The sequence below is a fragment of the Pungitius pungitius genome, chromosome 18 (assembly GCF_949316345.1).
Source record: "Pungitius pungitius chromosome 18, fPunPun2.1, whole genome shotgun sequence".
Lineage (NCBI taxonomy): Eukaryota > Metazoa > Chordata > Actinopteri > Perciformes > Gasterosteidae > Pungitius > Pungitius pungitius.
In genome coordinates this window covers 15,738,731-15,804,203 of record NC_084917.1, presented here as the reverse complement: position 1 = coordinate 15,804,203, position 65,473 = coordinate 15,738,731, and the positions used below count along the sequence as shown (strand labels likewise).

Genomic DNA, 65,473 nt, shown 5'->3' with positions numbered 1-65,473 from the left:
AGCTGTTGACCTTTGTTCACCAGGATGGAGATGATTGAGGACCATGGCAGGTTGTTTGTGATCCCGACTCCAGATTTCTTAAAGTTGATGTAAACAGGGGTGTGTGTCTTCTCCTTTTTGTACAGTCAGCTCCTGGTTAATAATATTGACAAACAGATGGTGGTCAAAACAATGAGAACCGAGTTGCAATAAATCATAATAACCATATAAAGGTATAAGCCAGTGTGTAGAGTTAGACAAATGAGAGTTATTGTTAAAGATCATTAACGCAGATCCTCTTTCCTTGGCTTCTTTGAAAGAAACACATGTGGAATGAGAAGTGAAGAGGTAAACTTCTGGATCCCCCCCCCCCCCCCCCACACCCCATCAGTCTTCCCACATATATCAGCAACAGGAACATACCATCAAAGTGCTGTGATCAAACCAGCTCCTCCATCCAAAAGATATCGCCTCACACAGCAGAGAGAAAGAGATGAGGTGTGTGTTGTAATGGAAGGAACATTTCAGCGAAGTTACAGACAAAAAGAGAAACTGAGAGGGACAGACATCATTGTAATGACTGCATGCAACCTGATACTCCTGCATACTGCATATTCCACCGAGGGCTTTTTCCATTACTCCAGAACATTGCAGCCATTTAGCGGATCCAGCCCACATTTTCCCCTCTTTCTTTTTTTTCACCTCCTTACCTCTTTTTTGCTGTTTTTTTCACAGACACATTGCAAATGTAACCTTTTGCAAGCCCCAACTCCCCCCACCCTCCATCTCCAGGAAGCTGGCTAGCCACTTTGCTGCCAAGAAATATGAAATACTGGCAGGCTGCCCGTTTCATCTGCAAGCCCACAGTGGAAAAGGAGGGGGCTGGAAGCAGCAGGGGATGGAGGGAGGGAGTGGAGGTGATACAGAGGAGAAGGAAACGCTGAAGCTTTGCTTGCCACGAGGAAGAAAAAAAATCAAAAGCAGAGCAGAGAGAAAGAGAACTGCAAACAGATAAGGATGCATTTTACTTGCATGAGAAGGAGCCCCATTACTGACTGAAGATAAATCATATGGAACGTTTTCTTATCTGCAGCAAACCCCACACAGCCACTGATGAGCAGAGGCAGCACACACCACACACATGTAACCCAATTCTGGGTTACTCCTCCTGCATAATAATAATAACAAAAACAATGTAGTTCATTCATGTTTCAAGGTAGGGGAAATAAAAGCTTAAATATCATCATATCTTAACAGAAAATACCATTTCTGTTGCCAACGTCAATGAAGTTGTAGGGAATATAAAATATCACCCTCCTCTAGTTGTCGATACTTTATCGACTCACTGCTCTGCAGAGAGCCATTCGGGATAACTCACACCACATCCGCCTGTTCATGATAATCACTGATGAAAGCTGTCCGGAAATTTGGCCCAAATGTAAAAGGTAGGAAACATTGTACCCACCATCTGGAGAAAGGAGTGGGTCCCGGTTAAAAGTCCACATTAGTTTATGACGGTTTTGAGATTGTGAGTCAGCTCTGTTTTGGCACAAAGGACCACGGTAGGCTGTAAATGAGCCAGTGAGGTGGGTGACAGTGAGGGCCTTGGAACAGACCAGGTCAGGGATGTTACTACGTCTAGGGGTGGGGAAGTTAAGATGCAGAAACTTACAGCCCTTGGAGTTGGTGTGGATGTTGAAATAGCCGATGACCAGGGCGGATGGTAGAGCAGAGCTGGGTTAGAAACTCATGTAGGTCACCACAAAGGAAGGTAGGTTTGGGTTTGGGGGGGCGGTACATACAGCAAATAACCATACAGCTTGAGAGTCAGGTGTTTCACTGCAATGCTGGTATAGATGAATTTGAGCGGGCGTGGGCTGTGGAAGCCACGAGACGGCGGGGGGGCAAGGATGTTGTATTTATTCTCCATCTAGAAGTTGAGGGGATGAGGGGAGACGGGTGGCTCTGGTAACCCAGGACCAGGGCGTATGACTGGCCTTGAATCCTAGCCGTGATTTCTCAGGTCCTGTGGACGGAGGAGGGGCATCAGCAGCAAATTCCACCAGTTCCATTGGTTGGGGCCCGGATGGTAGTAAGGGTGTCAATAGGCTTCTCTTCCGTTCTGCTTTATGCAGCCGACAGTAGGCTTCAGCTACAAACCAGCCAGTTGGAGTGTGGGCTGACATCCTTTAAACCTGTGAGCAGCTCACACACGCTGCAGTGAGCAGGTAGGTAAGGACAAAGCCTAGAGGAGACCAACGGACCAATGGTTTCTCTGCCCGTGTCTGAGACAATGGAATTTACTCTATGGGGTAAACTGTTGTTCTACTTGTAATGTGAAGTATAGTCGCTAATCTAAGGAGAGCACATGGTTTCCAATCTTGTCACCTACTCCGGACAGCAAGATCAATTTGGAGTGGATCTTCTGGCACTGCCTTTTAGCTTCAACCACTAGGAGCTGTGTGCTTATGTAAATGCAGACACTGTCAGTGTCTAGTCTCACTGATACAGATTCATTTGTAGGTTGAGGTTGTCACAAGAAAGTGAAACGTATCTCAGGTATCATCCACATATACAGTGCTGTGAGAAAGTATTTGTCCCTTCATACTTTCATATTTGTCATACTTAAATGATTAAATGATCATTTTAATAAGAGACAAGATAACCTAATCAAATAAAAACTGCATAATTTAACTATAACTACTGACTATGGAAAGAAGAGGGCTGATGTATCTTTCTGCAAGCTCTTCCTGTGGTTGGGATGTCTCCAAATTATGCTCTTCCTGTCTGTTGCTTGGCAACAATGATGGACAAATAAATGAGGTGATGAGTGAAGGTAAGCCGGAGGGATATATGCGTATAAAATGGAGAAAGGCAATGTGTGTATTTGTATTAATGTTGATAATTGTTCTGAAAGTTCTGAACTTTGGATCAAGGAATGCTCCTTTTACGCTGAAATGAGAAGTCAAAAAGAAAGAATTGGCTCGAGTTTCAAATCTCTATAGAATTTGAGAACAAACAGAAGCAATAGAATTACAAAGTGGAGTACGGTATGAATAGAATAATATTTTAGCTAAATAGAAAAGTCCCCTCGTCCAGTCTTATATGACCATCAATATTGGTTCACAGGAGGCTTCTGTCTGCTTCCAGCTCAGCTTTTCTGATCCAGCGGTGGAGAGGGGAGGGGGGAGGGGGTCCCTTGTGCTGTAGTTGTATGTGATTGGCTGTACATTCAAATCTAGCTCCTCCCATGTTGTCCTCGTAAATGGGTTTCTGCTCCAAGGCATTCCATGACTCTCAGTTCATCTGATGGCCGAATCTAAAATCCCTCACGGACCAACCTCTATCCCCTAATATTACATTACATGATCACACCAGACCAAGCATCTGCATGTAAACATAACATAACATGCATGATATTGATATAATACACTTTAATAATAACACATCTTAAATCATCACGGTTCATCACATTTGAACCATTATGTTTAACTCCTTTTATATAATACAAAATGAAAACATTTGGCCCGCGGGGCTGTCCTACATCCTTTTGCTCATTAACAACAGGTGAAAAAACTACCAAAAAACCCTCTTTTGGGAGAAATCTGTCAAGTTTGGACTAAGAACCTTCCGCTAGGCTTTAACGTTACATTGTGGCAGGATGTTATGCGCACAGTAATAAATGACTTGAATTGTGTTTAATTTCATTTGATTCAACATACTAATGTAAGAACTAATATCTAATAACACACTAATAACCTCTAGGCGTGCAGAATCAACAAATTACTAGTTTATTAAAATTCAAACATCACTTTCTTCCGTTCATGTCGTCCATTGAAGGCTCCTCGTCTCTTAAATGGGAGGAAGCAAGAGGTTGCAGAAATGACAAAACAAATCCCAAGAGGAGGAGGAGAGAGGAGGCTACAGGAAAGAGAAGGAATCACCAGCAGAGACTAGAGAAGGAGAGAGCAGGAGGTTGGAGAGAAGATGGAAGGATCAATATCTAATTTCAGTGCTAAGTTCACCGTGGACAGTTTCCCAATGAGCCTTGTATGTCTTCCCCCCTCTGTGTGTGAGGCTTACTCACAATGTACTGCCTTGGACTGGTTTCCACCAGCTAATGGGGTGCCTGCCGGGACAAAGAATGAGTAGCATCTTCTGTATTTCTACGCACTGCTAATCACAGTAAATCATTGCTCTGGGAAACCTACTGTAAGCCGGTACCAAGAGCTCACAATGTCAATTGGTTTAGGAATGAATATTGTGAAAGCAAATCCTATCAACATGAATAAGGACATTAAAAGTAAAAGGGACGGTTGGAGCTACTTGGTATCAGCGAGATCACAGGTTGGGTTTCCCAGGTGAGACCGTCATGCTGGGGGTCCTGGTCAAAACCTTTTTTTTTTTACCACTTTTCATAAAATAGTGGTATCTAAGTCAAAATGTAAATGAGCGTACAGCATATTTGTGGTCAGGTAGTGTTACATTCTAGGGTTACTTTTGTGGTGTGTCAAACAGGCTTTTCCTATTTGAACTTACATTTGTGAGGCACGAACATTTCATCTTCAGCAGCAACCGGGGATAAGGTCAGTTTCATTTTATCCATTGTCATGTTTTATTGACACCTGTAAAAATAATACTAAAAGAACATGTAGAGTTAGGGATATGTATTACTATTAAATCATTTTAGAAACATTTTTTGTATTCAAATGAATATTTTTCACTGAAGCTGTTTTTGTTTGGGTCAGGCAGGAGCTAATGATAATGATAACGTCAATTTATTTCCGCTGTCGGCCTCTTTGCAGCCCGAACCCTGGCAGTGAGAGCGGGATGGGGTTTTCAGGGGGAGTTTACCTGAAATATTTATGAGAGAATGCAGCAGAGCAACGATGCAGCAACCACATCCGTAGGCTCACTTTCTCTCCCTCTGCCCCTGTCTCTGTCCTTTCCTCTTATCTCCATGAGTCTTCTTTCTATAATCTCTCTGTGTGTGTGTTTTTGTCGCGATTATTTACCCTTAGAAAAAGCAGATCCACTCTATTTATGTTTACGCCCGTCCACTTGGTCTCCCACTCATAGGAGCATATTCCATCAGCAGCAGTATTTATAACGTGTGTAGTACTAGCGGCTGTTGACTGTCTGGGCCTGTGATGATGAAGGTACAGGACTTTTTACCCATGACCTTACAGACAGAGAACTTGGTTTCACTTAGGGGTCTCAAATGAAATGTGCCACAGTAACACATTCATTCTTAAAACACATGGCCTGTTCATACTGATCATAGCGATTTTGTAAGATGTTCAGATAAATCTTATAATGACGGCACAAAATACAATATTCACCTCATCAGTTAACCCATGAGAAATGTTTTATGTAGATCTAGATCTAGTATATGTCTTCGTTTGTGAGGGATATTTCAAAACCTGCTTTGGATGTGCAGGGTGTAATTCTGGCTGAGAAATACTTCAATTTCAATTGAATGCTGCTACAATCCCTGTTTCCATATTAACACTGTTTCAGAAGCCACAGTGTGGAGAGGGCTGCTCATAGGGATGAACCCTGAAGTTCCCCCACAGAGCTGTGTAGTGTCTTTTTAGCTCGTGGTTTTGGTCGACTTTCTCCTCTCTGGTCGTGTCTTTGTCGGGCTCAGCAGGCTGCTGCTTTCACTGAAAAGCTTTGATAAATCCTCCGTACACTTTGTGCTCAGCAGCAAACAGCATAGAGACTCAGTCTGCTGAACACAGAGGAGCATTGAGCTGCTGAACAGACAGATATTTACCCAGGAGTACATTGTAGAACATTACATTCATGAAGGTTAGGAACATATTAAAGGATATCATCCCCTCACATCAGGCCTTTTAAACCAGGTGGAAGCCTTTGTGTGGCCTTCATGTCTCCTCCATGCAATGAGCCAGTGAGTGAGAGAGGAGAGAGGTGGATATGGAAGATCTCGAATGATTCTTTACACCTACATATCTATATCTATATCTAGTCTACACATGCATTTTGGCGGAGGGGGGGGGGTGTCGATTGAAACTATTATCAGGCGAGAAACAGGGGACATCCTTGACAAACCGTCAAGACAAATCAGACAAATCAAAAATATTTCGAATCGCTGAAGGAGGGAACACAATGGAAACTTGGTCTTGGTGGTCTTGGGGCCACTAATGAATGAATGTATCACAACGTTCTTATATTTGCAGCACTTGGAAGTGGGTGAATGTGGTGATATTCAGTTTTCTGCATTCGCTTCACACAAAATATAGGAGTGAAAAGTAGCATGTTAATGTGGAAAATGAGATGCAGCCCAAGACTTCAGGCTGTTTTCACTCAAATAGAAATTCCAAATTTACTGAAATCTTAGCATCTCAACATTTATATTCCAACTGGAGGTTTTGCCTTCTTGGTAAAGCCTGATGACAGCTCACTGACGCATCAAGGCCTCTTACCAAGAGATTATCACACACATGGTTATTAGCTACACTGAAATACCTGGTAATAATCTGGGAAACAGTCTTGTTTCTATGGTTACCCAAGCGCATGTGTGTTCACACAGGAAAAGTTCCATACCCAGTGTTCACATAAGCTCTTGATGTGTGCCGTTGATGTTGGACAACACAGAGCAGGCAGGATGTGGAGGAGCTTGTCTCAGCTGTGAGGAAACCGAAATCAACAGCGGAGCGAATTGAGCTACTATTACGCCACTGTCATTATTGCATATTATCAGTAGTCTTATAGGACAGAGACACAGTAATATTTACCCTTGTGTAGGCACATTATGATTCCCTCTACTTCCTTTATTCTCATCTTTATCATTTCCACATATCAATATTTATTAAGTCACAGTTTAGCCACATACCAAAAGGCTGTGCAGCATCTCTCCTCTGTCATAGGGTTTGCCATGAACCCAGAGTGTTATTTAATGTGATAAACTCTGTTATCCACGCACCTCTGCTCTGACAGATGTTTCAATCATGACATGTGAGAAATGTCTTTGTTATTTATTGACAAAATAGCATCTGTCAGGAAAAACGCGAGTGCTAACTTTAGGTTGATCGTACCTGCTTCTCCTGCACACTCAGCTGTGTTTGAGGAATTTAAGCCAGTTTCTCTGACTTAGGTTTCATGTTTTGTACCACCTCACTACCAACTGTCCCTCAGACATTGTTCCCGCCTGAATAGTGAAGGAGGTTTTTAAGCACCATTGGGTTGGGTATTTTTACTATGAAAGCTATTGACAGTGTTGCACTAAATTCCTGTTTAGTTGTATCGCCGAAGTTGTGGCTTTCAGAAAACTTTCTTAATTTGAATGAAGATAAAACGTGTGTATTATTCTCAGTACTTCATGCAAGATGGTCCAGCTTTGAACCTGGGAGCTCTGGCATCCTACACTAGGTCATCGGTCAAAAACTTACTTTTGATTGCAGCATGAAATTTGACAAGCAGATAAGTAATGCAATAAAAAGGCGATGGATGGATTACTGTAATGCTCTTTACGTTGGTCTGAATCAGACCTCCATCTCACGTCTTCAACTTGTGCAAAATGCTGCTGCACGCTTTTTAACAAATACAGCTCAACGTGCACATATTAGTCCAGTCCTTTAAACTCTACATTGGCTCCCTGTGCCTTTTAGAATAGATTTTAAGTTTTTATTGTTTGTTTTAGGCCCTTAATGGCCGGGCCCCGGAGTACTTGTCCAAGATTTTAACCCTGCGTGAGCACAGCCGGTCTCTGCAGTCTTCTACCCAACTGGTTTTAGAAGTGCCACGGGCAAGGTATATACTGTACGGTGGGGTGATCAGGCTTTTGCAGTTGCTGCTCCAAGACTCTAGAACAAGTTACCTCCTGGTATGGTCCATATGGGAATGAACACATCTTCATCACCATATCCTGGAGCTGAGCTCAATGGAGCAGGATCAGTAGTGTGACCGATAAAAAAGAATATCTTCTGGAGTGGAGGTTTGGAAACTCCGATGACAGCTCCACTTTGATCCACTGTGTTCCAACCTACGGACCGCTGGGTCTGCGCACTAGGTAACCTGGCATGCAGGTACTTAAGTTCAGACAACAAAACAACAGAGTTAAAGAAAAGAAAAAGAAAAAGCCTAAAGTCAACACTTGACGGGATCTAGCTGAGTGCTCTGTGTACTGGTTCCACTGCATGAAAGCAAAAAGGACAACCTCAGAAAGAGGGATAATATTGGTTTACTGAACTAAATGATGAAGACTGAACAGAACACAGTTGAAAGAAGCGTCTCAGTGAACAAGGACAAGGACAGACATTCTTTGTGTGAAAAGGTGGAGAGTTGGGACTTGTTTCCACTTCCCAGTGTCGCAGCAGAAGAGGCACTGTGGCAGTAAGACATTCTACACACAGTTGCTTTAAAAAATCTCAATGTCAGACCGAGTAATTGTAACCGAGGTTTCTTCTGGAGCTTCCAGTCATATCAAATGGCTTTCATTGGCAGATGGAATGTACTCAGTGGTGGACAGAGTACATGGACGGAGTTGGACACAATGAACTGTAATCAGCAATATATCTCACAACGTAATAGGGGTATATGTTTATTGCGTAAACTACATGTTATTCCCCTATTGTGTAACAATCCTCTCACTTATCTTGAGGCGACCCACCACTTGTTAAAGACTAATCCAATGTCAAATCATGAATAAGAGCAGATCAGTGTTTGGAGAATGCACAGGGACACATAGGGGACATGTCAGACATAAAGTATAGTTTCATAGCCACTGATGGTTAGAGGCACAGCATAACTTCATCTGACAGAAAACTGCTGTGACAGAGAGTTCTCAAAAGAGGACATGTCACTGGGGGATGCTTTGTGGCTCTGTGCTGCACTGCCCCCCAGCGCTCTATGTGCTGCACTGAAGCTCTTTGTAAGGGCCGTGTGCACAAGGAAAGCATGTCAGTAGGATTTTTCCCAAACAAAATCAATAAACAGATTCATTTATACAGGATCCGCATGAAAGAGTTGAGTAGGTACAACCTAGGCTCAGTGTTTCTCAAATCTGTTTCTTAAACCCTGGGTGTGTTTTTATCATATCTTGATTCAGCCAAGCGAAGAGACACGTCCACTCCTAAACTAGCAATCAGCCCCTTAAATGATTGACTCCCGTCTCCTCATCCAGATGCAAATCCCACAATGATTTTTGTATAACTTCATTGACAAATTAGCAGAACAAAGCCACTTGAAAGTTGCACAGCGTCTTAAATAAAGTGATATATGTTTTTATCTCAATTAAGCAATTTCCTTCTTTGGCTTAATGTGAGGCTTTGGAATTGAAGATAACAGGATTATGTATTTGCTGATATAGCCTGAAACTGGTCATTTGCCCAATGTTTGTAACCTACCATCTGGCTAACCAATGGAACAATAAGTGTGTGTGCGTACTCCGACTCATTTCTCTAAACCGTCACTGCAAAATGGGCTGTTTATTTATTTTAACATGCACAGTCCACAGATATGTCCCTCTCTATTGTTTTAGCGTTGCCATGACACTCTTGACTCACAACATGTTCCTATGTTCATGATCATATGAACAACACGTCACTGCTTCACCAATGTTTGCCAACATAAATGATTCATAGCAGTTTATCATCCCTATTGATTTCATGCAAACATGTGTTTTTAACACTACTACATTTTCCAAAAGGGCTCGAGTCTTCAGTGGCAGAAGACGTAATTGACATGACTTAATTGGCATGATAGCACCGTAGAGAAGACATGCGTGAGGGCAGCCAGCAGGGGCGCTGTGGTCACCAAATAAGGAGATGACGTAATCCGTGCTCTCATCGCCGGGTGCCGGTGTTACACCGAAATCTGTGACCCATCAGGAACTGTGACCGCAGAGGGCGCTGTTTCACATCGTCTGCTCGTGCGTGCTTAACAATGGAGGGCGAAGAAAAGCGCCTACGCAAACGGCGTAAACATAAGACCGCCTACGCAAACGGCGTAAGAGTTTGACTTATTTATTCAGGAGTTATAGTGGGGTCACACATTCTGACGGCTGCTACTTGTCAGATATGGTGACATCTGAGGTACTGGCTCTGTGAAGACTCCAAATAAGAAAATATGTGTGAAGAGATGAAATAACAGCCCTAAACAATATTTTGAGGTTTGACTCATTAATTTGTTCTTTCTTTTCTTAACACTACAATAAGATGCTTTCATCCGTGGACGTAATGTATTAACGTTTACGCCGTTTGCGTAGGCGGTCTTCTTCGCCCTCCATTGTCTAGCACGCACGAACAGACGATGTGAAACAGCGCCGTCTGCGGTCACAGTTTCTGATGGGACCCAGATTTCGGTGTAACACCGGGTCTCAAATAGAAAAGAGAAACGGACCGGGCGCGTGAGAGGAAGAGGAAGAGGAGGGAGAGGGACCTGCTGCGCACATAAAGCGAGAAGTAAGAGCTGTTATCAAAAAACGCTTTTAGCAAGTTTAGTGCGTTACCTTGGAAACGAAGCTTTCCCCGGCTGGTTAGCTGCGTGGCTAAAACTAAGTTAGCACGTGTTGGGCCTCGTTAGAGTAACTGAACGTTTCAATGCGATGTGATATATAAGTTATATATTTTCATCACAAAACACTTCTATAACGTGTGTGCTGTTACTAATAACGAATATCTTGAGAGAAATGTAACTTAGTTACCTCTCCAAGTGGCCATGAGTGCCAGCTAACGCGTTTTCTATAGATACTTTAAGTTGAGCTTTAACACACCTATAAATAGAGATAACGTCGTGTGACAGGCTGTCTAGTGTAAACGTCCATGACGTTATTAATATGCGCTCTGTCCTGGTCACGTGAGGGGTGCTGACAGCTGTTTTGTGTGTGTGTGTGTGTGTGTGTGTGTGTGTGTGTGTGTGTGTGTGTGTGTGTGTGTGTGTGTGTGTGTGTGTGTGTGTGTGTGTGTGTGTGTGTGTGTGTGTGTGTGTGTGTGTGTGTGTGTGTGTGTGTGTGTGTGTGTGTGTGTGTGTGTGTGTGTGTGTGTATTTTGCCTTCAGAAGTGCCTTGATTCACGTGACATACTTTCAACAGGAGGTTGGAAACATTCCTCACAGATGTTGGTCCATATTGACATCAAAGCATCACCTAGTTCCTGCAGATTTGTCGGCTGCACATCTATGATGTGAATCTCCTGTTCCATCCCAAAGGTGCTCTGTGTGGTCCTTTGGTCCTTGGTACCATCTTTTCATCATATTGTACTGTGTTATCTGTGTACTAGGACAGGATGGGGGACATAGCAGATGGTGAGGGAAGCTTCTACTCCAATGCGGAGGACTACTGGAGAGAGGTTCCGCCCACAGTGGATGGCATGCTGGGAGGCTACGGGAGCATCTCCAGCATTGATATCAATGGATCTAAGGCTTTCCTGCAGAGGTTCCTTGGGGTAAGAAACCTTTTGAGGCTTCAGATAGACTCCAGCACTACATTTTAGTGATGTCAGATGTACTTCAAGTTGTTCAGCGTTAGCAGAGAAACATGAAAAATACCAGTGTCTTCTTCAAATGTCAAGACAACAATATGCCCGACATCAGTGGTAGAAAGTTACCTTACATTGTGATCTACCACACTAGGGATTGAGGGGGGTGGTTGTGCTCTGTTAGTGCTTGCGTGGGCACGTGGCTGATTGCAAGCATACATAAATACAGGGCTGTGCAAGCCTCCACACTGATCAGGACTTTTTAAGTGAGACATGGACGGTGACTATATGATGATCCACAATGACATGCATGCGCTCTCAAGAATGTGACCGTGTGACTTGTAACCCACTCATTCACAAAAGCTGAGCTCTACCCTGTTTCAGAGCTTGTGTCGCTGCTTCTATTCACTAGCGACCTCTTGTGTTTTTTTTTTTTTTTCATTTTAATGTGTAAGGACGGGGAAGGGAAGACTGGCACGGACTGCGCTCTGGATTGTGGAGCAGGCATCGGTAGGATCACCAAACGTCTACTGTTGCCTCTGTTCAAGACTGTGGACCTGGTGGATGTGACACAAGAGTTTCTCGACAAAGCCAAGACGTACCTGGGAGAAGAGGGAAAGCGAGTGGGGAAGTACATCTGCAGCGGCCTGCAGGACCTCGTACCGGAGCGTGGACGCTATGATGTCATCTGGATCCAGTGGGTCATCGGTGAGTTTGCCACAATGACTCTCATCAGAATCAAAGGAGAGGGGGGGGGGGGGGGGGCAGGCAGTCTCCTGGGATAAGTCACAACACATTTTCTGTTGCATCTGGAATGGCAGAGGTATGTCCCACCCTGCTCTGCCTCTGATTGGCTTACCCTGCTATTCCTATCCCAACAATTGGTCGATCCATAGGCAGCACCCCCCCAAAGCTGTTAACCAAGGGGAAACACTTTTCATTGTTTATGCCAAGTATGTTTAACTTAAATCAACATACTTAGCTTGTAAGTGCACCATTTCCTTTGAGCTTAGACTGTCCCAAAGTGTGTGCTATTTCCATTTTCATCACTCACTTATGACCAAGTTAGGTTTCAGCCATATTGAAACCTTAAGGTCCTTTATCTTCTGCACTGTGAAGTGTTCCCCAGTGAAAGAAGAATCCTGTGATTAGTTGGGATGCTAAGAATAGGTACAAGGTGAGTAAAGGCTTAGTGTGACCTTGTTGAGTACATTTATTAAGGTAGCATGTATCATTCTGGTATTCATATTGTACTGTGATATGAGTGACTCATGCACAGGTCTTGCAAAATCACTCCATTAAGGCTCTATGGACAACAAATCTAAAAGGTTTCCTCTTGATTTTTTTCCTTCAGGCCACCTGACAGATGACCATCTGGTGGACTTCCTGCAGCGATGCCAGAAAGCCCTGCGGCCCAACGGCCTCATTATCATCAAGGACAATGTGTCTTACGAGGGCGTGGTCCCTGATGAGGTGGACAGCAGTGTCTGCCGCGACCTGCAAATAGTTCATGGTCTGGTGGGCAGAGCAGGCCTCCGCATTATCCATGGAGAGCAACAAACTAACTTCCCAAAGGAGATTTACCAAGTCCACACTCTGGCTCTCCGATAGGACCGCCCCTCCTCCCTAGGGTAGTGAGAGTAAATGCAGTATTTCTAACACATTTTCTAGTTCACTATCCCATGTATTGTCCGTGAAACGATCTGCTGTCACTGTTTGTGCAGTTTGACGCTAACTCCATTCATCAGCTTTTTACTCTCCACCAATGGCTGAGTCATCTCTTCTGGGCTATACGGTTTGAGCTCCAGACACAAACACACCGATTTCAGTTCAAGATGGCTGAAGTCAAGCATGCATTTCTTAGGTCAGGGTGACATCCGGCTGGATGGCAGGTCCACTTTCACATCGCACAGCCAGCCAATAGAAACTGGGAACAGAGAAGTCCTTGTCTTCTTGCTGCGCGATCAGCAGACATCAACCTACTGCATGACTCTTCCAGAGCGTTCAAAGATAGTCATCATGGCATTGTCCGCGACCTACTACTATTGCTACAGCATCACTTCCTGCTTCTTTCACAAGCGGAGTACTCTATTCTCACACACGTTTCCAGTGTTATGAACATTTTTTAATGGACATTTTACAGTTTATTAAACACCCATATGCATTTTCATGTGTCGGCAGATTTTGGATGTCTTGATCAACTTTTTGGGCCCTGAAACATGTTGATTAAATAATAAAAAGCTGACTGAACACGGCAATTCAAAAGAGAAGGAAAGAAGCTAAAAGCCTTTGTCTTCATGAATTAAGATGTATTTCCTTTGATAAACGTTATAACGTGGCTAAAGGGAAAATATAACTAAATGTTACTGTGAAGAGTAAGAAAGAGCAGACGATGAGAGGGAGGCACTAGATGATGGAGATCGACTTAGCGAGAAAAAAAACCGAGACAGGAAGCGGGTGGTTGGGGAGGCGGGACAGATATGCTGGAGAACGGTTTTAAGGTGTACTCATACCTGCAAACCTGTCACTTTTTGGTGTAACTTTGGCGTCTGCTAAATGATTTGGCATCCTAAAAAATTCTTGCAAACCATGCAGGGTTCTGCAATACCCTGCTGAGGTTTCAAACGGACCCAGATGGATAACTGACCATTAACCCGTGCATCTTCGCTACACTTTAAGACACTTGTTCAGCTGCAGGAAACACACGCAGTAAATCCTCTCACCGAATGTATGTGTTCCGGAAATGCATCGTGGGTCGGGTAAGTTAGACACACACAGAGCTGTGAGTCCAGAAGCTATTTCGCATGGCGTGCTCCGAAAATAGTTTAATATAGAATGGCACAATTGGTATAATTGGTGTAAGATCTCCTTGCGGTATGAAAATCCCACACAGCTGAAGTTGCTCTTTGACAGGCGGCATCACAAAGCCCGGCGGCCGGAGCTAGTGGTCTTACGTGTGTTGGGAGTGAGTCATGGTTATAACAACAATGAATAACGCAGCACAAACTCTTTACAGGGTAAAACCCCTCAAGACAACAGCTTGTGACACAAACATCCCCGCCGAACTGCATGCTGGGTACAGCTCACAACAAGAAGTAACTAACGTTAACTCTGTTGCTACACGAAAACACAGAAAAGAGATGCACCAACACAACTTGTGCCCAAGAGAGGAGCTGCGTCTGTTTGGAGGGTTGTTGGTTTCGATAAATCCGACGTAAGTTACATTAGATCAGAATACGATTTATTGCAAAGTCTGTCGAGCCTCTGGTGGCAACACTAGCAGCCACAACACGCTAACATGCCAACGAGCTAACACACTAACATGCCAACATGCCAGAGCTAACGAGCTAAGTCGCCAGTTTCGGGCGAGTAGGCCAGCGAGCAGCTGTTTGTGTAGCCGCGGCCGTTTTCGTGGGTCAAATTAATTAATGTGTTTTAAAAAAGCAATACCGTGATATACCGCGATACCGTCAGAATGTTTAACACCGTGATATGGATTTTTGGCCAAACCGTGCAGCCCGAGAATGGAGGCACTCTAATTTGTGCATTTCTCCTGCTTTCATATGCTCAGAGACTGTGGCCATTAGCGACTACCAGAGCGAAAAAACTGAGTACATCTTAACCATGTCTGGCTAAACTTTGTCCCACATCCATCCATCCATCCATCCATCTTCAGCCGCTTATCCGGGGTCGGATCGCGGGGGCAACAGCTCCAGCAGGGGGCATTTTAACTTCCCTTTCCCGGGCCAGGAGAGATATAATCTCTCCACCTAGTCCTGGGTCTTTGGGCATTTTGGGGGCAGAAATTATATTCCAATAACGAATATACAACTAGTAGAATTAATTATTACTATTTCCTTTATTTGTGGCCAAGTGTTGAGGCCTGCTTAAATATACTGATGTTGTATGATGGAAGAGCCACTTCAATGTGAAGTGGATTATTGTGATCAGGACCAGGTCTCACGCTGGATCTGGCCTGTCCTCTCCATGGTTTCCAGCATCTGCAAGGCTTCCTCTGAGGACACGCCCCCTTGCTGCTGGAACACCTCTTTCAGAGCGTCACACACACCGGTTGGCATTTCTTTAGCATTCCTGCATAGAAAAAGAGACACGGTCAACGTGGTATATTTGTTTGGACCATTGAGTAGAACAAGAGTAGAAGGAACATTGGTCGGACATTTCTGTGTACGATACAATATCTGTAGCTCGTTAACTCTTGTCAAATAGCAGCAGAGCACAGAAGTATCAAAGGATTGTCATAACAACTACTGCTGAGCTCTATGATCATGTCAGTTAAGCTTCAGTAAATTATTATGAGGACTGATATTAGACACACTGAAATTAGACCACAACAGACTATTTTGTGTGATAAAAAAACACTGGGGCAAGCTATTTTTAGGAAAAAGATTTTTAAGAAGAACAAATTATTGAAAAATGAAAACTTGATTTGAGACTTGGTTGACACAATTGGCACTCCTCTGAAAGGTGTCCTCTGTGGACATTAGACTCACCCAGCAATGTAAAAGCAGGCGTGTCTATTATCCATTAAGTCCCACAGGACGGCAGCATTCTCCCTGACACGGTCCTGTACATACACCTTCTCCTCCTGAAATACAAACACACTCTGTCATGGAAATACACACAAGTCTACAGAGAAGAAAACGTCTGTTTCCTTGAACCAGTATTCCACTTCCTCTGGGTTTTACCACATAAAGAGTGCAGAAGCTCACCTTCCATGTCCTTACATCTTTGCAGAGGCCATGAAGCTAAAGTCAATGGGCTGTACATGTCCCCCCGTTTGAGTCACTGATAGGATCATTACAATAGGGGGAAAACATATTCACTTTTAGAGAATCACTGAAGCGCATTTTTCTACTGCCAATACCAATTGCAATAATCTATATCGCTAGTTTCTTTGATTACTACAGCTGGTCTAAAATAATAAAGAATTCTTCATTATCGATCCAACGTGATCTATTGTACAATCCATACACATGCGACCCTCATCATTCCAGGGAGAAACTTCAGTGAGAACGGGATGATCAGAGACATCATGTGTACAGTGTTAAGAACGAAGCTACGGTGTGTTCAATGCATTGAACCGAAGGCGTGATGATGAAACAGCAACTTGTCCTGGTTTCATATTTTACTGAAGACGATAAACATTAAAACAGTATTTCGTACTATGATAAACTGTGTGTAAGAGCCCGTTTGTTTTTGGGGCGTCGGGCCGCTGTCCATTAGGCCAAAGGTTGATGTAATCAGGATCACTGGCAACTAGCAACGATGAGTGATAACGTTTCATAACCAGGGGCAACGAATGTTAGGATTTCTATTATGGCTTAGGAGAAACATAGATTAAGATAGAATGCGGCGGTCTTGTTTGTTGGAAAGTAATGCAGTGCCCTTCATTGGAAGAAAGACTTTTTGTGGTTTACTACACGCGTCAAAGAATGAAGCCACCAGGGTGGCCTTTTTCAGCTGGCCAGCGGGTCACTACGGGCTGTTACACCGCTAGTATCCGCTGTAGCCCGTCCGCTCCTCACCATGTTCACCAAAATACCCCACAGCACCCATGGAGGCAGCAGACAGTTATGAGCACAAATAAAAATCAATAAATTAACTCAACTAACATTGCATCATAACATGTCATGTTCTGACCCTTTAAATAGGGGGGGAGCTATTGTTGTGCATAGACATTTAACAGGAGTTTGTAATGCCATCATGTAGCATTTGATAAGGTCTGACTAGCATAAACTATTGGTTTACAGAGGCAATAAAGGCGTCAAATAGCTGTATTAGCATCCTCTGCCCCCCCCCCCCCCCCCTGTCCTTCCATTCACAAAAGTAAGCTACTAAACAGCTGATATCCCGCAAGTGTACAACATAACAGGCTAGCCCTGGCTCCCAGTGACACATGATATTCACATGCTTGAGCAGACGCTGGGTGCTGTTAGCTGACCTGATCTCTTGAGAACGCAGTGAAGAGGGTCAAATGTCCAGTATTCATCATGTCTTCCCAGTCTGACCTGAAGTAGAAGTCTTTGGAAGCAGAGCGACACCCAAAGAACAGGACGTTGGCTAAACAGCAAGAAGACGAGAAGCTGTCAAATCATGTGCACTGATGGAATGTATTTCTAAAGTCAGAAAGGTAAAGCTCTCACCATGTTTTCCCTCAGCCATCCTTTCTTGTAAAGCCGACCTGAAGGGTGCCACTCCTGTTCCAGGTCCAACCATTACCACAGGGGTGTCCTTCTGTTGGGGGAACCTCAGAGTGCCCTTCTTCACCCACAGAGGCACAAACACCTCCCCTGCAACACATTCAATAGGACACACAAAAGGTGTTCCGTAAGGGGCTGAGTCCATTCCCAGTTTCCCCCCCCCTTAAGCCGTGTGTCCCCTCAGGGACTGAACTGATGTCTTGAGTGAGAGTCTGAGTAAATAAGAACAAAATAACACGTCATGTCTGAACTGTCTTGCTTGTTTACCTTTTTAATGTCTCCATACTTCCACTACTGTGTTTAACGTCAAAGTGGTACAGTGGTATTGGCGTGGTACTTTTTTTACTTTTGGTGGTGTGGGCGTAATAGGAAATGAGCCTTCATAAAACCTGTCAGCAGAGGGAAGCAGGAAGTGCTTTAAAATGTCCTGGCAGACTTGAGACTTGATAACACACAGTGGACCAACAGCAGATGACATGGCTCCCCAAATCATCACTGACAGTGGTCGGTGGAAGGATCCTTTTTCTGAGCGGCACAAGCCGATCTCAGTTGGTTATTTAGCGTCATGCAAAGTCCACGTAACGTTAAATGAGTATCTTCATGACCATGGGTAAACTTTATTGAGGATCTGGCACAACACAGCGACCTGCCAGTCTTAAATAAAGGGATGTACGTCTTAATGCGAGGCTTCAGAAATGAACACAAAGGGATCCTGTATTTGCTCATAGACGAGTCATTTGGCCAATGTTTTGATAACCGACCGAAGGCCGCAGACAGAGAGCACCAGCAGACCGACTACGCCCCCCCACATCTAGAATCTAGAATCGATTGCTCTTCCTTGAGGTCCCGGATGTTGCGGTTGAATTTTTTGCGGTTGAATTTAACATTAGATTTTTTTTACGTTGAAAAACATTCAGATACATATTTTCAATGTATAGATATTCAGTGCTAGAAATTCAATCACCTTTTTCCTTCAAAATCCGATGACACAGATTTACTTCCATACGCCCCCCCCCCCCCCCCCCCTTTTTTTTTTAAATGAAATGAAATGAATACGTTTGTGTAGTCTGTGCACGCTGAGGTTAAAGAATTACCATAAATATGTCTTGTATGTGCCACTTAAGAAGTGATCTGTTCATGCGAGTGGTTTTCACATAGTAGTAGTGCTGTATAATATAACAGACCACAGGAAGAAGATGTGTGTGTGTCCAAAAGGAACACACAATCAGAGTGAAGCCCTCGGTATAAACACTTGTTGGATGTGGTGAGAGACCTTGTGCAGGGTCCAGGGAGGCTAACCAGGTGGAGCAGAGGCCCCTTCTCGGTTTATACATCTTTGTTTTGTAACGAACCACAGCTACCAGGATCTGCAGCCTGTGTGGGTGAACCTGTTGGAAGAGAAGGATTTATAGTACGTCTAAATTCTACTCAATAAATTTCATTTACAGCTTTGCCCAAGGCCTTCAGGTATCTTTTCACAGGAAGGAAGTAGTGGTCTTGAAGGACGAGCTACCTGGAGAGAAGAGGCGATGGAGAAGGAGCGAGGCTGGATCTCAGGGAAGAGATCTAGGAGATAGTCTACTTTGATTTCTGCTGTAGTGTGCGGGAAATCTGCCAGGACCTGCAGCAGCAAGAGCACATGTTCACAGCTTTAAAACCGTTATGTGATTAGAACATAGACTCTTCTGTGATTTCCTCCCAGCCACTAATCCCAATCCGTCACCTCCAGCGCGGTGCGTCGGGGCCGGTTGCAGTAGCTGTGCAGCTCATCCTGGCCTGCAGCCGAGCTGAACTCCAGCAGCTTCTGCTTCTCCGTCTCGTTGGTGGCGAAGGTCGACAGCAGCTCGAAGAAGGAGCGGCGAGGCACGGCGGCGATGTCCAGGTGGCGCTCCACCAGGTGGCGGACTGTACACGGCTGAGGGAGCGTGGCAGGAACTGAGGCAGACAGGTTCACGGTCATTTCCCCAGAGCAGGGTCATTGTATCTTGTCCGAAGTGTAAAACTGCACTAATCTAGAATTTTAGAATTAAACGACAGTGTGTAATCCAAAACGGGTCAGAACTGAAGAGAGCCATGAATTATTAATTCACTCTGCAGTGTGTTTTTAGTTCAATGCTTTGGTAGAACATTCCTTTAGAAGGCAGATGCTGAACAAATGTCAATTGGTGAAGAGAAAAAAAAAGACAAAAGTCTTGTACTATTGGTAAAAACAAGTTAAATTAGTAACTTGTAAATAAAAGTCTACAGTGGAGTTGAAGGATTTCAGTTCTACCAAGGCATTCTCAAGATGCCCTCTGGCTCAGCTCCCAGGGTAGTATCTGAAATTAAACTTCTGGGACTGGAATATGCTCTCGAGACTAAAGGGATTTGGAGGCCCCGCTTGTTTTGGGATGTTTGGCTTGCTTGATTTTGTTGCAACAAATTGAAAGATATGGAGAACGCATGCAGTGTAAAAACACACACACCTACCTACCTACAGAGCGGTCTGTGGCCTTGAGAGTGAATGTGGCCTCTGGATCTAATCTCAGTAGTTGACAGAGCTGCTGCACGTCCTCTGGTGTGTTACATGGAGGCATCACCACCACATCTCCAGCAGCAAACCTACACAGAAAACCACAAGCAACTGCTGAAGAAAACCTTTAGATTAGGAAGATGTCTTTTGACAAATTCGATACTCAAATCCCAGATATTACACAAGCACACACCACTTCTCAAAGGGAATCTACAGACAATTTCATCATTTGATGTTTTTATAGAGCAAATCATACAGCCTGTTTTTATCATTTCAGTGAACAAACATCGAATAACGGGACATTAAGATACATTCTTATTGGTACACATGTTTTTCTGGATATTCACCTATGCAGTTGCCATAAATGTCAAGTACAAAGTGCTCCAGGACTGACATCCGAAGACTGCTGTTATGTCATTTACATAAAAGTGACAGTGGCACTAACTTATTCAAACTGACGTCAGATTATGAGAACTGGACGGATATCTGAAAGGAACTCAAAGTTACTTACTCAATGTTGGATCCTGTGATATCAAACTCCATGTGCCTCACATCCTGGAAGTGTGACATGTCCGTTACTCTCCTATTGGACACTAGTCTGGCAGGAAAGGGATGGGACTGGGAGGGGAGGGTCTGCTCTGTGGGAATCCTCAGCCTGTCATCGGTCTTCTCTTTCACATCGTCCAGGAAGTGGAAAATGTACGTTGGGGGGAGCCTTCCTCAAGAGTTATGCAAAATTTTAAAAATTGACGCAACACTAAACCAAAAAGGAGTTAAAAAAATAACCAAGTGCAAAATAATACTCACAGTTCATCTTCCCTCATTGGAATCACATCAGCCAAAGATGGGTACAGAGCAGACACTTTCTCCCAAAATGATGTGAGCCACGGGTCAATCACTGCATCGGATCTGTCCAAAGGTGAGCAAATGAAGCGTCCACTTTTCCCCCTGTTCCAGACTCACTCTACTGCTGATCCATCGATAACAATATATATTGGTATTCTATCCGGGACATTTAAACTGCTTGGAGTTTACCCATTTGGTTAGCTAGACAGTTACAGAACATACTAAGTTAGTGGAGAAATATGGCTCCACCTGCATCACCTGACTCCAGGTCAGCCATTAGCAAAAGCTTTAGAGGGGATTTGACATGACAGGTAGGAAGAGGATCTGTTCAAAGAAAAAAGTAGGACATGCTACATAAATGCTCACATGAGGGCGCTATTGGCTCTGGATCTGCATTCAAAACTGCTGCCAATATAGTAATAGTCAGAATAAATACAACTAGTGCTCACAATGAATATAAATCATTTTAAAACTAATGAAATAAAGTAAAGATGTACATCTGTTAATTAAAAATGTATACAAATGTAGACAAAATGTAATAAAACTAACTGAAATAAAGCATTATTGTGCCGCCATGTTTCTTACCCCAGGTCATGTTGGTCATCTGCTAACCCAACAGGAAGCAGCATGCTGGCACCCAGCTGCAACAGGCGCTTATGAAGCTTCTTGGCTACAAAATTAAACCTAACGGGGAATGTGGTGGACCATGAGTCATCTTGAATGTGTACCATGAGAACTGTGAAACTGAAATACTGACTTGGGGTATGAGGAATCCCCCAGGCCCAGTACCGCACAGTCCAAGCGACTCAGAGAGGACGCCGGCAAAGACTTCCTGAAGACAAACCTCCAGAAGATCTGTGAAAAAAGAGAGATGGACGGTATACACACGGATGACCTGCTTCATCTCAATGTATTGATCTGTAGTTTGACAAATATAATATGTCTAATATAAAAGAAGACAGAGAAGAAACATTCGTTTTCATCTGTATCTATTTCTCATCACAGTTTATGGGAACAAATGAAACGGAATGATTCTACTCCGTATTCTCTTTTTATTACCTTCATGTTGTCTGGAGGATCTCCTTGGCCCGCAGTGGAGCACACAAACACCACCAGAGACTCTGAGATCAAGCTTGCCTGTTAGATGAGAGGAACCCCCATTCTTTTGTATGTGATCATGTGTGCTTCAACAAATATCACAGACCGATCCGGAGATCTGGTTAAGTGACTAGATCAGGTCCGAGCAGCAATAACATCCCTCTCATTGCTGACACACTCACCACGTTATAGTTATCCAGAGGCAACACCCGAACCAGCAGCCGCCTTCTCCGCGCCTGTCGTTCAATCCTCTGGGCCGTGTCCTGGGCCGAACCCGTCTGACTCCCATACAGGACCAGCACACCGGGCTTCGACATGATGGCTGAGAAACACAAAGCAGGTCCAACCAATACTGGAGAGGAGCTTAACTTAAATTACACACTGGAGGGGGGTCAGGGCACCAGGCACCAGGGCTCAGGAATGTTAAGGAAAGTAACTTCTACGCTCCTGACCTCGCCGTCATGACTCTGTGGCTAACGTTCGTTAGCAGGAAATATGTTCATTTTTTGTGTTCATTTTTTGCCTCTACAAATCCCATACATCACCACAAAGAAACGGTCCTCGGTACTTACCGCTGCTGGCTCCAACAATATTCGTAAACACTAATTAAAAATGGACATACACTTCCTCCAGTAAGGCACGTAATGACATGTCCTCATTCTAAACACCACCGCCACACTTTACGGCAACGCCGTTTCAAGATGTGATTGGCTCGCGCGGTCATGATGCGTTTAAAGCCGTACAGAGAAGATCAGCCACCACTGCTTTCTAGCAGAAATTGTATTTTTTAGGTCAAATCATGATTCAGTCTTCATTCGTACGTTTGTTGACTAAATCTAAGGCAGAAAGGAAAACGTCTGCATGTGCTCAATGAATGATGCAATTACAATAAAAAAGCCCACATTAAAGTTAAGCATTCTCATCAGCAGCCTGCTGATTGGTACTTTCAGAGAGTAGCTTTGATAGTTCTATTGGACCGAACAGAATCAATGTGATGTTTGACCAGCTTCCCAACAAATGTGGCTTGTATACATCATTCATTTGGACGGGATGTTGTCTCTCCCCAAAATAAGTTTCATTCCATTCATTAGAATTTGTATAAACACATATCCTTTTCCCTGATGAACGTACACATATTGTTTCTCTCAAAAGGTTTAAAGTGGAGAGGGGGTCACGGCTCATTCAAATTGGTTCCTTCGCCCAGACTCTTTTCACTCTGTGGGGATCACTTCCATTTATTTGCCTGCAGTATAAATGGGTTATTGTCTATTCATTTCTGTTCATTTTTATATTTCTCTATGATTGTGCACTTGTACACGGCCATCATGGAGTCCATCCTCAGCTCCTCCATCACCGTGTGGTACACTGAGTGACTCTGACAACCCTTTTTCCTACCGGTCGCTCCCCTGCACAGCCCCTCATTCGCCATATTTACATACACTTAATTCCTTTCACACACTCACAGTACACTTGTGTAGATTATGGTCATTGCTTGTACACTATTTTATATTCCACTATATTCTTCTATATTTTACTGTATATTAAATTGTAAATTAAACATGTTATATTTCCCACACTGTTAATTGTCTTATTGTCCAATGTTACCTATCACCAGTCATGTCAAATTCTAACATTTCAAATGCATCGGTTTTAACGGTAACATCGTTATTATCCTTTTCTATATTCTCATGTATTATCAGTGCTGCTGTCACTAAAGATACACTTCCTAAAGCAAACCCTTTAGTTATTAAATTATCCAAGTGCTCAGTTGTAGTTCAGCTGGTGGTATTTGTCTTTGTTACCTCTTGGTTTCTAAAACGGTTTGATAGTTAGTTTGTTAGTCAGATATATTGTGTATACGTTATAAATTAGCATAGCTCAGTTCTATTTAGACAACCATTTTTGCAGGGAAAGGACTTTGACCATGTTGGTCTCACATTTGGTTCAATAAATCTCTACTTTTTGAAAACACACCTGTCACTCTTCATGCGTACCAGCTCAGACCGTGACACTCAACAGCGACACGCTTTCTGTAACTGTATTTCATACATGTCTGGAGGAGGAGTGCATCGCTTTCAGCAACACAAAGCCTTTACATCAACACAGTGAGTACAGCAAATATACATCATTTTCACCAGTCAGTGAAATCTAACTACATTTAACAGTCATATACAGTAAGTAAAGATAATTCCTGATACATGCTGGGATGTCAGAGTTAAGAGCACTTGATAGTATAATAGCATTAGTGATGGCTACAAACAGGTGAGCTAATGATAGTTCATACATATGCATCAGCGATTCAAATAAGAAATGGATCAGTAGATAGATCAGAGACAGGTGGGACAGGTTGGGTGCAGATCATGTGCCCAGGGAGCCTTGACCCCTAAGAGTCTGTGAAGGCCAAGCTGGACAGCAGGGTTTGGTTGTTAGATCAACTGTAACTTTGTTTGGCTAATATAGAAGAATGTGCTGAGCTACAGCCCGACTAGGACAAATGGTTGGACCTATTTCATTATCCGATCTTGTGTCCAAATTGATTTGAAAAGGGGAGTCCACCGGGTGAGCACCTTTCAGCCTCATTTACCTTTATAATGCTCTGGGAATAATGCAAAAGACATTAAGAAAAGAACGGCCAAAATGTATGTATGAGAGGCTGAGACACCCTCATTTTTGCAAGCTCCAAAATCACCGTAGATCCCTCTAACAAATCAATAGTGCTTTTAATGAGTCGTTTTATAAACTCTGTGCTCCCTCTTTGTGATCCATGGCTTCTCTTCAAAATCTGTAGTCTCTGAATGTGAGCTCACGCATATTTGTTTACTGTGACTTTAGAAAGCTGCTTCTGCAGCCACAGAAAACATTACACAACTGAATATGAGTAGGACTAATAACTGGCATAATGTTATTTTGACTGCAAATAGTGTTACATGGTGCTAATGTACACATTTCTACAACATAATACAGAGGAGGAGGAACTGGGGTGTTTACAGCAGCTCATATTTGACCTTGGCCAAAGTCAGTTCCACATCAAACTGTCTTTGATTCCAGTGAGCAGGGTGGAGGCCTGGATGAGTAGGATAAGGACGTTGCGTCAGTGACTGTAACAATCAATACCTTATGCTTTGTTAACATGAGTATTGGACAGATACCACTGTGGCTGACTATACAGACACATGATATTGTATAAAAAAGAGATTCCCAGGAAAAGGCACACATCAATTTAAAACACATTATAAAGGCAAAGAGCACAAAGATCCAAAGAGTGAGTGGCCTAGTCCGCTTTGCTCTTAATATGCAATGCAAACATTGGAAAATAGTGAGTTTAAAACAAGAGAATGAAAACAGGCTTGGACAACACTGACAAACAAAAATACAACACCAGTGAAAGATATTCTGTTCAGATTTGTATAGGCATATGCACCACAAAGTACTGATTGGTTAATACAGGAAAGTGACTCAGCGCTTTTGAAACCTGCCAAAGCCTACTCACAGCCACCGTGTGATCATGCATAAATAAAGGGCGATGCAGCACAGTGCACTGGTCCCTAGCTGTGGTAGAGGCGTATTTGCTGGCATATGTTGCTACGACACAGAGGGCAGTTCTGCAGAGCCTCGCTGCAGATCTGACAACAGCATACATGACCACAGGGCAGGAAGATGACCTGAGACTGGAGACAGGGAGAGAAGAGACACCATCAGGCTTCCATGTGCACCCATTACTACAACCACTTGTTTTTCCAGTCCCTAAAGGACACTACTCTGCATTATAAGAGGTTGGAGGATGGTAACCTGTTTAACCTTGACTCTAAGGACTGTAGCATCTCTACACTGTACAGAGGGTTCATACACACGCTCCATACAAGAAGAAAGTAGAGAGTGGTTAGTGTGGTAGTTGCAGCTTGTCTTACCCCGGTCTCCATGCAGACAACACACTCTGAGCTCCCTGGTCCCTCCACTGGGCTGGGGGCTGAGGGGGTGATGGGGGTCCCTGGGGTGAGGGGTGGGCTGGGGATCTGGAAGGTGGAGGTGCTGGGAAGCAACTGAGGGGAGCAAGGGGACAGAGCAGTGGAACTGACCTCCGCCTCCTCATCCTGCTGGATGGCCTTACAGGCTCCTGGTGGAGGAGACAGTGAGTGATCCACACATCCTACATCCAATGCTTTGCTATTGAAATATAAATTATATTTATACATTATATATATATATATATGACAATACATTCTTTTTTGCTGAATATTTGTTGTTGGAACTGCTGTAGTAGATCTCTTAGGGTTGCATTAAGACGCAACGGCTGTCATATTTAACTTTTTTTATTTAGCTGATTTTTTTTATTTTTTATGTTAAAGCGACTTACACAACGTGAATTCACAGTCTAGGTGTAGGATATGTGTGTGATGTACCTTCAGGGTAGCGTTCAAGCGCCCAGTTCAGAATAGTATTTTGGATTCCAATTTCATTAATGCCAATCTGAGAACAGAGAAATTATATTATTATTCTTCAAATAAATGAAAACGCTAAACCTGCATTCATTTGTTGTTTTATCAGCTGTTAAGGTGATCATCAGATGGTTTTTATTTGTGGTTGTACAACAGCGTTCACAACAAAATGTGGTCCCATTTATCTACGCAGGGAAAACAATAACTATATTCTCTGAGGATGTCCTGTCTTGAAGGCTCCCTTTAGAAATAAAGCTGTTGACCTTTGTTTACCAGGATGGAGATGATTGAGGACCATGGCAGGTTGTTTGTGATGCTGACTTCACTAAGGCCTGTTATTTATCTAGCATTATCTCTCTTACCAGCAGACATGCCTGGGGAAAAAGGAGTCACCCAGGAGGGATTGTAATCAGAGCCCCGAGCCACCTCAGCTGGCACATTTAACCTGAAGGAGCAGCAGGTTCTGTGGATCGCTCAGGCTCAGCCCGGCCTCCCTATTCAGGAAGTGCATTTTGGCCGCTGTGATCTCATTTGTTCAGCCACGACCCAAAACTCATCACCATAAGGGAGTGTTGTGATTTCATTGAAGTCTTGACTGTTCTTACGAGTAACTGCACGGTTTGCATATTTCCTTTTCTTTTGTGTACAACGTGTTATCCTCATCCCTGAGACAACGACTCACTCCCAACCACAGGGTTTTCCGGAAGAGAGCCATGAACGTGAAGCACTTCACACGCATATGTTCTGTGCTATTTCTGATCGCAGTGGAGGGACTACGAGTTGATGGGAGTCTGCACTGCGTCTGTAGACTGGTGACACTGTCAACTACTGATGATAAACTAAGTGGTATATAGACTGTGCCTCTATGGCGCCTTTCTAGTTTCCAGATCATTGAAAGTCACAATACACATCATCATTCACCCAGTCACCTCCATTTATGCACCAGCAACATTCAGGGTTTAATGTCTTCCCCAAAAACAAAATGACTAGACTAGACTAAGAGAGCTGGGGATGAACCCACTGATCCCATGCTTGTAGGACAACTAACCCAGAAATGCTAAACCTGATGCGTTAGAGATGGGTTTGCACACATACCTTCTGGAGGTCAGAGGAGGTCATGTGACGAAGAGCCTCAGTTGTCACTCGATGATGAGCCAGGATTGGCAGGTAGTGCTGAGCTGACAATTTGCATATCAGGTTGACCAACTCTTTCTCAACACCTGCTTCCTGCAATGAGATTAACATTCAACACCGGCCCAGTTTGGTCCTCACATGTTTCTGTGTGTCCAGCTCGAGGGAGCATATCGTACCTGCATGCGCAGCGATAGAGGCTTTGCGTCCAACAGTCTCTGGTAGTGGATCATCCAGTAGTTCTGCTGGTTGGACTCAGATTTCCGCTCCATCTCCGCCTGGAAAACACAAAGTGATTGGTGGTTTCTTCCAATTGACACCACGATGAGAAAGAAATCATGTGATTATTTAAAAGTACAGTCAATGTGAGCAGTTGAGACAGATATCATGAGCAGCTCCAGTGTAAAAGAGAAGATGAAGGCCCCACTAAGGTCAGCCGATTCCTCACCAGAACCTGGTGCAGCTCCTGCTCTCTCTGGTCTCTCTGCTTCAGCAGCTGTCGCAACAAATCACTGAGAGATGTTCGCTGCTCCACCAGAACCTCCTACACACACACACACACACACACACACACACACACACACACACACACACACACACACACAACTAGAAATAAAACATCTTGGCTCTGATATGACCAACACAACTAACATTATCACTCAATCAAATTTGTGTATTTAATACTTTTTATTTAACTTCCATGTGCAGAGTGATGGATTGTTGACCCCGAGCAATGACATGAAATAAGCCAACATAAATGATGTAGCAATCAGCGGGAGGAATAAAAAAGCAATGACAGAAGGGAGTGACACCCACCTGCAGGTTCTCAGCATCCAGATTGCGTCTTTTAATCTCCAATCTAGTCAGCTGCATTAATTCACCCTCTATGAGTTTGATCTGGGGATGGAGGAGCAAACATGAAGCTGGAGCAGGAGAAGGCACATGCTGCTGAACGCAAAGTCAAGATAAAAACCTTGGTGAAGGGATTTTCTGTCTGTAGTGTTAACATAACACATTTTTATGGTGTTCTGCCTGTTGAGCAGAATGTTTTGAAAGAGGCAGATGCTATTAGCACCCTGCTATTAGCACCCTAGGGTGAGAAACCGACAGAACCGTTTGCCTCTGAGTCGGGCACAAATTAGATCCTGTATGTGTACATGTATCCTCCTGTACGCTGTGTGTAGTGTCTTAAAACAATGAATTCTGAATTCCATTTCAGCTCTGCTTTTGGTCACCAACTCGTGATGGAAAATATAATCAAGGGAAAGCGACAGATCAAATTAGCTGAAGATATGATCCGATACAGTGCATCACATGGTGACATATGTTTGAATTCTACATGGTACATTTTAAATCAAATTAATTAAATAAATAAATAAATAAATACTAAAAAGGCCAAACAAGGCAAGATGTGGGCCAGTAAACCGTTCAGTCCCTCAGTCCCGTAGCAAGAAAGATCTCCTTTGGCACATTACAAGTCATCATTTACTCAACAGGTAATACAAGAATAGTGACCTGCTCTCCAATTAACCTCAGCGCATGGAACAGTTCACGTCCTATCAGAAACACGAGCTCATACCAGCTGACCTCGCAGCGTTTAGAAACAAGAGCAGAAAGCAACGGAAAACAGGAGCAGACCAATGACCAAAAACATAGTTCCTTTTTTTAGGAAAAATAAGAGATGAGTATGGTCCTGTGATGCTGTATGATATTTAAATGACCTCCATTAATAAATTGCTTTAGGAACATCCCTTATTTCCCTGTCATTGTAATTATGGAAAATCTTTTAGAGTTATATGACCTGTGATTTTGAAAAAGTCTTGTAAACGATGTGACCGTATCAAAATTTGGACTCAGACTGTCCGAAAACTGTATCAGTACCATAAATAAGAAACTGAGACTATAGAAAGGTTCAAACCCTCCACCCAACCCATCTCTGCCCACCCAGACACACCTGGTTGCGGATGTAGCCGTGCACAGCGTCTTTTTGCAGCTGCAGGGCCTGAAACGCTGCTTTCTGGATCTCCTCCTGCAGAGAACAATCAGTGGGAATGACAGGGAAGGATGGCTCATGTGCTCCGGCAGGCTCTCAACTGAAGAAGACAAACCCATACCTCCTGTAGGATGTGTGCAACGGCTTTAGATTTGTCCAACACTTGGAGGGACAGCATCTTGTCAAACTTCCTATCCATGTTCTCCATGCTGTTATAAGACACGGGACACCACACATGAGTTAACTACATGTTTCTCGCAGCATCCAACTGCTCTGGGGTCTGTGTGTGTACATGTTTAACCTTCTATGGGCCTCAGAGGCCATGCTCCGTCTGCGGAAGTCATTGGCCTGCTGGAGGAGGTTCATAGCACAGCCGTCCGACAGCATCTTCTGCATGGCCACTAGAAGCAGAGAATGGACAAACACACTTCAGTCTCGTCTTCATTTTGACCCTAAAGACATTTAACTAATTCACAGCTGTTTCTTTAGGTCAGCGCCTCATTAACTGGTCCATTCAACTGATGTAGATATATACATGGCAATACTGGGTAACTATTTACATTCTTTTTTCATGCATTGTTAGTGTAAACAGTAGCACTAAAGTCATAACTATATTCAGAACACTGTATGGGTGAAGAACATCAACTGCTTACTGGCCACCTCCCTCTTCCTCAGTGAATTGGCTTCTTCCTGTGTGATGGCAGTCAGCTGCTCCATACGGATCCTGAAGAAAATACAAACACGATGCTGACTGTTTAGAATAAATATACAGAATGAACACCATTAAACTTTTTATAGCCATCAATCAAAGCATTATGATCTCATCCCCTCCCTGAGCAGAGAATGAGGTCCCTCTTCCTCTGTGTGTGTTTTCAGAGCTCTCCCCCTCTGTTCACATTACTGGCTCTGCCCCTATTAGTGCACATCACGTACAGTGCCTTGCAAGTGTTCACCCCCTGGACTTTTCTACATTTTGTCATGGTATGACCACATTCTAATGTATTTTATTGGGATTAAATGTAATGATCCAACACAAATTAGTCCATCATCTAAAGTCAAGTCGGGGTGAGGCAGCTGAAGAAATTCACCCTGACAAAGACGATGATGGTGCTACACGGCCATCATGGAGTCCATCCTCTGCTCCTCCATCACCGTGTGGTACGCTGCAGCCACAGCCAAGGACAAGGGCAGGCTGCAGCGTGTCATCGGCTCTGCAGAGAGGGTGATTGGCTGCAATCTGCCGTCTCTCCAGGACTCTGAAGCGAGCCGTGGATACTTACACAAGCGCGCTGCACTCTGTCTGACACAGCTAAACCATAACAGCCGATTAGTAGAGTCACATGACACAGCTATGCTTTCTGTCAACAGACATCTCTTCCTTTCTTTCTCCCTCCCTCTATTCTAGTTTTTTCTCTCTTTTTCACCCACCCCAATCCCATCATTTCAAAACAACCCCCCCATGGAGGAAATTCTTACTGTAATGTTTGATGAGGCCTATCAATTAATAACTTCTGAGTTTGAATACAACTAGTAGTACTTCTACAACTGATACCACTTTTACCATTACTTACTCTACATCATAGTATTTCAGCTGCTACTAATGCTAAAAATACTCTTACTACTTCTAATACTACTAGTAGTAGTACTAATATACTATCACTACCAGTAATAGTGACACTGCAATTGATTTTACTACTCTTACTACTCTAAAATGTACTATTAGTTTTGTTTTACTGCTTTTAATAATTTTACTACTTGTAGTACTACTACCAATGAAACTACTTTTACTCTCAATACTATTATTTCTATTGTTATTAATACTACAACAACTACTACTACTGATGTTACTACAAATACTACTGTGACTGTATTAGTATTACAGCTAATTATACGAGCAGAGACGCCTCAACGGGGAAAGCAACCCAGGCAGTTGCCTCGGGCCCCGAGGTGAAGGGCTTCCTGAGGGACGGCGGACATCAATGATAAAATAATGGAACTGCTCTAGACGCTCAAGTATCATGATTCTGGGGGCCCCATGGTCCTTCTTGCCTAGGGGAGGTCTAGAGACGAGAATACTAGTACTACTAATAACACTATTACTTTTGGTTTTTCTACTGCTATAAAACTAAAATGTACTTCTTCTACTGATACTACCACTAGTACCACAATTACAACAAATACTACTACTTATATTACTACAAAAATACATTTTTTAATTCTCAGCTTTTATTATTTCTGTATTTTTTCAGATTGATATGAGTTTCTCCCATTTCTGTGTTTTTTTCCAATTCTTTAAATTTAATTTCAGCTTTTCTCATTTCTGTATTTTCAGCTATTTTAAATTAATTTCAGCTTTTCCTATTTCTATAATTTCAGCTTTTTTCATTTCTGTACTTTAAGCAATTTTCTGAAATTATTTTTTATCTTTATGCATTCCATCCCATTTTCAGCAGGAATTGCATTTTATCTCATTTCACAGAATATTGACTTCTGCACTTAACAACGCTCTGGAAATGTTTGGATCAACTCCACAGCCACCACTGGAATCTAATTCTACAAAAAGTAAAACATTCACTATGTCTAAAACCAGTAATAGAGAACTGTATCCATCTGTATCCAATGTGCTTTGTGTGAAGTACACTTTGTGTTGGAGAACCTCATATGTTGCTGCTGTAATAGATGGATTTGTGGTCTGTTCACTCACCGATCTTCCTCCATGGCTTGAAGAAACTCTGCACTTTTTTTCTTTCTGGAGAGATGACAGTACATACTGTGCAGTTAGCAGAGGCTCATCTGTGTACATCTATCCCGGGACACAGATCAATCAAACAGTAAAGCACACAGCCCCTTCCTTCAAGGCCTACCTGTTCTTGTCCATCAGCATGTTGCTGATGCGACTACTAATGCCGCCCTCAGCTTGTCGGACTCTCTCCAGCACCAGCAGCCTCTCTGCCTCCTGAGCTCTCTGTTGTTGGCTGACCCCCAGCTCCAGACGCTCCTGCTCCTACACATCAGATGGATTATGAAAATCAACGCAAACAACATAGAAGCAGCTTACAAAACAGACACAAACTAAATAAATTCAAAAGTCATTGGCAGAAAGATTGTAACTAGGCAACCGCATCACTCAACGCATTAATCACTCAGCGCATTCCTTTTGGGATGCAGTGAAAGGACACAGTGACAGCAGAGTCAATAACAAATGTTTTATCTAATGAATAAATACAAATACATTTACTGATGTATTAAATTAAATAAATATTAAATTATAAATCATACAAGCTGTAAAGCTGTATAGCTGTAAATCCTATTAAGAGTACTTTCAATCTCCGTATACAATGGATAGAAAATATAATTATCACAGGTTGCCCACTTGTGGATTTTCAAATATGATTCTATACTTTTTTTTTTTTTTACAAATTAATTTCACCTTTTTTATTTCTGTATTTTAAGCTATTTTTGTAATTAATTTCATTTTTTCTCATTTCTGTATCCATAGAAATTCTGTGAAATTCATTTCAGCATTTAGCTTTCAGCCTTTCAGCCAGGAAATACATTTTCTGGTTTATTTTCTGCCATGTATGGTTATAGTGTTTGTTGGACACAGCATTATAGTGGCATTAGATGTTCAGAAATAACTAGGAAACAAAATGAAAGCAGGTCAGATATAACATAAGCTCACTGGTCGTATCTTGAAAGACATCAAAGTTGACGGTTGAGTTTTAGAACAAAAGTGAGCTTTGAGGATTATTACGCAACACAATACAGCGACAGTGGAGACATGCAAAGACAACGCTCCATCAATGAATTGATGAAATGCATTTTCTAAACTAACACTGGTCACTAAGACATCATGATACAACCTTAGTACCTGTCGGACTGAGTGGAGGATGTTCTCCTTGCGGGACGTGTTCATGAGTATGAGCTGGGTGTGCTCTTTCTTCTTCTCCTCAAGGTGCCACTCAAAGGCCAGCTTTGCCTGCTGCTTCTCCTCCTGATGGACAGAGTGATAAGGCAGAGGGTATGGTCTAAGGTGCATGGTGAAAGTGTGTCCAACTCTGCTTTTGCAAGTTAAACTACATAGTCTGGGTGCAAGGTGAGGCACCAAAGGGAAAAAGGGTTGTATTGTAAGTATTGAGAACATTTATAGAAGCAAAGATTCGGAAGATCATAATGTAACTATTTAGTGTGATTAAATAGAGAAATAGAGTTGTATCAACATTTGCATTTATCAATACACAACTAACAAATCAAATGAATTTAGTACGGTTTTAAAAACTCCTTTGACAATATTTATTGTCGCAAGGTAGCAAAGAAGTTAACATATATGCTTGACTGCAAATCTAAATAATGTTCTCTCAATTATCTAAATTCGACGCTACCTCTCTGGTCTGTTCGCAGTATTATCCTGCCTAGAATGCAAAGACTTGATTGGTCGAGTAGTATCACGTGGGATGGATTAACTCAAATTCAATTGCTTAGTGCTTTAAGCCATTACTGTAAAGAGTAAGGCTGCACAGTTGAAAATTGCAGTGTCAGGTTTAAATCACAAGCATCTTTTTTTAGCTTTTGGTCCGCCAGTTAGTGACCTTTGATGTATGGTATGGCTAACAACGTCATTGTGCTCTAAATCTTAAAGACCAAACATTCAGTCCCCCTTATCGGCTGAATCTAACGGAATGTGCGTCACCTGGGCTCCTTACCTTTCTCTTCTCATAGTCACTGAATTTATTCTGCAACAGAAAGAGAGGAAAGATTGAATGAGGAAATAAATTTAAAAGTTCCAGGTGAACAGCATTTCAGCCAATAGAGTGACTTTGTACTCTCGCACAGGAATGTGTGTGTTTCATGATTGCCAACCTTGAGACCTCAGAATTGGGGAGATATTCAAAAGGACCGGGGGGGGGGGGGTGCTAGCGGTCGATGGGGGGAGTGACGGATGGTGCAGCAATATTGTTGTCCGGGTGGAAATCGGGAGAAATTCGGGAGAAAGGTCGGTCCGGGAGATTTTCGGGAGGGGCTTTGAAATTCGGGAGTCTTTGGACTTGGACTTTAACATCGATGACTCGTGACTTCACTTGGACTCGAGCCTTTTGACTCGAGAAGAATTGCTACTTCCCATGAAAACTGTGGGAAAACATTTTCACACGGCGGCGCCGCTCTGTTTATCTGCATCTGTCAAAAAAATGTGCGCCACCTGTATGCAGAGTGCGTGCGCTGCCTGCATGACATCCAATCACTGCAGTCCATTTTACCGTATCAACGAGACAGCTCGTTCATGGTTACAAAAATCTGGATTTTTGAACCCGGATTCAGACTCCGATGGAAATCCTCGCCAACATTATGTGAACGTCCGTTTTAAAGTACTATAACACAGTCACAGTCGATCCACCATTACCCTTCACTTCCCTTCGTAGTCTAGGTCTGTGAGGCAGCGCACCATCACCCAGGGTTCCCGGTCCCCACTATAATAAGAGGACTTGAAATGACTCGAAACTAAAATGGTAAGACTTTGGACTCGACTTGAGACTTGTTGGCTTTGACTTTTGACTCGACTTGGGGCTTGCCTCATCTTTGACTCGACTTGACTCGGGACTCGACGGCAACGACTTGAGACTTACTTGTGACTTGCATAACAATGACTTTCTCCCACCTCTGGTCACTACTGTACCTGCCAAGCCTCCTCCAGCCCATCCAAACAGTCAGAGTTCTGTTTTCCACACTCGTTCTCCAGCACCGGCAGGAGGTACTGGGATGGAGGGCAGTACTCTTCTCCCAGCTCTAAAAACCACATCCACCAATAGTCTGTTATACAGGCTGATTTATCCATCATGGGAATTCTTTGCATTTTTGTCCCCTTACTGTCACTAAATGGTTACTTGTCCCTCAATAATTTTACGTTTTAGTGAAGTCTTCCAGTTCGATATGGCTTTAGTTTTTTGACCACATTAACTTCCCGGTCAATAAAACAGTGCTGCTGCTAGTCCATGAGTCCTTGTTACTTAGGTAAGTAAGTAACCTAAGTTAGTTACTTTACCCCAAAATGTTCCTCTGGGCTGTTTCTATGGTGTATGAATGGTTTGAAAGTCCGGATGGGCAGGGGCCCCTTGCATGTCGCTCCTTTCATCAGTGTGTGAATGGGTGTAAATGGGAAAATGGTTTCACGTTGTGTAAAAGCACGTTTAGTGGTCGGGATACTAGAAAAGAGATATACAAGTACAGTCAATTTTACCATTATTATAAATATCTTTGGATTGGTGCTGGCCAGCCTCAGTGATAAGATTCTTGTTGTACTTGTTGGATAAACTCAGAAACAGTCTAATTGTTGTTTTCTGTCCTGCCAATCGTGTGGACATACTTGTTGTCACTAAGCCATCAAATGTCTACACGTCTATGAATCTGCAGGGTAGTCATGAGGGTGTGTGTGAATGTCATGAAGTCCAACCTCACCAGTGCATAGGAAGCGCTGGATGCTCTCGGTGCCCTTTGTACACACGGACGCATGTGGATAGGACATCATAGCAGCATCAAGGGCAAAGCTCTGTCCCAATACACACAGACGGTTTGTTTAAACACTTATTTAAGTTTGGATCCCTCCTGCATCCCTGATAGTTGGAGTCCTGAGACAAACCTCTAGGGTACGAATGTGGACCAGAGTCTTGGGAAGCTGGACGATGTTGTTGTCGCTCACGTCCAGAGAGCGAAGGCTGCTCAAAGAACCAATGGAGGATGGCAGCTCACTCAAACAGTTACCTATACAGATAAACAGTGACGTAGGAAAACATGAACAACGCCGTTTGACCTGCAGACCTTCTCAAGTTCGTTGAAGCAGGAAGCCTCCTACCCTTCAAATTGAGCGTCTGCAGAAGCCGCAAATCCCCGATGGATTCCGGCAGGGCCTTTAGGTGGTTCTTCTCCGCATTCAGAATCTGACGGGACACAAAATGGACACACGTGGATGATGGGCAGCATTCATTGAAAAGTATTTCCCTTTTGAGTTAAGATGGCTTTACCTGCAGTGATGCCAGCTTCCCAATGTCTTCTGGGAGTGAAGTGAGCTTGTTCTCATGCAAATCCAAAACCTTTAGCAGTGGACAGATTCAGTAATTCTTTTTTATGATGAAGCAGAGGTCAGAGTTTAGACTTCTAGCAGAAATTCCTGGCTTTAAAAACATCCGTTCTTCTGGGAAAGAGTCAGATGGGATGCCATGTGTCTCTATATTCTGTGCTCATGCAGTGACAGGATCCCAACGTCACGTTGCTTCTCGTTGGAAATGATTAAAAAAAAAGAATCACAACTGAACTAGCCATCTCCCCAAAATGATTTTAAAAACTCATATCAAGCTGAAATATGATTTTAATAGTCACCTAAATGTCCCATCATGCTTGTATCTGGTTTATTTTACCTTTAAAGCAGCAAGGGTGCTGATGTCACATCCTTTGGGCAGCAATGACCTCAGCTCATTGGTATGGAGGATGAGAACCTGAAAAAGAGCATCAGAGGTGCCTGACTGCTGACTGCTCAGCCGGGACCACGTGGTATTCTACACATCAAGGAAGTAAAAAATAAATATACTATGTCTCTATTGTTACCTTCTTTTGCAGAACCTTGCAAATGGAAAAGGCACTTGAGGGAACCTGTGAGTGAACAGACTATTGAGGTCTCCATCCATGATAATACAGACATACAAAAATGTCCAAGAAAATATTAAGAGAGAGAGAGGACAGGGGGGCATAACTGTGTGCCTGATATATGGTAAAAAACAATCTACACATGTAGATGCTGATTGTAACATACTCACTTCTGAGAGCTCACAGGCTGAGATGTCCAGGATGTCATCAGCACCGGCCTCTTTTGACTGGGCGACATGGAATAATAGTTATTGTTTTTTTAAGAATAGACATTCGTTCTTTCAGACTGCAAAGGCACATGACGCAATACTTCCACATTGGTTTGAAGAATAACTAATTACCACACAAAGATTGCTGAATCTTGTCACAGTAACATTGTGTAGGTCACCCGATACCATAGTACGCCTCCAACAAAGTCATTTTTGGTGCCAGTAAGGAACAAGATTAGACTTGATCCTTTCCAGCCTTGATGTCCATCAGCAAAGGGATGGACAACGAGGAACACAACTCTTCACCCCAAGTGGATCAGATTGCATTAAACGTTGTTGCTTTTATGCTCTTTTAAGTGCTTTGTAAATATTCCTGTATTATTTTAATGTGTTATTGTGCAGAGAGTTTGTTATACGCTGTTTTGCTTTTGCTAGATCGGTCACCATGGATGGGATGCTAAACTAGAACTTTAGCGGTTCAAAGACCAGAGTCAACTGCCCAATTTGAGGGCGGCAGTGATGTTTCTGTGTGGTAGAGCGTCTTTATTTCTGAATGCATTTGTTTGAATTTATTTATATTTAAGAATTAATTTGGTTGTTACACCCATCAGGTGAAATTTGCATGTTAAGAGCACCTGCAGGATTGCTCCTCCTTGTTGGAAGAGAGTTGTCTTGTCACCCTACATAAAAGTGTTTGAGTCCCTCTCTATTGTTTTAGCGTTGCCATGACACTCCTGACTCACGACATGTTCCGATCACATGAACAACACGTCAGTCTCAGTGATCGCATGTATCACTCATGGAAGGTATGCCCGTCTGATTCAATGCTTCACCAACATTTTACCAACATAAATATGACTATAGCAGTGTATCTGCGTTGTTAAGTGAAAACAAATGTTTTAAATACGACGAATACACTTTCCAACGTGGCTCGAGTCTTCAGTGGCAAAACACATATCGTAAAAAATACTCATTTACATGGAATTCGCATATGGATGAGGATGCATGGTCCATGAACCTACATGCTGTTCTGAGATCAATCGGAAGGAAAAAGGAACCTACCTCTTCCACTTTTCGATCTCAGCTCTACTGCAAATAACATTGTGGATACAAGCAGACATCCACAATGAACTCACAGTAGAGTCCCTACTCCTTTGCATCAAAACTAACCAGCTATGTGGTTCAGACATCTAATTAGGATCCAACTGGGCACCTACAAATGGTACTGCAGGTAGATAAGCCGCACAACAAAAAGGATAGATGGATGGACATTTTAATATAAACACATTCGGCTTACCCTGCACAGCTGATATTGCAGTCTGTTCTGGGAGTCCTCGCTGGGTTTTCTCTTTCTGAAGAACAGAGGCATTCTAAGTTTGGCTGTTCCTACCGTCTCTCTGCCTGCTGGGTTTCCCTCCCGTCCCTCCACTACAACAAGTGCCAATCCAGATGACTGATGCACAAGTTGCAAGGTACGGACAGAGCCTGTACATTGAGAAGTAAGAAATTGTTATGGTGAATGGGTTAGACATATACTGTCTTTTTAAACATTCAACAATATCTAACCATTTTATTGTCACCAGCCTCTAAAAGAAACTGCGGGCAAGCCAGCTTCAACTTTGAAAAACAGTCAAGTGTGTAGTACTTGACTGTGTTGACTACAAAATAAGAGCAGTTTAACCAGACATGTCAACCCTCCCGGAAAAACTCCTGAATTTCAAAGCCTTTCTCCCGAATTTCTCCCGATTTCCACCCGGACAACAATATTGCTACACCATCCGTCACTGGGCGCGCTGTTTTAGACCGAACAATAATAAAGGTTACACCTTGAAGTCAAGGTGTAACCTTGACCGCTAGCACCCCCCCACCGAATATCTCCCGAATTCTGAGGTCTCAAGGTTGGAAAGTATGCGTTTAACACACTGCGAAGAAAACCGCTTCTTCATCAACAGGATCGTCAAAGGACACGAAATGTTCCATAAAACACTTTAACGTAACAGATCTAATTTTGTTCATATGTGGAAACTGCGCTAAAATACGCCTGATTCGGTGTATGAATGAGTGAGGAAATGCAAGCGCGCTGTGTCGTTGGCTGGCTGCTGTCAGAGGGAGGAACCTGTGAAAGAAGGACACCTGCTCCTGACCAGGCTAGGTTCACAGGCTCAGTTACCATAGCGACTGACACGTGTGAAATCTAACCAATGGCGAGCTGGTACATCATAGGCGGGCGACGCCAGGACCAGGAAGCTATAAACGGACCCGAAGAGCAGAACCATTCATCATTCATCTCTGACGAAGGCACAGAGACCATTCATCTCTGTGCCTTCATCTAGTGCGTGTGAAGTGACTGATAATGGCTGAGCGGTTTGTCCAGTGTGCCCCCCCTTGCACCCGTTTTATTACGGGCAGGGACTAGTACACCTTGTGTGTCGTCTGCTTGGGCGTGGAGCACGCTCAGTTGGCCCTCAAGGGGGCCTTTCGTGGCGCTCGCAGTGGCGCTCCCCGCGGCTCCGGTCCCGCTAGTGCCGAAGAAGAGCGCCGGTTGTTTTCGTGGGGATCGCAGGTCGATCTTGCGGAGGGTCCCGGGACGGCCGAGGCACATTCCTGTCCCTTTACTGCGGGACCCAGGATCTCGTACCATGCGTCGGAGGCACATGCGGCGGCTTCCTCCACCCCGGACGAGACACTCACGGTCTCACGGTCCTCCAGCTCCGAGGAGCTGGACGTGGTGAGCGTGGAGGCTGGAGGACGTGGAAGCACCTCATTCCCCCACCGCCGCCCAAGAACTGCTGGAGGTCCTCACTCGAGCCGCCGATAAACCCAGTATCAACTGGCCGGCGGATAGGCAGCAGCCTACTACGAGCGGTAAGCTGCATGAACGGTTTTTGCCTTCCCGTAGAGCACCTCCGCGCCGGTGCTTGCCTTTCTTCCCGGATGTCCACGCTGAGGTGTCGGCGTCCTGGGGGAATCCGGTGTCCGTTCGCGTTTATAACCCGCGTTCGGGTTTTGTACTCGTAATTAGCTGAGGCTAAGCGTCATGGCTATGCTAGCATGCCGGCCTCGGAAGGGGGCCCTGGCGGGCCACGTATCCCTCGCGGCCGTGTCGTTTAGGACACCGGTGCTGCCCATCAAGCCCCTGAGGACCACCTCGGCGCTGGTGGGCAAAGCTTATTCGGCGGCAGAGCAGGCGGCCTCCTGTCTGCATACGATGGCGCTCATCCAGGCGTATCAGGCAGAGCTGCTTGCCAACGTGGCCAAGGGGAAGGAGCTAACGCCGGAGGTAGTTCGTGAGCTGCGGCACACGGCTGACCTCGCGTTAAGAGCCAACAAGGAGACGGCCAAGTCTGTTGGCCGCTCCATGGGAGCCCTGCGAGCCACGGAGAGGCACCTGTGGCTGAGCCAGTCCAGCCTCAAGGAGAAGGACAAATCCTTCCTCCTTGATGGCCCTCTCTCCCCGTCAACCCTCTTCGGGGGCGCCATTGGGAAGTCACGGACAAGCTCCACGCTGAGAGGCGGCAGGCTGAGGCACTCAACGCCTTCCTTCCCTGTCGACTCCACGTCCGCGGGGCTGCTCAAGGGCGTTAAGCGCGCACCACGTGGCGCAGCAGGAGAGCGTCGCGCTACGTGCACTCCCTCGCCGAGGCTGGGCCGTAGCACGGCCCTCTCAGGCGGGGCCTTCACGCGACAGAGCTGGTCTGAGGACGGCCGGCGCCAAGAAGGCTTCGTCCAAGCGGCCCTGACGTTACAACTACCAGGGCCCGGAGGGTGATCCCCACCGGGGGGATCAGTGTTTCACGGCACTACTCCGTGTTCCCATCCCCCCGGTACTCTCCAGGAGTCAGACCGCTGTCCCCGCCATCGATTTGGGGCACGGCCGCTTCCATCGAGCGCGAGCCCGAGGGCCGTTTGCCCCCTCCAAGGACACCAGCCTCGAGGGGCCTGTGCCCCTGAGAGAGTTTTTGAGAGAACGGCGAGCCCTCCTCAATGTATCTCAATGGGTCCTGCGTACACTCGACAGGGGCTACGCCATTCAGTTCATATGGCGGCCGCCTCGATTTGGAGGGGTGCTACCCACAATTGTGGACCGCCAGCAGGCTCTGGTAATGGAGCAGGAAGTGCAGGCTCTGCTGCAGAAAGGAGCTATGGAACAAGTTCTACCTCCATGCAGAGAGTCGGGCTATCACAGCTGCTACTTCATCGTTCCAAAGAAGGATGGGGGCTTGCGTCCAATATTAGATCTACGCCGGTTGAACCGCGCAGTCGTGAAGTTGAGCTTCAAGATGCTCACTCTCAAACAGATCGCGTCACAGATCAGGTACGAGGACTGGTTTATCACGATAGATCTTCAGGAAGCCTATTTTCATATCCCCATCCTCCCACAACACATGAAGTTCCTGGGGTTTGCTTTTGGGGACAAAGCTCACCAGTACCGGGTTCTTCCGTTTGGCCTAGTCCTCTCACCCCGTACGTTTACCAAGTGCGTGGATGCAGCTCTGGCACCACTGCGTCTCCAGGGCATCCGCATCTTGAACTACATCAAGGACTAGTTGATTTTAGCGCCATTCCGAGCGGCTGGCAGCCCAACATCGAGATGTTGTGCTCGCCCACATCAACCGTCTGGGGCTGAGACTCAACGCCGGGAAAAGTGTGCTGTCCCCAGTGCAGAGGACCACCTTCCTGGGCGTGATTTGGGATTCGACCACAATGAGGGCACGTCTGTCTCCCGCTCGAGTAGCTTCGATCCTCTCTGCAGTCAAGCAGGCCAAGTTAGGCCAGCCACTCACTGTGAAGCAGTTTCAGAGACTGTTAGGTCTCCTGGCAGCGGCATCCAACGTGATCCCTTGCGGCCTGTTACACTTGAGACCGTTGCAGTGGTGGCTCAGGGCCAAGGGGTTCTCCTCGAGGGGAAACCAGCGCCGTCTGATCAAGGTCACTTGGCGTTGCCTGCGGGCCCTGGCCATATGGAGGGACCCTTGGTTTTTATCCCAAGGGCCTGTGTTAGGAGCGATCGGTCGCCGAGTCACTCTCACGACAGACGCTTCCCTTACGGGCTGGGGTGCAATCATGAGTGGTCACTCAGCCTGGGGGCTGTGGCAACATCATATCCAGTCCTGGCACATAAACCAGCTGGAGATATTGGCAGTGTTTCAGGCACTGAACCACTTCCGCCCAGCCTTGACGAACCAGCATGTTTTTGTCCGGTCAGACAACACATCGGTGGTCTCGTACATCAACCATCAGGGGGGCTTGCGCTCACGGCCACTTTACAAGCAAGCCCGCCAGATCCTCCTGTGGTCCCTCGGGAAACTCCGCTCATTGAGAGCGGTTTATATCTCAGGGTACTTAAACCAGGGGGCAGACGCCCTGTCGAGACAGGGGCCAAGGCCCGGGAACTAGAGACTCCACCCCGAGGTGTTGGAGCTCCTTTGGAGACACTTCGGCCGTGCCCAGGTGGACCCATTTGCCTCCAGAGAGACGACTTACTGTCCTCTGTGGTTCTCCCTCACGCATCCCGCCCCGCTTGGGGTTGATGCGATGGTACAGGCGTGGCCGAGGGCGCGCCTGTACGCTTTTCCCCCATTGCTCTGCTCTGCTCCCAGGGGTTCTGGAGAGGGTCCGTCAGGACGGCGTCAATCTACTGTTGGTAGCCCCGTTCTGGCCGGCCCGAGTATGGTTCCTGGACCTTAAATCGCTCCTCGCAGGTCCTCCCTTGGAGATTACCATCAGGGCGGACTTGCTGTCTCAGGCGTCGGGGTCCATCGTTCACCCCCGCCCGGAGCGATGGAAACTATGTGCGTGGCCCTTGAGGAGACCGGCTTCTTAGAATCCGGTCTCTCGACCGAGGTCGTGGAGACCATCCTCCACTCCAGAGCCCCCGCTACAAGGAAGGCGTATGCCGGTAGGTGGAGGCTCTTTGCCACTTGCAGTGGGGAACGACAGGTAGACCCAGTTAACTGCCCGGTCGGTTCAGTACTGGAGTTCCTGCAGGAACGTTTCTCCACAGGTTTATCCCCGTCTACTATCAAGGTATATGTGGCGGCCCTGACGGCCACTCATTCCCCACTAGATGGGCGTTCTCTGGTTCACTGGTATCCCGCTTCCTCCGTGGCACCCTGAGGCTGAGGCCAGCAGCCAGCACTAGAGTACCGTCCCTGAGAGGGAACGTCTCCGGTTAAGAATGTAACCTTAGTTCCCTGAAGGGAACGAGATGCTGCGTGTCATTGCCCTACTCCCGGCTTGCCCGTGGCACTTGATTCGGCCGTTCAGAGATGAAAGGTCCTGCCCTTCGGTTCCTTTTATAGCTTCCTGGTTCTGGCGTTGCCCGTCTATGACATACCAGCTCGCCATTGGTTAGATTTCACACGTGCTTCATGACGCGGTCACGCAGAGGCGTTCCCACAGCGTTTCCACGCAGCGTTCCCTCATCTCAGGGTGAACAAACTCTTGAGTTTCCACTAAACCTGCTTATTGAAACGGACCCCTGAAGCGAAATTATTATGTAACTTCTGATTTCCTTCTGATTCTAATTTAAAATGTGAGGTGAATTGGATCATTAATGAGATTTTTTTCAACAGTGTGTTCTTGAATGAGATTCTGAAGGGCCTGGAGTTTGAAACGCTACATACATCTCCTGATATTCTCTGGTCTGCGTAAATGAATTCTTTATTAATATAATTGAATAAGATATTACACAAAAAAGGAAAAATAAACCTTTCCTGGAACTGGTCTTGTTTTGAATTCAGTTCCTACACGCCACTATCGTAATGCCTAGTATATACGTGCACTGCTAAATAACGTGCGGGGTGGCTTGACAGTGTTTTTCGAAGTGCAGGCTTGACAGCAGTTAAAAGAAATACTTGGCTTTTTAGTCGATAAATGCTCCAATGTGTTCACCAGCTTACGTTAATTTAGTTGCTAACTTTTACAGCTGTTTGGAAGTGTTGAGTCCAAAAAGGCCACACACCTCAGTACATCCGAGTCTGCGATGTGTTACTAAAGCAATAATGTGCGAGAGCTTGTTGTAAGAGCCATTGTCGTTATTGTTTGTCTGTTAGCCCCACCCCCTAGGGAGGTGAGAGGAGGTGTTTCAATTAGGCCACAATGGCTATATAATCAGAGGGGTTACTGGGCACAGGTGGGGAAATAGTTTTTCGACCGTGAAACGTGAAGCGTGAAACGTGAAGCGTCAAGCGTGAAGCGTGAAGGTGAACGTGAAACGTGAAGGTAAACGTGAACGAATTGGCATTGGTATGTATATACAAAGAAGAACAAAATAAAGGACAGTAAAAAGACTGGATGATTCATGAACATTTGTCACGCGTCAAAAACAAACCACACAAAACCCCAACCAAGAGGAACTCAATGTGCGAGGCAAAGGGCTTCTACATTTAAGTCGAAAAACTCGCTTCGTGGGATAGGACCAGCGACAGTTTGGAGCCGCGATTGGAGCGGCGGACACCGCGGAAGTTTGGATTAGCGATTGGAGCGGCGAACCCAGCGGCGGTTTGGAGCAGCGATTGGGAGCGGCGATTGGAGCGGCGGACACCGCGGCAGTTTGGAGCAGTGATTGGAGCGGCGAACCCAGCGGCAGTTTGGAGCGGCGAACCCAGCGGCAGTTTGGAGCGGCGACTGGCGACGCAGTCTGAGCGGTGGCTGTTTGGTGCAGCGGACAGGAGCGGCAGCAGTCGTAGTTGTGCGGTACGGAACTTCACTCACGGAGGTAGAGACCGAGCGTCAGCGCACCTGCATGCAAGTGTCAAGGTATGTGTAACGCTACATACAGGGTGAACATTGTTCTAATTGCGTGCAAACATGACTTTACGTGTAAAAGCTACGGCATTTGTGACTGAAAGGAACTGAGCAAGTATTCACAAAAACGAACGTGAATCTTGTACAATGGAAGAAGCACACGCTGCTGATCCTGAACTCTTACCTGAGACAGAGTCTCAAGTTGAGTCAGGTAAAATGGACTACTCTGTAAAACGACGGACTGTTAAATTGACAGAAAAGGCACTTATGGAAAAAATTGTACGCCTGCAAAAGGAGAGAAAGGTAAAATTTCAAAGGGCACATAATCTCAAGGAGATAATTGTTGATTTGATGGGTGATAAAAGCTATGTCACAGAGGTAAAGGGTACATTTGAAAAGTTTAAAGTTCTTTGTGGTGAAGCAAAAGAAAACCATGATGCATTGATGAAGTTGGTACCTAAAGAGGAGGTGGAAAATCATGAAATGTGGTATAAATTAAAAATGCTTAGCGTCAAGTTCTTTATTGATGATATAGACAAATGGTTAGTCTGCAACGAAAGTTGCCCCAATACTAAAATTGTCAATATTCATAATGATGTGGTTAATGTGGAGCCTCAGGACAGCATTTCAAATGTTGGATCCAATGGATCCAACATATTCTCAGAGCGAACCAGTAATGTGTCTAGGGTCAGCAAGGGTTCAACGTCCTCCACAAGGCGTCAAACTGAGGCAGAAAGGGCTGCACTCATGGCACGTTCTGCAGCGCTACAGATGAAACATGTTCTGGAGGAGCAGGTTGATCAATTAAGGAGAACACGGGAACAAATTGACACAGAATTAGCAGCATCTACAGCAAAGTTGGCAGTGTTGAATACCTCAAAGCATGGCAGTGTTTTAACTACACGGTCAGATGGCATGGATTCATACTTCATAAAGGGAACCAAACTTAATCCTTATGCTGAACAATACAAACTAGTGCAAAAGGAAACACTTCCGCAAAATCACTCAATGCCTGCGAGCGCTCAGTTAAAAGTGGAAAACCCAATTGAAGCAGGCAAGTACGACAAAGCAGCAGCTATTGAGAAAAAGGACAAGTGGCAAGAATTTGATCGAATAAAGCTTTAATCAGATTCCAAATCTGGTGATCCGCAACCAGCATCATTGCAAGGCAATCCTCAAGTAAATGGAGATCTCTACAGTCTGTTACAAAGACAAAATAAAGTTACAGCACTTCTTGTACAGTCACAGAACTCTCAATTCTTACCACGCAGAGAAATTCCTATTTTTGATGGTGACCCTTTAGAATTCAGATCATTCATTAGAGCTTTTCAACATTGTGTCGAAGCTAAAACAAACCAAGGAGACTGTTTGTATTATCTCGAGCAGTTTACTAGGGGGCAGCCTAGAGATCTGGTGCGTAGTTGCCAGCATATGGCTCCAGAAAAAGGTTATGCTATGGCCAAAGAACTTCTTGGAAGGCATTTTGGAAATGAAGTAAAGGTCACAGCTGCCTATGTGGACAAAATCATTGGATGGCCCGCCGTTAGTAAGATTTCAGTCTAAAAGAAATAGCTTTGCAACTGCTGTCTTTATGTCTACTGAACCAGCCGTAAGTGTAAACAAGAAAAGCGTTGAAACTCAAACGCAAATTAGTGCACCTAAAGCATCAAATGTATCCTGTTTGTACTGTACATGTGGACACGCATTGGAGAACTGTCCACAATTGAGGAAAAGAAGCCATCGAGAAAAGTTGGACTTTATGAAAGAAAAGGGAGTTTGCTTTGGTTGCTTGCACCTAGGACATATGAGCAAGAGTTGCAGTAAACGCTTATCTTGCAATGTTTGCCACCAGAGTCATCCCAGTGTGCTTCACATTGATAGTCAAGGAAAGGAACGGCCGGGGAGTGGCACAACTGTCTCTACTTGTGGTCATACGGGGGCCGGAGGCAGTAACGGCATCCTTTCAATCCTACCTGTTAATGTTAAGTGTACGAAAGGAAACCAAATCATACAAACTTACGCATTCCTGGACCCAGGAAGTACAGACACTTTCTGTTCTAAAAGTCTAATGGAGAGACTGAACATTAAAGGAAGAAAAACAAGGATTAATCTACATACAATGGGTCACAGTAATACTGTTCAAAGTTGTATTGTCGAAGGCTTGGAGATCTCAGAATTTGCTCGCAATCAGTTCTTTGAGCTCCCAAGTGTGTTTACTCAAAAGGTAATGCCAGTGTCGACACAAAATATCATATCCGAAGCACAGTTGTCAAAGTGGACTTACTTGAAAGAGGTAAATATTCCCCGTATTAACGCAGATGTTGATTTGTTGATTGGCACAAACGCCTCAAAGTTAATGGAGCCATGGGAAGTAGTCAATAGTCAAGGAGAGGGACCATATGCAGTAAGAACTCTATTGGGCTGGGTGGTTAATGGACCTCTCAATGGGAACTGTGCAAAGCAGGGTGAGAGTGGCCACCCTACGGTTAGTGTAAATAGGATTGGTGTTGACAGATTGGAAGAACTATTGATGAAGCAGTACAACCAAGATTTCAGTGAAAATTTCTCTAATGACAAAGAGGAGATGTCAGTAGACGAAAGGAAGTTCATGGAAATAGTGAAGGGTTCAGTGCAGCTTAAAAAAGGACAGTACAACATAAGGTTGCCTTTTAAAGCACCTCATGTAACTATGCCAAACAACTTTTCCGTTGCTAAACAATGCATCAGCTCACTGAAACAACTTCTAAAAGATCAACGTTTTCACAAAGAATATGCAACCTTCCTTACTGATGTCATCAATAAAGGATATGCGGAAAAGATTCCAGTTGGAACGGACAGATGGGAAAGTGTGGTTTCTCCCTCACAGTGGAGTATACCATCCACAGAAAGGAAGCTTGCGCGTTGTGTTCGACTGCGGTGCAGAATTTAAAGGTGTCTCGCTGAACAGTCAGCTCCTACAAGGACCAAACCTGACAAGCTCATTGTTAGGAGTGTTAACACGGTTTAGGCAGGAACCTGTAGCAATTATGGCTGATGTGCAATCAATGTTTCATCAAGTTAAAGTTGCAGAGGAACACTCTGACTTTTTAAGGTTCTTGTGGTGGCCAGAGGGGAACCTGGAGCAAGAGCTTGTACAGTACCGTATGACAGTTCATTTATTTGGAGCGGTATCTTCACCTAGTTGTGCATGTTATGCTGTTGTAGCCGTTTTGGACATTCTTTCATATTTAACATTTTTGTGTTACATAATTGTATTTGTTTACTGATTTGATTATTTGAGTGTCATTTCCTTGCACTTAAGGATGATTTGTCACCTGAACCGCCCATTAATGCATAGCACCTGGACAGCTCGTTTAGTCTCACCTGGATGAATTAAAAGTGGTGTCACCTTGCCAGCCACAAAAGGTTGAGTGGAACTGGAATCAAATGTTGGGTGTATAGGCAGGTAAAAGGATACAGTTTTTTGACCACGGCTCGGTACAAGTTTAGACCTTTTTGTTTACGGAGGTTGACTTTGCTTTATTGTTTAATCTTACAACTCGTTTATGTTCACCCTTTTTGTAAAGCCAAAATAAATGGATATATTCTTTAAAGTACAGAGTGTGCGTAATCCACTGCCTGCTGACCAGACCCACGGCCTTGACTGGATCTAGGAAGGAAAAAACTTGGAAAGATAGAAAGGCCGCCACATATGCTTTAAAGAAGATTGCAGAGGATAATCAAACTCACTTCTCAGAAGAAGTAATAGACACGGTAGCAAGAAGTTTTTATGTGGATGATCTTTTAAAAAGTTTGCCTTCTGAAGAAGATGCTATCCAAATGGTAAAAAACATTACAGCTATCTGCAAGTTAGGGGGTTTTAATCTCACAAAGTGGATCAGCAATAGCCGTGAGGTGCTATTAGAGATTTCCGAAGAACAAAGATCCAAGAACTTCAAGGAGTTGGATCTAGACAGGGATAAATTGCCAGTTGAACGGGCCCTTGGACTACATTGGTGCATCGAGACAGACGCCTTCAAATTTAAATTTAACATCCGAGAACAACCACATACAAGACGTGGGATGTTATCCATGATCAGTTCTGTCTACGATCCTTTAGGTTTCTTAGCACCTTTCACAATCCCAGCTAAGATAATTCTGCAGGACTTGTGTCGCTTGAAGTGTGGTTGGGATGATTCAATACCCCAAAGCGTTCAACAGAAATGGAACAAATGGATGGAAGATCTCGAGAGTGTGGGAAGTTTCAAGGTCAGCAGGTGCTTTAAACCTAAAGACTTTGGCCACGTCATATCTACTCAGTTGCATCACTTCTCTGATGCCAGTGAAAGTGCATACGGAACGGTTACATATATCCGGTTGCAAAACAGTAAAAACCAGGTCCATATTGCATTCGTACTTGGAAAGGCAAGGGTTGCCCCACTGAAACAAGTGACCATCCCTCGTTTGGAGCCCCAAGCTTCTACTGTAGCTGTTAAGGTGGACAAGATGCTGAGTTCAGAGCTGCAGCTTCCTTTGGAAGAGCCACAATTCTGGACCGACAGTACATCTGTACTAAAGTATATAAAAAATGAGGACAAAAGATTTCAAACATTTGTCGCCAATAGAATATCAGTTATTAGAGAGGCGTCACAAGTGTCACAATGGAGATACATTCCCTCAGCTCAAAATCCAGCGGATGATGCTTCAAGGGAATTAAAGTTTGAACATTTAGTTCAAAAGAGATGGCTCCAAAGTCCAAGTTTTCTGTGGAAACCAGAAGAGGAATGGCCAACCCACAGCTTGGATTTGGACATTAGTGATGACCCAGAAGTTAAAAGAAATCTGGCAGTGAATGCAACGACCACTAAAGACAATTTTAGCCCCACCCATAAACTGATCAATTACTTTTCCAGTTGGAAAAGGTTGAAAACAGCAGTAGGGTGGATGCTACTTCTGAAGATGATCTTGCTTTCTTTAAGTAAGAAAAGGAAACTGCTGACAAACGACGGTCGTCAACTGAAAGATATCAGTTTGGAGATACAAAGATTTAAAAGCACCTTAGGAGGACAAAGGTTGTCTGTAGATAGTCTTTTTGAAGCAGAAATATCCATTATTCGCTTCAGCCAATGGGAAAGATTTGTCTTCTTTGCGAAGCAGCAGACATGTAAAAAATAATATTGAACCAGCATGATGTTTATATTGTAAAGTGTATATAGATAAGTGAATTGAAACTGATTACTTTAAAATGTTTTTTTTGTTTCAAATGTAATGGCTCCTTATGTTATAGAATTATGTGAAATTGTCTTGTCTGTCGCCAGAACCAATTAGGGGCCGGTGTGTAAGAGCCATTGTCGTTATTGTTTGTCTGTTAGCCCCACCCCCTAGGGAGATGAGAGGAGGTGTTTCAATTAGGCCACAATGGCTATATAATCAGAGGGGTTACTGGGCACAGGTGTTGGGTGTTGGAAGGGAAATAGTTTTTCGACCGTGAAACGTGAAGCGTGAACGTGAAGGTGAAACGTGAAGCGTCAAGCGTGAAGCGTGAAGGTGAACGTGAAACGTGAAGGTAAACGTGAACGAATTGGCATTGGTATGTATATGCAAAGAAGAACAAAATAAAAGACAGTAAAAAGACTGGTTGACTCATGAACATTTGTCACGCGTCAAAAACAAACCACACGAAACCCCAACCAAGAGGAACTCAATGTGCGAGGCAAAGGGCCTCTGCAGTTGTACTTTATCGTCCAATAATGTAACAGTTCGAGGGTGTAGTTACACCCTCGTTTGGTAGATTTATGTTATATAAACATTATATTGATGTTATAATATGTTTGTGAATGTGTGACGAATCAGGATACAGACGCAGACACATCTGCTGCCGTCGGGTAAACACAAACACGCATGCGTAGGAAAGCCAGTAGATGTAAAATCCAGTAGGGGTGTAACACCGGCAACCCTCGAACACTTACACTATTGAATATAAAGTGCTGCCTCCCGTACCTTATTGCTTTTATAACACGGTTACCAGCGGAATTATGAACAGTAAGTAAAAAGCTGCAAAATAAATGTCGCCAGCAAACGTTGTGTATCACATTGCATCCGTCTAGAGGGAAAATAGTCCCCATACTTGCATGTAAACAGCATTGGGTCTCGCGCCGTCTCACAAATTCACATCGCTCATTAGGTCCACCTTAGTTGTCCGGTTGCAAAAGCTCGCATTGCATCAAAACGATCATTTGTGGGATTTCCGGGGGGTTCCAGCGATCGCCACCGAGCTAAAATGTCAACTAACGGTCGCACAAAATCTAACCGGTTACTTTGAGTGCGCAGTGATATGGAACGTTCGTGTCAATGTAAACAGCAACTGTACATTATCGTCCAATAATGTATTCCTCTTGACTCAACCAATCAGAGCACTGTATTTCATCTACCCGTGTTATAATGTGGTGTTATCGTACAATGCGTGAATTACGTTAGTGAGTTACGTTATGTATCTAGAAGCGAAAACTAAAACGTTAAGCTACCGTACCAACCCTTTGGGTGTTATGACAGTCGCTGTCAGGCTGCCAATGAAAGTGTAGTTAGCTCTTAGTAGCAACGATATAAATATTAGCCCGCTGTAGGCAGGTTAACTAGCTAGCTTTACGCTAGTAAATGCTAAATGTAGACCGCATAACGTTAGCTTAGCCAAAGCTATCTCCACAGCATCTTCTCTATGACCACTCGGCTCTCTGGCTAACGTTATAGTTAGCAATATAAGCTAACAAAGCTAACATTTAGCATAACAACAACCCACATTCTCTAAAAACACAGATGAACCAAAGCCAAAAGTCTTTGTTTACTCACGGGCCGTGTATTGATACTTCAGCAATCCTCACTCTTCTGGGAACCTTTAACGTTACCTGAGAACCAGAGGGTTCCGAGGCAGAATGTACACAAGAGGCGTGTAACATGACGTTAAACGTCAACGTCAGTGACGTTACGTGATTAAATGTCAGTAGAAGAAAACGGAACAGAAACGGGCTGAATGATGTCAGTCAACGTTACTTCAGGTAATAAAGATGTACGAAGTATTCCTCTCTCGTTGTTGTTGTTGTTGTCATTGGGATTGGATTTAGTAGCTAAAAGTCCTCTGACCGTGGTCAACTCAGCAGACACCTTTATAGTAGTGCACTTATATGCTGATGTTTACGGTAAACGCATTTAAGCTATTTAATCAATAATTCCAGACACTAACTCGTGTATGTTTGAGTTCAGGAAATATCTGACTTTACCTTAACAATACTATTATTATTACTATATACTTTTTGAGTTTCAATTAAACGAGTTTTAATAATTGGCAGAATTTCAGCATGCGTGGAGTCAGAGATATCCTGAACACACATACATGAGCTATTGATCAAGCAACTTTCTAGGGCGTCGACACATGGGCTTCTACTACGGGGTTGTTATTGAATTATACTGTTTGTCAATATATGCATGAATTTCGCTGAATTGAATTGAAATTAATTTAGTTTAAATTGAATCTGCGTGCAATTTGTGGTTTAAACAAACAACACGAATGCATATGCTCAAACTCGTGTTCTCTGTAGTGAACCATACATGCATGTACACGTATATAGAACCATGGGGGTTATAGCAGACACTCACAGAACCCCATTTGCGTGGCCAGGGCTTGACTTGGCTTGAGGATTGCGTCCATCATATATCACCTCTGATGATGCATATACTGTATATCGGTCTATATTTTCTACAGCCTTAATTCTTGCATGTTGGCAGTTTATCCACCAGAGGTCACTCTCTACAAATGTGTGTTGTTTTCTGAGCGGACAAGATGGGAAATATACAATGCGACTGCATGTGGTAATCATTACACTCTTGGTCTTTGTTGTGATTTTCGGACTCACCGACAGCCCGCCAATGAAATATGATATTAAGTACCCTCCCCAACCTTTCATAGATATGCAAACCCATACCGGCAAATGGGTTTGGGTGTGGCATCACAATGTCGATGTTTTATAGTCATCAGCTGTTTCCCTATAGCTTTGTCAGTCCTCCCCTTTAACTCAACAGATTAGTTCCCCTGTGTCTTTATATAAGCCTGTTCTGTTTAACAAGAACATTAACCAAAATATGGAACCTCTGAGACTCCGGATCCTTGAGCACTGTCCAGACAGTAAAGCTCTTCTGTGCTTCGTAAAGACCTTTGCAGTCGTGTGTGATGTAGGATTGTGGTTCCAGCTAAAGAGGTACTCAGTGCTGACTATTTATAATCACATCATTAAAGGCGATGACAGGGAACTGACTGAAATGTTTCCCCCTGAGCACTTCTATGGAGTCTCCCCGCACTAACCCTAGATACAATAATATATTCTGAAATGTGTTTATATATGTGTAGTAAAAAAACATTTGAAGGATCTGATATCATCGTATCACAATACTAAGACTTTAAAAACGGTCAAATGACTGTCAGCAACGGCTGTGAAACAAAAAAGTAAAATATCTAAATTCAAATAAAGTGGAATTAACCATAAATCAAAGGAAATTTTCATTCAACGTTTTGCAGAGAAACACTGTTATTTTATGGGTTTTCCTGTTTTATTACGTTGGTTCATGGCAAAACATTTTTACGGCTTTCTCTCAATGAGACTTATCGACACATTCGATCCATCATGTAGGCTTTGTTGTTGCTACATTTACAGACGATATGATCATTGCTTAGTTTCAACATTCTATTAGGCAAACTCTCTTCTCCTCATTCACCTTATAAGGAGGCGGAAGCCCCGCCCCCTCCCCTCGTCATAGCAGTAGTAGTTACACATCCGTTTAAATGAGTGGAGCTGATCGTCGTTGCACTCCGTTCTCTGCTCGCGGGAGCACAGCGCTGCTCCTTGGAAGCTTCCACAGAACCATCAGCCATCCCACCTCCTGTCAGACCTCGGTGAATGGAAAAGAGACGACCAGTTGGCTTATCTCCACACAGACAAACCTGAGGAGGACATAGCAAGGGAGAAGTTCCGTGCTCCTGTCCCCGCCACCTGAGTGGGAGAGAAACGCCGCGACGTCATCAGCGCGTGAAGAGCCGCCAGGTGAGAGGAATGTCACTCTGCAGGTTATTAGAGCCCCACGCACAACTCTAGGAAGGTAGAAGAAATACGGATATATAAGTAGGAGAACACGGCCGCCATATTAGGCCAGCTTGAGCATCTACTAAAAACTCCTGCATTGTCAGCATTATTGCAGCTGTTTCTGTTGTTGCTGTCCCAGTAGTAGTAGTAGTAGTAGTAGTAGGCTCGTGGTGGTTGGTGATTGATTGAAACAGTTCCTCTCTTTTTGTGCCGGACCCTCATCTGATCAAATCATGCTCTTTGCTGAGCATGCAGCCAGCTTTACTGAGTCTACAGCTCTAACGGGGCATATCTACTACAAGAGAAGCTCCCCAGCTCAGGAGCTCCTGCCACTGGTGTTAATTAGGAAGATAAAGGTTTCCCAAGCCAAATGTCAGAGAAATAGCCTGGAATGGGCCCATCAGTGATGTGCTCGTAGCTTTGCCCAGAGTTTATGTGTAAATCATAGAAATGTATATAACCCACAAAAATAAAATCACTAACTGCTCATCTGTCCCTTTCTCTCGCATTCTCACTCGTCTTTTCCTCAAATGACGCTGTCTTTCTTATGCTTCCTGCCGTCTTTTTATTTAGAATTTGCGGCTATGTTTAATCTGTCTGCACTGTTGAGACAATATTATCCTGCCTGGCATGCACAGACTCGATTGGTCAAGTGTTATCCTGTGGGATGCTATTGGTCGGTGCTTTAATCCACTACAGTAAAAACGACCAAAAAGTACCATGTCAGGTTTTCAATCACAACCGCCTATTTTAGCTTTGGGTCCGTGTCTGGATGGGACCGCTTCGAGGTCCGGGTCCGGAATGCAGCCTGCCAGTTTGTGACCTCTGACCTTTAGCATTACATTACATGTCATTTCGCCGACGCTTTTATCCAAAGTGTCTTGCGTTGCATTCTAACCCATGGCTTACATTTTGCCTGCGGAGCGATTAAGGGTTGGATGTCTTGCTCAGGGACACTTTGACATGGGGCAGCCGCACTACTCCATGCGCCACCATCGCATAACCTCATCGTAAACCCCTACGCCGTTCTGCCAGCCGGAATTGGCTGGAACTCCCGAAGGGTAGAGGCTCTCTCCTTGATGCTTCGCTGACTGTCGTATCAAAAGCTCTTTGCGCCACCAGCGAGATGTCCAACCTTCATCTCTCACTTCTGTTATTGGAGCGTTACTGTTCATACGGAAGCAATTCTTTCAACTGCCAGCCAACCGAGTGGCAACCCTGCCGATGGTAGAAACTTTCCTTAAACTATCGTTTGCTTCACGTGGCTAACCCATTCTAGAGCAGCAATTCTCCGTCCAGGGGAACCCCCTGAATGCAGGATGGGGACTTCACACAGGCATGGTGGGCCTAATTTGATAGCGTTCTAGACCTGTTTGAAATGTGTGAGAACAATCCGTGACCCCGTTTTTTCTCCCTTTCCGGTCCGAGTGCACTTAAGGGGGGGGGGGGGCACACAGCTGAGCAGTGGCCTCATGGCCTATGGTTTAGGTGTTGGATTTGAGAGCAGAGATGTAGGCCAGCATCCCCGTGGTGTGCCTCTTCATGAGGGGGGGGTAAACCGTAAACTGCCCCCGCCTTGTTGGATGCCCTTTTGTTTTTTCGATTACCTGTATGTCTGACATGCAGCAATTGACCAATAAAGCTACTTTGACTTTGACTTTTGGCTCCACATTTTGAACTACTGGAACAGGTGGACTTGAAGCCTTTAAGCTTAAGGTGTTCGGGTAACACTCCCCAACTGATCTACTCTTTCTTTCCCCTGCAATTCTCCCCAGATGAGCATCAGCGAACACATATGTAGTGTCTAGTTTGGGTTTTACATATTTCCATCGGTTCTGTCCCAAAGTCGTGGCTCTCTGCATGGACTGATTAGGCTAGGTTTAAACCAGTTACGGCATTTATTTAATATTTTTTAATGAGACCCAACCAACAGAAACCTGGATAATGTATGCAGGAATTTAAATACAATTATTTCTTATTTTTCAAGGAAGAGAAAACTATGTTAAATTATATTGGTAAATGGACTGTGCTTGTGTAGTGCTTTTCTAGTGTCTTCTGACCACTCAAAGCGCTTCAATAATCAAGTGTATTAATGATTATAACTGATGCTTCCTGCCACACACAGTGCCACCTGCCCATCAGTACCTTACATTCACACACCGTAATCACAGCTAGCAATGTTGGGGTTGAGTCCAGTCTTGCCCAAAGACTCATGGACACACGGTTTAGCAGGATTTGGGTTTGAACCGCCAATCCTGTGATTGGAGAACGACTGTGCACGGTGGTTTGGCCTATTGCCCTTTGTTGTTGATGATGGATTAGAAAAGTTAGAAAAAGTCCAAATAATAGAGTGATTGTAGCTTCTCAATACTGCGAAAACTAGACTTAAAATGGGATAATTTGAAAGTGACATTTTTTAAATTTGAGTAGTCATTCATGAATAAGCCTTGAGTAATGGGAAGGTTTGTTCCCTGTGCATGAGGCTGTTTGTGGTTCTAATGCAGCCTTGGGCTGCTTTACATGGTGTTCCTGTGGCTGATTAGAGCCAGGTGTCTACTCTAGGAAATGAGGGTATTGAGGGCAGCCTGCTTCACTGCAGAGGACCAGCTGCTGCAATCTCAAATAATCTTGTGGGAAGGCTAGTCGTAAAGCGGAACATGCCCTTGCTGAAATGAGACGCTCTAGAGGACAAATTGTGCTGCTGTTGCTCATTTGGAAAATTAATCTAGACCTGCAATTATTTTATGTTGTTGTTAGCGCTAATTATAAATCCTGGAAGCGGCTGAAGAGCTAGTGTTGCTGACTCATTGCTGAGTAGCACACATTGGTTGTACTCTGTGTGATTCAAAAGCAGTATTATTCCCAGCTGTACATGAAATCTGTTCACTTTTGTAATGGAAAAATGAAACGGGAGAACCATGTTAAATGTTGGTTCCTAACGCGTACAGCTTTAGCAACTGAACTATTTCATCTAGAACACAATAAGTGTTTTGCTTGCTTGCATTTGAGGTTTGAAAGAGATGATGAATAAATGAGCAACAGAATGACTTTAATGAAGTGCACCGGTTGTCACAGTGCAATCGTGCTGCCCAGCATTTGGGACAAATGATTAGGTGAAGTCAGTTATTTGTAGGCCTGTGAACTGTGTTTTTTCCTGTTGGGTTTTCTACCTGGATGTCCAAAGCCAATTGATTGGATCTGGTGCCAAGGGGGCCATGGTCTTGTCTGTTGTAATTCTCTCTGCGTCCTCATTCCTCTTCATGCATGATCATTTTGGATTTATGGATAATTGAGTGGGCTTGCAAATCCTTGGCACTAAAAGTTGTGATCCAGTTGATTGGCTCTTCCTTTCTAAAATGCTCGCCTTTGAGCCAGTTGTTGGACTGTATCCCATTCCAACCCTCAAGCTCTATTAGCCTCACCAAAACGTTACTAGTTTCACAACACGCTTAGAACACAAACATTTTATGTGTCGCATCCCTAAGGACCAGACAGCCCGGTTCCAACCTTAAAACACCATGGTAGAGGAGAACCTTCACAGTTACAAACCTGTTTAGTGTAAACTTTCATTTTTTGGGTGACTGACTTTTGATGAGTGGTTAACGGCACTGGGTCCTAAATGGTGCGAACAAAAATATTCTTGAATGCATAGTTGTTGGTTAGCATTACAGGAAACAGCTGCTGAAAACTCAAAATACAAGGGACTAGGCTAATTATTTGCACAAATGATTGTGTTATGTTTAGTTTGAGAAAGTAAATGTCAATTTTAAATCATGTATCAGACATTGCAAAACATTCCAAAGTTGTTTGTTTGCAATTTATTCAGCAATTTCATTTGTTAAACACCAATGTACAGATTTGAAATTAACTATTTTATGAAAATAGATCATTTCACTGTGCACTACGACTATTGGAAAATAATTACGTTAAAGGAATGTGAGTTAAAGCCCTAAATTATCAACTGCCTAACTTATTTTTTTTAATATACATTGATGATCCCATAACAATTTATTCCATATTTTACTAATTGTACAGACTCAAAAAATAAGATCATCAAACCACTGAAAAACTTTTAAAAACAATGTCAACCTAGTGCACACCTCAACCCATGTTTGAGACCTTAATAAACATATTGACCCATCCAAACTGATGTTTTTCAAGGAAAAGGCTATTTTATTCAGAAAGTAAGCAGTTTGGAGCTTTTCCTTTTTAAGAATGCCTCATATTTAATTATTTTAATGTTATATTTCCACTCGCCTGCCTCCCTTTTCTAACTTCTCATGGCTGGCCCGATCTTCAGGTTGCTATGGTGAACAGCAGGGTGGAGGCGTCCACAGTGGCAGTGATGGGCGGGGGCACGGCGTGCAGGTTGTGTGCAGGCTGTGGAGGACGCATTGCAGACCGCTTCCTGCTCTTCTCCATGGAGCGGTACTGGCACACGCAATGCCTCAAGTGCTCCTGCTGCCATGCTCAGCTGGGCGAGTACAGCAGCACCTGCTACAGCAAAGGGGGCATGATCCTCTGCAAGAACGACTACATCAGGTACTTTCATCTGTGTGGGCATTGGTCAACCTTTCCGAGAGTAGTGGAAGTCCATGCAGGTGAAAACTAAGCCGTTAATAATGATCCGTGTGGTATTATGTTTTAGACATTTCATTCACACAAAGATCCACATCAACTTGTGGTAAAAGGACATGTCTCTCTTTTTAAACTTATTCTTACTAACTCTTATTGCGAATAAACTGACCACCATCTATCAATATTCCATTTATCTATCAATAGTTTATGTTCAGTAGCAGGTGTCCCCATTAGAGTTACGTGGTCCAGCACTAAGGGCACAGCTGGGATTTACTGTGTAGGAACTTTTTAGTCTAAAGTTTTCTTACTGGATTGTCTTTGGAGAATCTCAGTACGATGTTAGTTCCAGCAGGTGGCACCTGGTTGGTGTATGGTAGCTCATGCAATCAATGGTTGAATGATTATTTAAAAGTTGAGTCAATTTATGATTTTCTATACAATAAAAAGAAGTGCTGATGATGAGATTGGGTTCTAGTAGCTGAATTGACAGACGTGTGCCATGGCTTCATGTGCAGGCTGTTTGGACACAGTGGTACCTGCAGTGCTTGTGGACAGTCCATACCTGCAAGTGAGATGGTTATGCGAGCACAAGGCAACGTTTACCACCTTAAAGTAAGTATGATTGAGCAATTGTAGCCGTCCTACATTTACATCCACACAGTTGTCATGCTGCTGTCAATGAGCTAATCTTGATTATACACGCTGTGGTTTTCCTAGTGTTTTACCTGTGGTACCTGTAGGAACCGCTTAGTCCCTGGCGATCGCTTTCACTATGTCAATGGGACGATCTTCTGTGAACATGACCGGCCTGGAGGGGGTCTGCTCGGGGGACATCCAACTCCACTGCAGGCCAACGGCATGATGTCCGACCAGAAGGTGAGGGGCCATTTGTTGATAGAATTTTTAGAATGAAAGTTACATTATAAGTACAAGCAACTCGGAAAGTTCGGCTTTTCTTTTTGTTGTATTGTATAGCGTCATTGATGTTGGTGCACATGGCACGGGGATCTATAAACACATCAGGATTGTAAAAACAGATTTACAACTTTCCGTGTGTATAATGAACCTTCCCGTCATCCGGTCCTTATGGCCAAACCAATATATTATCATTAACAAAAGACTAAATTAGTAAGGTAAATGCTGCCATAATCAATCTCATCAATTAATCCATCCATATCTTGCAAGATAAGGAAACATAGGATCTAGTATGATTTCATATACTGTTAACAATCCAGAACTTACTCCAATTGAGTCCCTTCTAGCCGATTTAAATATAATTGTTGAAGGAAAAAGCCATTTTTTAAATTATTTGTTGCACTCTAACTGCTTTGTGACCAAGTCAGTTTTTGGCCTCTGCTCTGAAAATGGCATACCATGATAAAAAGTGTAATAACTCTGGAAATAATTTGCTTTGTTTCTTGTGAGGATTTACACTCTCCTAAAGGATTATTAGGAACACTTGTTCAATTTCTCATTAATGCAATTATCTGATCAACTAATCACACGGCAGTTGCTTCAATGCATTTAGGGTTGTGGTCCTGGTCAAGAATCTCCTGAACTCCAAACTGAATGTCAGAATGGGAAAAGTGATTTAAGCAGTTCTGAGCGTGGCATGGTTGTTGGTGCCAGGCAGGCCGGTCTGAGTATTTCACAATCTGCTCAGTTACTGGGATTTTCACGCACAACCATTTCTAGGGTTTACAAAGAATGGTGTGAAAAGGGGAAACCATCCAGTATGCGGCAGTCCTGTGGGTGAAAATGCCTTGTTAATGCTAGAGGTCAGAGGAGAATGGGCCGACTGATTCAAGCTGATAGAAGAGCGACTTGGACTAAAAAAAACACTCAACCGAGGTATGCAGCAAAGCATTTGTCAAGCCACAACAGACATTCAGATGGTAGAGTCCGAATTTGGCGTAAACAGCATAAGAACATGGATCCATCATGCCTTGTTACTACTGTGCAGGCTGCTGCTGGTGGTGTCATGGTGTGGGGGATGTTTTCTTGGCCCACTTTAGGCCCCTTAGTGCCAATTGGGCATCGTTTAAATGTCACGGCCTACCTGAGCATTGTTTCTGACCATGTCCATCCCTTTATGGCCACCATGTACCATCCTCTGATGGCTACTTCCAGCAGGATAATCCACCATGTCACAAAGTTCACATCATTTCAGATTGGTTCCTTGAACATGACAATGAGTTCACTGTAATAAAATGGCCCCCACAGTCACCAAATCTCAACCCAATAGAGCATCTTTGGGATGTGGTGGAACAGGAGCTTCATGCCCTGGATGTGCATCCCACAAATCTCCATCAACTGCAAGATGCTGTCCTATCAATATGGGCCACCATTTCTAAAGAATGCTTTCTGCACCTTGTTGAATCAATGCCACGTAGAATTAAGGCAGTTCTGAAGGCGAAAGGGGGTCAAACACAGTATTAGTGTGGTGTTCCTAATAATCCTTTAGCTGAGTGTATATCAATACAAAAAAACAAGAATCAACTGAAAAATTAAAGCCCTATGAAAAATGGTGACTTTTACAAATCAATCTAACACCCAGGGCTGGGTGATATAGACCAAAAGTCATATCCCGGTATATATTGGCTGGATATCGATATACGGTATATATCCCGATATTTTCTTCACATTAAAAGGGAAGAAAACCTGAACGCAAATGTCAAAGCCAAATATGACATGTCATCAGTCGTTTAATTAAAACCAGCTATTTCAGTAAGGAGTTGCACAATGAATAAATTATAATAAACAAATGCTCAGCCGTTCAAATAATAATATGTAAACATAAATAGTGTATAACAGGAGTATTCTTTTTTAAAACAAAGCTCCATAAGGTGCACATATAAATTTAAAAAATCCTGTTTTCATCTCCCAGTCTTGAATGAAGTGAACTGTCACGCTCATGTAGGGCTCACACGTCCTGCTCGACCACATATCGCTGGTCAATGCAAAATGGGTCACATTAGCGAGCCGCTCTGCCTGACTTCAGGATACATTTTTGGCAGTGCTTCTCTTTCAAAGTAGTTGCGACTGGGAAGCTCATATCTCGGGTCAATCGTTTTCAGGAGCATTTTGAATCCGACTTGTTCAGTTGCAACAGGGACCATATCTTTAGCAATGTGATAGGACAGCGCTTTCGTTATAGTACACCACGTGTCACTTTTCCTTTCATAAGGCACACTGCGGGAAAATGAGGTTTGCAGTAAGCTTTGTTTCGGGGCTGGAGCTTGTTCGGGTTGTTTCTGGCGTGCGGCTTCTGTAGCGCGCAGTTTCACACACTCTTCGTATAGCAGTTTGTGCTATAGAGCTGTCCCTACATATAACGTTGTTTTGTTGTTCATCGGATACTTTAAATCCGAACCATCTTCAAATTACTGAGCCACTGCTTTTTTTTTAACAAACAAATTCCTCCTCCGCACGCTGCGCAGACGCAGACGTTGTTGCTTCCTCCATGTTTGTTGAAGTGTGTGTCCCTGCCCCTCCCCCCTCTGCGCGTGAACGAGGATGGGCGGGGCGAGGGCGAGAAGCAGTGCCGAGAGCTCCGGGTCGGCAGCTTGCTTTCAGAGCGCAAATTGAAATTTATCGATGTATGCGAAATTGTCTAATTCCATATCCCATTTAAAAAATATCTCAATATATTTGTTTATATCGATATATCGCCCAGCCCTACTAACACCACGTGGTAAAGAGACACTCAGAAGCCAAGCTAAAGTGTAAAATGATGCTTGAGAGTGAGGATTGGCTTAGAAAAGGCGCCCCTGACCTTCAAACGTGCACAAAAGGGTTTGAAATTGTTTGTGAGGCGCCTACAATCCACGCTGCATGTAAATCGCTAAAAAAAGAATAGATTAAATTCATAATTTTGTGCAAAACTTCAAAAGGGGAATTTATGATTTGGATGCTTGGGGGTTATTTTGCTCAGACTGTTATGATCTGTACACGGACCCAAACAGATGCACGACAACAAAGATCTTTCTCAAACAGGTAGTTTATTGTCAGGCGGAGGAAAGTTAACAGGAAACAAACTGAAAAGTCACATTCAGAAAGTAGAAGCGACAGCAGGAAACAGTCATGTGACGCCTCGTGCGCCCTGCTCTGGTTCTACCCGGAAGGTGGACTTGCCGCTTGTGTGGCTAGAAGGTTCAACTGTGTGATACCCGATGGGTGGAAACAGCAGCTGATTTCCAAGGAGCGAGTTGGCGAAACCCCAGCCGAAGAAGTCTCATGCCCCTACAAGTATGATGGACCTACTCAAAAGCCCCACAAAAAGACTTATTTTGACTAAAATGAGCCTGTTTTCATCCACGTCCTGGTTGTGGGTCCTCACTTTGAGTGTGTCTGTCCTCCAGCTGCGTAGCAATGTTAACTTGCCCCAATAAGGCAAGCTTAATGCAAAACCTGGGGTTTTCTTATTTTCTCCAATTAGTGCTTTATGTCGCTCATCATGTCGTTAAACAGGCGCCATGCGAGACTAGCACTGACTAGAGCCAAAAGACAATGGCCGAAAGCGGAGTCTATTTTAGGATGCTGAGTAATTGACGCAACTGCTTCTAAGGCCCAGCTGAGACATGCAGACAGACAGGACGTGCAGGAAAAGCAGATATTTTATTTATGTTCATCTCATCTTCAGCCACTTATCCGGGGTCGGGTCGCGGGGGCAACAGCTCCAGCAGGGGACCCCAGACTTCCCTTTCCCGGGCCACATCCACCAGCTCTGACTAGGGGATCCCAAGGCGTTCCCAGGCCAGTGCAGAGATATAATCTCTCCACCTGGTCCTGGGTCTTTGCCGGGGCCTCTTCCCAGCTGGACGTGTCTGGAACACCTCCCAAGGGAGGCGTCCAGGGGGCATCCTTACCAGATGCCCAAACCACCTCAACTGGCTCACTTGTGGCCAGCTGCCACTGAACTTTGGTACAGCATTCTGTTGCTGTCAGCAAAATTCTTACTTGTTAATACAATTAGAAATTTTTGGCAATCTGATACTCATGATTGTGAATATTGTGATGGTGTGCATCAAGATGGACAACTGATGATGTAACCAAGGGTTTTTAAATCCCAAATAGATGGATGGAAACACTTGGTACTTGTGACATTTACAACTCCCTCTCTCCAATGTTTACAGGTCTGCTGAGGGAGACGATGGAAAACACCAAATGTGTGCCTTCTCCACCCACCTTTGTCCTTCTGCGTCTCCTCCACCTGTAAATCCTTCCATTGGTTGAGCTCCCTCCAGTCACTCCAGTGTGGGTGTAGTCATCACTGCTACTTGTTTCCATTTCGTCAGAGACCGCCTCTGCTGAGTAGACCGTGAGGAGTGAAATCTGCCCAGTGAAGAGTTCTGATGGAGGCATGAGAATACTGGCATTGATGGAATGGATTTATACAGAACATTGATGTTTGTTGTGAACTAGGGCAATATTACTGATAATCTAGCATGGCTAACATGGGGGAATGGAAGATTGCCCTTGAATCATTCACTGCTTCTACCCAGCCTGCCAGTTACAGTGGGCATTGAGTGTCAGAAATAATATTTCAGGGGCTACAGTATACTTCCAGAACGTTTAAAAAAAAAATTGGTTTAAGGAAATTGATTTCCTTAGAAGACATCGATAGTGATACTTGCAGTATGTCTCTAATTTTCTTTTGAAATATTTTAATCTATTTTTTGTCATTCTGCAGCTAGATGCCCTCAGTTAGTAGTGTTCTTACCTCCGACAGTATTCTATGTACTCTACATTGCAGTAATGGACCACAGCAGAATCCGTTTCCTCTTCAAGCCCATCATCAATAAATAGGGTACATTATTAATTCTAAATAGTATCTGAAGCCTTTATTTACCTCAATGAAAGTTGACCAGCACCATAAGCCTTCATGTTTACCTTTTCGACCATTTCCACAGCACATGTTGAATAAGCACAGCAATATGATTCACTGGAACCTTTACCCTGAACTATTTTACAATGAATGAAATGCAACACATCACAGTAGCTTTCCCTTGATTAACAGACTTTTAATGAGTATGCAAACAGTATTTCTGCAAAGAATGTAAAGAGCAAAGTGCAGATGACATGCTTCTGGTGTACTGATGAGTTAGTGCTTTGGAAATGATGCTGAATTTACAGTGTGAGTTATTGTTGTAGGCTGAAGTAGTCCTATCCCTCCCTGCTTTTTTTAGGGAATCTGTTTGTTTTTGCTTGCCACTTATTCAAGATTCAGACACGATTTCCCAGAAACCTGTATGTATCCTAATAAATTGTACCATAAATGTTATTTTGTTTTCTTCTGTTTATTTAATTCAAACGTTGAGTCAGATTGTGTAAAGAGCAGCAGAATACATTCAGCGGCATCATTATCATGGAATATTGGTCATAATCATTTTTTTTGCAATTAGATTATAAGGTGATATCAACCTTTTAATTTTTTTCCATTCTGGGATGGTAATAGAAATGGGTTTACTTCTAATGGATTCCTATTCCTTAGCTTCATAACTTTCCAAGGAGATCCATTATATGTACAAGTATTCTATGT

The 65,473-nt window shown here is 44.0% G+C and overlaps 4 protein-coding genes across 9 annotated transcripts; 2 read left to right on the top strand and 2 right to left on the bottom strand.

Annotated features, from left to right (window-relative positions):
- The first annotated feature begins 10,246 nt into the window (after positions 1–10,246).
- Positions 10,247–13,543, top strand: ntmt1 (N-terminal Xaa-Pro-Lys N-methyltransferase 1). Of its 2 annotated transcripts, XM_037484820.2 has the most exons (5): positions 10,247–10,406; positions 11,002–11,038; positions 11,223–11,387; positions 11,876–12,128; positions 12,775–13,543. In XM_037484820.2, the coding sequence occupies exons 3-5, from the start codon at positions 11,229–11,231 to the stop codon at positions 13,029–13,031; spliced, it is 669 nt and encodes a 222-aa protein (XP_037340717.1). In that variant the 5' UTR covers positions 10,247–10,406; positions 11,002–11,038; positions 11,223–11,228; the 3' UTR covers positions 13,032–13,543. The 2 variants fall into 2 exon arrangements, with proteins under 2 accessions (XP_037340717.1, XP_037340716.1); XM_037484819.2 differs by lacking the exon at positions 11,002–11,038 and having other exon boundaries at positions 10,250–10,406.
- Positions 13,544–13,692: 149 nt separating this feature from the next.
- Positions 13,693–23,981, bottom strand: ndor1 (NADPH dependent diflavin oxidoreductase 1). The gene is made up of 15 exons (XM_037484794.2): positions 22,670–23,981; positions 22,280–22,419; positions 22,059–22,136; positions 21,757–21,854; positions 21,585–21,683; positions 20,961–21,062; positions 20,665–20,868; positions 20,115–20,242; positions 19,365–19,576; positions 19,155–19,262; positions 18,915–19,029; positions 17,585–17,731; positions 17,383–17,501; positions 15,932–16,026; positions 13,693–15,512 (listed from the first exon to the last, which is right to left on the bottom strand). The coding sequence occupies exons 2-15, from the start codon at positions 22,412–22,414 to the stop codon at positions 15,368–15,370; spliced, it is 1,785 nt and encodes a 594-aa protein (XP_037340691.2). The 5' UTR covers positions 22,415–22,419; positions 22,670–23,981; the 3' UTR covers positions 13,693–15,367.
- Positions 23,982–24,122: 141 nt separating this feature from the next.
- Positions 24,123–52,208, bottom strand: lrsam1 (leucine rich repeat and sterile alpha motif containing 1). 3 transcript variants are annotated; one of them, XM_037484778.2, is made up of 25 exons: positions 52,073–52,208; positions 38,796–38,983; positions 37,460–37,516; positions 37,251–37,295; positions 37,064–37,141; positions 36,671–36,739; positions 36,502–36,586; positions 36,289–36,410; positions 36,108–36,198; positions 35,329–35,438; positions 34,361–34,390; positions 33,529–33,651; positions 32,522–32,661; positions 32,362–32,406; positions 30,311–30,381; positions 29,959–30,058; positions 29,779–29,866; positions 29,619–29,693; positions 28,481–28,561; positions 28,113–28,208; positions 27,844–27,942; positions 27,629–27,760; positions 26,498–26,564; positions 26,006–26,211; positions 24,123–25,765 (listed from the first exon to the last, which is right to left on the bottom strand). In XM_037484778.2, exons 2-25 carry the CDS (start codon positions 38,865–38,867, stop codon positions 25,643–25,645), a joined length of 2,205 nt encoding a protein of 734 aa, XP_037340675.2. In that variant the 5' UTR covers positions 38,868–38,983; positions 52,073–52,208; the 3' UTR covers positions 24,123–25,642. The 3 variants fall into 3 exon arrangements, with proteins under 3 accessions (XP_037340675.2, XP_062414887.1, XP_062414888.1); XM_062558903.1 differs by lacking the exon at positions 52,073–52,208 and adding an exon at positions 51,354–52,039; XM_062558904.1 differs by lacking the exon at positions 28,481–28,561.
- On the top strand, positions 51,156–65,215 carry lmo4a (LIM domain only 4a). Of its 3 annotated transcripts, none has more exons than XM_037484824.2 (6): positions 51,156–51,268; positions 54,210–54,315; positions 58,655–58,896; positions 59,448–59,544; positions 59,650–59,808; positions 64,068–65,215. In XM_037484824.2, exons 3-6 carry the CDS (start codon positions 58,661–58,663, stop codon positions 64,074–64,076), a joined length of 501 nt encoding a protein of 166 aa, XP_037340721.1. In that variant the 5' UTR covers positions 51,156–51,268; positions 54,210–54,315; positions 58,655–58,660; the 3' UTR covers positions 64,077–65,215. The 3 variants fall into 3 exon arrangements, with proteins under 3 accessions (XP_037340721.1, XP_037340720.1, XP_062414889.1); XM_037484823.2 differs by lacking the exon at positions 51,156–51,268 and adding an exon at positions 52,219–52,278; XM_062558905.1 differs by lacking the exon at positions 51,156–51,268 and adding an exon at positions 52,229–52,289.
- Positions 65,216–65,473: the final 258 nt, after the last annotated feature.

Excerpts from the sequence above, each read along its gene's own strand:
- ntmt1 (XM_037484820.2), top strand. The coding sequence starts at position 11,229 with ATGGGGGACATAGCAGATGGTGAGGGAAGCTTCTACTCCAATGCGGAG. Across the intron at positions 11,388-11,875 it reads TCCTGCAGAGGTTCCTTGGG|GACGGGGAAGGGAAGACTGG; the intron begins GTAAGAAACCTT and ends TTAATGTGTAAG. Across the intron at positions 12,129-12,774 it reads CTGGATCCAGTGGGTCATCG|GCCACCTGACAGATGACCAT; the intron begins GTGAGTTTGCCA and ends TTTTTCCTTCAG.
- ndor1 (XM_037484794.2), bottom strand. The coding sequence starts at position 22,414 with ATGTCGAAGCCCGGTGTGCTGGTCCTGTATGGGAGTCAGACGGGTTCG. Across the intron at positions 20,243-20,664 it reads ATCACAGGATCCAACATTGA|GTTTGCTGCTGGAGATGTGG; the intron begins GTAAGTAACTTT and ends TTTTCTGTGTAG. Across the intron at positions 16,027-17,382 it reads CTGCGTTCTCAAGAGATCAG|GAGGAGAAGGTGTATGTACA; the intron begins GTCAGCTAACAG and ends TTTGTATTTCAG.
- lrsam1 (XM_037484778.2), bottom strand. The coding sequence starts at position 38,867 with ATGCCTCTGTTCTTCAGAAAGAGAAAACCCAGCGAGGACTCCCAGAAC. Across the intron at positions 36,587-36,670 it reads GGAAGCTGGCATCACTGCAG|ATTCTGAATGCGGAGAAGAA; the intron begins GTAAAGCCATCT and ends GTGTCCCGTCAG. Across the intron at positions 27,761-27,843 it reads CTCTATCGCTGCGCATGCAG|GAAGCAGGTGTTGAGAAAGA; the intron begins GTACGATATGCT and ends ATCTCATTGCAG.
- lmo4a (XM_037484824.2), top strand. The coding sequence starts at position 58,661 with ATGGTGAACAGCAGGGTGGAGGCGTCCACAGTGGCAGTGATGGGCGGG. Across the intron at positions 58,897-59,447 it reads TGCAAGAACGACTACATCAG|GCTGTTTGGACACAGTGGTA; the intron begins GTACTTTCATCT and ends CTTCATGTGCAG. Across the intron at positions 59,545-59,649 it reads GCAACGTTTACCACCTTAAA|TGTTTTACCTGTGGTACCTG; the intron begins GTAAGTATGATT and ends TGGTTTTCCTAG.